The following is a 71,234-nucleotide window of genomic DNA, read 5'->3' as shown; positions in this document are numbered from 1 at the left end:
GTTATAACACCCATTCCCCCCCCCCCCCACCCCCCCAAAAAAAAAAACAAACAAAAAACGACTGTTCTTTTCAAGTTCATAATTTTCATTACTATTGGACAATATATCAAGAAATTTATCGCAACTATTCAGTATCTGGGTTTTTTTTTTAATATTAGGAACAGTATGAAGAAAAAGTTCGTCTGTTTGGCAAGATGGAATATCTTTCTATACAAGAATACAAGGAGATATACGATAAAACCAAAATAGATGTAGATGGCAGAAAAGAGCTGTACGATCTGGGACGAGAGGAACTGAACAAAATGTTTGATGAGTTGGTCCAATTCACCCATAGCATTGTCAACTTCAGTTCACTACCTTCAAAGGACCAAACAGCTCTGTTAAAAGGTAAACACTAAATCAGTTGTCTCATAATTGATATGTTTTTTTTTTTAAATAATAGCTAGTGTCAATTTTATATATGCAGTTTGCTTTGTTATTACCGGTATATAGTTCACTGGTAATATGTTGTTAAAATCTCAATGATGAATATGATGCAACTGATCGATGAACTTGCCCTTACATTAAAATTTAAATTAATTCAACTCAGCATCATACTTTAAAACAGATTGTCTTATTTTCTGAATTTGACAATTAGATAATCAATGCATAGGATATAACATTGGAAAGTTAATAAGTGAACTCATGATATAAACAACTTAACTGCCACATTGAAAATAAATTCTGTATTTTCAACATGATCAACATGTCTATTTGCAATTTTAACAAGCATTCTGAGAGTATTGCATAAGCAATAAACGTCCCCTACCGGTTTTTGGAAATTGTGAAAACAATGCACTGTTATGCAGAATATCGAACCCAAACATTAAAAAATTGGAATATAAAAAATTAATTTCCTCGAAAATATGTCAACCAGATGCTACAAAAGTGTAAACTTGATCTGTATAGTTTGACATTTTGAAGCTGTTCAGCAAATTTCATATTATTCCTCAAATGCATAAAGAAAAAAAGTGTGGACAACTGAAGTGGGACAGACAGACGGACGGACAGAAGGACAGACAGACAGACGGAGGGACAGACGGACTGACGGACACAGAGGAAAGCTATAGTCCCCTCTGGAACTAAAAAGAGAAAACCACAGAAATGTTTTTTTCATAATGATAATTTTCTGGAAATTTTGGTATTCGATTTCCATACACTGACCAGATTTAGGCTTATTTTCTGTGGTATCAATTATATTTTGTCTGGATTTAAATTTACACTATGAATCATGTTAATGCCCCTAAGCTTGTTCATGCATTGGTGAGATTATCTGAAGATAATTGTATTTGAAAAGTACATCAAATAACAGAGACAGTAATCTCTAATTTACACGTATGATTGTGACAGTGGAGTTGTCATAAAGAGAAAAAGTTTACTTGCACCAAATGCACTCAGAAATTGAAATAATGTCGGTAAACCGGAAATCCTGAAATGGTTTTTATGAGTCACAGATATGTGCCATCATTACTAGGTGACATGATGTAACCAAGCCAGGCCATTTCGGAAGGAATACTGCCTTATATTAATTATTGAATTCTAAGAATGTATGTTATAAATCATGGTTATTTGTGTGTCAAACTGCATCATAGCCATTGATGTCATGTTCATCTTTTATAATATTATTAAAATGCAAATTATATATTTTAATATCAATGTTACATAAATCATATTTTGAGTATCGTTGGTATACACCCGACCATGCAATTATTCTTCAAGTGAAAATTAGCATTCACGTAAGTTTCAGACATGAATTGTAGGACATGTTTTCAGAACACCGAGCCTGACTTCGATCTCTGTGTAATGTAGATGTAATTCGTGTAACACTGGTCTAATGATAATCAGTTTTTCATGCAATGTACTTGTTATATACATGTAATACACATGGTGTTTGATTATCCATTCAATACTTGTCATCATGCTATCAGTCAATCATACAATGTACATGTAATGTGATGCACATGGTGTTTGACCAGCCATGATTTAAAAACGATTTCTTACAATTTGTGTAATAAACATTGCACCATAGTAAAATCAGAGAAAAATTAAGAGAGAGAAAAAAATGTCAGGAAGACAAAGATTATGAAAACATGTAACTGTTTCTGACCACATAATCATAGCATTCACGTTTGATGAAATTTATTAAAATAACCCAGTTGGAATATAAAACTAGACAACTCACTTTTGCGTTTTATTTCCAGCTGCCGACTTTGATTTCAACATGTTGGTGGACTATCGTTGCGTAGATGCAGACCGAGGAATGGTGCTTAGTTACACTGGCAAACCAATGGCATTAAGCGAGGCCTGTCCCCATGTAGAAAAAGAAACCCTCAAAGAGTGGGCCGAATTCAGTAGATCCCTCCAGAAGCTAAAGCTGACTCCTCGCGAGCATGCGCTAATGCTTGCTATCTCTCTGACATTTTCAGGTAGACTTTTTCTATGCGTAAATGTTTTACGATTGTCTGAATAATTCCTCAAATCGCATCATGCATTACAATTATTTTTTTTAGCTCACCTGAGCTGAAAGCTCAAGTGAGCTTTTCTAATCACATTTTGTCTGTTGTCTTTCCATCTGTCCATCTGTCTGTCCATCCATCCATCCATCTGTCTGTCTTTTCACATTTTCAACATCTTCTCAAAAACTTCTGAGCCAATTTCAACAAAACTTGGCACAAAGCATTCTTAAGCAAAGGAAATTCAAAGTTATGAAAATTAAGGACCACGCCCTTTTGAAAGGGGAGATAATAAGGAATTATTGATTTTTTTTTTTAGAAATTTTCAAAAATCTTCTTCTCAAGAACCATTTGGCCAGAAGAGCTGAAGCTTGTGTGGAAGTGTCCTCGGGTAGTGTAGATCTATACAAAATTGTGAAAATCATGACCCCTGGGGGTAGGATGGAGTCACAATGTGGGGGGTGGAGGGGGGTGGATCTTTTACTTAGGAAAATATAGAATCTTTTCTTCTCAGAAACTTATAGGCCAGGAAAGCTGAAACTTGTGTGGAAGCATCTTCAGGTAGTATCAGCCAGAAAAGCTGAAACTTGTGGGGAAGTTTCCTCAGGTAGTGTTAATTCAAAGTTGTGAAAATCATTACCCTTGTAGGTAGGTTGGGGCCAAAATGGGGGGTTGAAATTTTACATAGGATATGTAGACTACATCTTTAAAAATCTTCTTCACAGAAACTAATTAGCCAGGAAAGCTGAAACTTGTGTGGAATGCATCCTCAGGTAGTGTAGATTCAAAGTTGTGAAAATTATGATCCCCAGGGTTAGGGTGGAGCCATGATAGGGGGTTGAATTTTTATACAAGAATATATAGAGTAAATCATTGAAAATCTTCTTCTCAGAAATTAATCTGCCAGGAAAGCTGAAACTTATGTGGAAGCATCCTCATGTAGTTTCAAATTCAAAGTTGTGAAAATCATAATCCCTAGAGTTAGGGTGGGGCCAAAATGAGGGGTTGAATATTTTACATAAGATATATAGACTACATCTTTAAAAATCTTTTTCACAGAAACTAATTAGCCAGGAAAGCTGAAACTTGTGTGGAAGCATCCTCAGGTAGTGTAGATTCAAAGTTGTGAAAATTATAATCCCTAGAGTTAGGGTTGGGCCAAAATGAGGGGGGGGGGGGGGTGTTGAATTTTTATATAGGAATATATAGAGTAAATCTTTAAAGATCTTCTGATCAGAAACCAATCAGCCAGGAAAGCTGAAACTTTTGTGGAAGCATTCTCAAAGTTGTGAAAATCATGACCCCAAGGGTTGGGTGGTGCTACAATGGGGGGGGGGGGGGGGGGTCGAAATTTTATTTAGGAATATATAGAGTAAATCTTTGAAAATCCGCTTCCCAGAAATTAATCACACAGGAAAGCTGAAACTTGTGTGGAGACATCCTCATGTAATGTAGTTTCGAATTCAAAGTTGTGAAAATCATGACCCCTAGTGATAGGGTTGAGCCACAATGATGGGTCAAATTTTACATAAGAATATATAGAGTAAATCTATAAAAATCTTCTTCCCAGAATTTTATCAGCCAGGAGATTCTTTAAAAGTGTTTAGACTTTGGCCCCAGGATGATTCTAGGGCCTCACAAGGGGTCCAGAGTTTTGCAATGCTCAACATGTGATATTATTACCGGGTATACATATACCTGTTAGAAAAGGGACTAATGATATTAACATAAGAATATTCAGGGGGAGAATGGATTTTTGTTTATACGGGATCTGCATGTATTTATTTAAACAATATTTTATTATGTAAAAAATATTACATAATAGGATTGGGCAGCAGGCAATCTGCCTATTTGAGCCCTCTCCTTTAATGTACATCTATATGTATTATACTACATTGTCCAGATAGTTTGTATTATGACTCCATGAAGCAGATTTTTTTTCATGCCTATTGGTCCTCAGGTGAGTGATGTGGCCCATGGGCTTCTTGTTTTACTCATTAGCAATAAACAAGTGAGATGTCTTAATGCAAACTTGTTATCCATTCCTACTTGTATATTAATTTATTTTCTTGCAAGATTAACTATGAGTTTGCGTTATCAAAACCAAACTAGCCTTAAACTTGATATATATACATGTTCATCTTTATTTGAAATTGGTCCGAAAATAAAATAAAAAGTGAGTGCAGAAAATGCACTGGTTACACCTAAAATACTCATCGGACGATGGTTTAAATCTTATAGAAATAAATAATGCTTCCTATAATTAAACCATTGTTTTTCCCCTTTCCTACATGTAATAACGCAGCATTATATATGCAAAGCTAACTATGGTGGACCGACGACTCTTGATTTTACCGTTTTCCATGGATATTGGATATCGGCCTTAAGTGTATCATTATTGCAAAATTTGAGACATAATATGATGCACAAAAGATTAAAAACATACGAATGAAAATTGCACAGAAGTTCATATTCCAGAAAGTGTTTGACATTTGTCATGACAACGTGCCTTAGTTGGTCAAATCAATGTTCCAGAACATTGATGACCACAATGCCACCCACCCACCGTACTTCCGTAATCACAACAAATTACATGTATTTTCTTCCAAGTTTTAGGAAATTTTTACCAATGCTCACCATCAGTGGCATATGCACTAAAAGAACAGCAGAATTTATTTTAGCTATATAAAACCTTCAAAAAGGACCAATAATTCAACAGAGCAAACATGGCTTTTTCACTGTATGTTATGATATCAATTGCAGAGGGTTTGAAAACGATGGTGTGTAATTCTCTACCACCCAGTTTATTTTAGGGAATGCTATCCTCTTCAATATGTTCTAAATGAATATGCGTATTAACAGAGAAAAAAAACTTGGATTACTATAGGTCTACTTAGATCGATGGTTCTCTTTTTCACAGACAGAAGTCCATGGCCACTTGAAGCTCATGACGAAGTGGAAAAAATTCAGAATAAGTTGATCAAAGCCTTGGAGAAGCTGGTTGCTGAGACAAACCAAAGGAGTGGGGGTGGTCGGTTTGCTAAATTAATGGACGTGTTCCTTCGCATGCGTGGTATGTACAAGGCGTACGAAGATGCAGTCAAAGTAATGTCCAAAGATGATTTTTTGATTGAGTGCATCCCGGAGATTTTATTTTATTTATAAGCTTACGGCTTTTCTTTGGCAGATTAGATTTTTTTTTTTGTAATTGTGATCAGAAACAAGGTGATGCCATTGTATAGTATTTGGGAGAGGGTGGGGGGCGGGGGGGGGGTTATAAGTGAATTTTTTTACTATTGAAAAATTTAGAAATGTCACCGTGTGCTTTGACGTCATATCACGTACCAGTGCTTTTTTTTTGGTTAACTTCTTTAACATATTTCATGTAATAAACATTGTAAATACCATCTTAATTGTGGTGTTTGAGTGTGAACTGTTTTTGAAAAATAGACTTTTAAAAAGGTTAGCCGACATATATATATGTTTTTTATTTACTTTTGTGAATTTTTTTAATATCCACTTTCATACACCCAGTCAATAGCTTAAGTTGTACATGCAATACTGACAGAGACGATACTGGTTTTTTGTGAGTAGAGGTTCAGGAATGGGTTTATACCTGTTCATATATATTTTCTGTAAATATGACTAAAAATATTTTGCATAAAAACGTTGGTAGAAACTATATCTAAAAAAACCTGTAATGTTTATGACATACATATCCATAGACCTTGTAATGGATAAAGGACGATTAATTGAATTGAATTTAGTTTACATTGCAAAAGTAGATGCACATGTAAATACTGTCATTCCAAACCTTATATATTTTTTTCGGCATTGGCTGACGACTCTTGCTTATATTGTACTATGTAAAAATAAATCATAATGCCTGTATTTGTCATAGAAAAACAGTGTGTTTATTTTTTTATTATTAATATTTTTGAGAATGTTTACAGAGTTTTAGCTTTAATTTATATGTTGTGAATTTTGGAAAGTAAAAAAATGTCGTGACTAAATTTCCAAGCTTGTTTGTGCGTGTTTCAATGCAGCCAAGTTCGAGGTTTTGAATAAACATCATTTCATTTCGCGTTTAAACATTTAGCTTCGAGAGCGCAAGAAGGTTACTTCATTATAATAACAAAACTTACGCAACTGGTGTGTTTGTGGCTGCGGTTTTAGCTATAAACGGTTTCAGTAAGTCAATATATGACCTTCGTTTAGTCGGTAACTCGAAAAAAGGTGATTTCTTTACATACTTATTTGCAATTTAATGTCTGGATTTACGCTATTCCGTGCACTAATTTGTAAGTTAACCAAATAATTTACCGACATTTCCTAATCACATGGGTTACCTAATTATTTATTGCGGTTTTCAATTGGTTGAATGAAGATGAGTTTCGATTTATTTTCCTGTTTGATTTTATTTACCTAATTCTGCCATGAACTTTGGTATAAAGGTGGTCGACAAATTACCCATCAGGCCTACTTAACTTTTTTTAATTTAATTTTAACCTAATAACACTTACTTAGTATAAAAAAAATCCGTATATTTTACTTTAAAATTTGAATATTCGCCTCTATTTTTAGAAATGGTCAATGTACAGATCGATTTAGTTTTAAAATGGCCATGCCCACGCAACCCTTTAAAAGATGGGTATAAGGTAACATGTTGGCTCATTGTTCCCAGATAAAACCTATAAACTTTATTAATGGAATAAAAAGAAATCTTGTTGTAAACTTTTATTCAAGGAACCTGTCTCTCTGCCATGAAATGGCCGGGGCATATAGTGTTACTCCGTTCCGTCATTCCGTCCTTCTGTCATTCCGTCATTATTCACTTTCCGATCACTACATGTATCTCAACAACCGTTGCACAAATTCAACTCAAATTTGATATATGGCTGTGTCTTATGAATTAAAGGATGAGTTCGAATTTGGTTCCGGTCTGATAATTTAGCGGGTTTTGGATTTGACCACGCTCCGACCAAAATTATCACCTCATAATACTCAATCAAAGAATGATTCCTTAATCCGTAATGACGTTGGATCCTTCTGGGGTAAATTAGTCAATTTCCAGAACTCAAAATTGTCAGCAAAACTTTTTAATGTATTGAAGAATTTTAATAACCCATGGTGCGAAGCCATTAAGTAAAGGATATAAGCCAAAAACTGTCCATTCTGTGAGAGAAAGAACTGATCGAGGCCCGAAGGGCCGAGATCAGTTCTTTCTCTCACAGAATGGACAGTTTGAGGCTTATATCCGACTTAAAACATTCTCCTCTTTTGTTTTAAGAATGGACTTCAACAGGTACACCAGTAGACAATGAAAATAGAGCTATTTTTAACTACCCCTAACAAAAATGCAGTCCTGAGTAGAATTCTGTTTCTACTGTCTACTTAGTGGACAGGTACAGGTGACTTTTTAGGTATAACTTGAACTGCATGATTTTTCATTCATTCACACAACTTGTGTTTTAGTATCGAGATGTTTTCCTCTGATGGAGAACGCATTTTCTAAAATTAACTCAGTCAAAATGCAAGGATGGTTATGAAAATCATCCAAACACGGATGGTGTTCTAAGTGACATTCTAGATATGGAGGCTGTGCTAGATTTTGATTTAATTCAGAACTGTGTCTTTTCTGATATCTCTGATGAAGATATGATTAACGCCAGTCAAGAGGTAGAGAACAATACTAGGTTTTTAAAACCTCTGAATCAGCAGGATTTGGATGATTAATACGGAGTGGTTTATCTAAGAAAACGGAGGCAAAGTCAAATCTGGATTTTCCTGATTCCATGTATACCTGTATACAACTGCATTTGGATTATTTTCCACTCATGTACATGTACCAGTGCATTTGAATTATTTTACAGAGTTGTGTCAATTCATTTGGATTATTATATATCAAAGCATGCTTAATTAAATTTCATTTTGTTCTCAGATGTATGGCTTTGCATGTTATTTGTTTTATTACACGTCACCTGTACCTGTCCAATAAGTTTACAATTACTATCCATTATTTTTTACTGGGCAGATTTCACTGTCCATTCTTTAAAATAATGGACAGTTTTTGGAAACTTATTGGACACTTACAGGTAACTTTTTGGATTTGTTTTCAAATCTACAAGTACTTTATGCTATATAATAGTTTAAAGTAACAAAGGATTGCATAACGAAAATGTTTTAAGAAAACTTTAAATCAATGTGGATTGACATATATATGGTATCAAAACACAATAAACATACCCTGGTTAAAATCTAAAGGATACAATATTTTATTAGTCCAATTTAAACAATCATGGTATAGTGAGGTACATAATTCTCCAAAAGGTTTAAATTATAGGATTTTTAAAAAGTCACTGGATTTTGAAAAGTATTTATTGACTTTGCCAACACAATTATGTAAGAAATATTGTAACTTTAGAACTGGTAATGCTAAATTACCTATTGAGATAGGTAGATGGTTTAATATTCCTAGAGAAAACAGAATTTGTAAACTATGTACCTGCAATAAAATAGGGGATGAATTTCACTACCTTTTCAAATGTACTGATGTATATATATCCAATTCAAGGGTTAGATGTTTACCAAAATATTTCATAACAAATCCAAATATTGTAAAATTTGAAAAAATGTTTAATGTCACAAACATAAACCAACTTACCAATATTTGTAAACTATTAGATACTATATCTGAGAGAGTTAGCTCTCTTGATTTTATATCTGTTATCCCTTCATCATGCCTGTATCATTGATTTTCATGTATTATATATATTGTAGTTTGTACATACTGTACATATGTTTTTTCTCTACACTGTAAATTCAGTTATGAGAATAAAGTTCATTGTGATTGTCATTGCGATCAAAAGTTTTTTTTCTAAAGTATTTCTTAAAAATCAACACACATAGCTTAACCAAAATTCAAAACAAAATTTTGGGGTTTGTATGCTTCATTTGGCGCTACGGTGTATTTAATATGACCTTTCTGCACTGAAAGTGCAGATTGCACATAAATCGCTTTTCCTTCTTTATTTCATTATCGGAATGAACCCTGGCATCAAATACAAATCTATCCCATTTAAAATAAATAAAACTAAAATTATCATAAAGAAAAATGTTACAATTTCTTCACCTAATTGATATATTGACCTTTTTGCACTGATAAAACGCTGATTTTATCCATTACCAATTCAACATGTATTGAAATTATTTAAAAGTCTCAAACATTTTCTCAAATTATGATAAACTTGTCAGAAAAATCTTAAAACTTCAGAAAATGAAACAGGTCTATAATGTAAAATTTGAGATATGGCATGAAATAAGCTGATTTTAGGCAAAAATTGGGATTCATTTTTCCTTGACTTTTATGAAATATTAAGTTAAATTTGCCAATATGTGTCGATAGAAATATTGAAAAATTGTAAAATTATGTTTTTCGTAACAAAATAAAGATATCCTTATGCACAAAGTATCTGAAAATTTTGTTTGCACTGAAAATAAGAAAGCTAAAGTGACGGTACTCTAAAACAACTGAGTTATGAAAAATGTTCATTTTCTTCTTAAAAACCTTCCGCAGCAATATATTGTCCCATACTAAACTCTGTAATATGTAATTTTTTCTTTACTATTTTATTTAAGATAGTTTAACTGGCAATATAAAATTTGAATTTATGAGTAGAATCAATATATATATGATGCATAATTTCCAGAACAGAGGTGACCCAAAATGGCTACCCCAAAACATAGGAACGAATCTGCGAATTGTATTTTTGCGATGTAAAAACGATGGCAAAAAAACGAAAGTTGGATAATCGCAACCCCCCCCCCCCCCCCCCGATGTATTCGGTAGTGTTACACAATTTTCAGTGAACTCAGGACTTAAGTTCAACAATCTTAACATTTTAAATCGAGGATTATGATACCTATATATTTAAATCCTGAAAAGTTACGTTGTATGTATGCCCAAGACGACAGTATGACTATGTTACTTGTAGCAGCAATAATTTAGCCCTCCCCCGATTATCCCTTCTTATGAGAAATGATATAACAGAATTGGATGACGGCTAATGACTGTCCACTTCTCTTTGTCCACCTCAATCTCTGAAGATAATGATATACTTGAAGTTTATTGCAACGGTTGCCATACAGTATCGAGATTTAATTTGTTGGGGACACAAGTAAAATTTGTTGGAAAAAAAATGATGAAATAATTGTATTTTGGCGATGGGATCATGAGCGAATTTAGAGGAAAATTAAAACTTAATTTTTTTTAATAAACCCATGCACAAAGTAAAATTACCGAACATTGCCCCCCCCCCCCCCCCCCCCCCCGGCCAAACAAAAATATTTATATCATTTATAATAATCATATTATAAGCGAGATAACTTTATGAGATTATTCCTAAAATGGCATCTATAGCAGCGCTGTATATACATAGTCGTGCAGTGGTCATTTTAGGGTTTATAATTTTTTTCTATCCCTAAATTGTTTCCCAACAGCTTCAGTAGCATTTACACCGAAGCTGTAAGTCATGAAATGTTCGAATCCTGCTAGGGCTTTTATACTTTTTACCTTTCCAAAATTTTTATTAAAACATATTTTTAGTGAAATATTGTAAAAGGAAATTCTATACGGTGAAAGCATTCTGATTATAATGTTCTTTTATACACAATGATATCGACAGTTGTCCCACATACCGCTTTAAAATTATGTATATCAATCTCCTTTAAAGAAAAGCCCTCCATAAAGGTGTAGGGGGTCCTATTTCAATTAGCTAAAATATTTGTATGTTTTCTTCTTTAATTTACATAGTAATTTGACTAAAGCAATCATCTCAAAAATTTTAAAGTATAGATCTTATGGATAATTTGTTGACCACCCACGCAGCCTCCTCTTAACTGGATTTACGATTTGGAAGCATTTTTACGTGTCAAAAGTTCCTGTTAGAACCCTACCGGTAAAACCGGAGAGGGAGGGGGGGGGGGGGTGGTGGTAGGGGCTATAGTCTTTTGTCACTGATAAACAGCATCCCTTTTTCCCACTTCGATTTTCTTGTCATACATACATGTATGCAGCTAGATTGCTTTTTATAATTCCTTATAATTAATAGGGACGTATATGTTAAGTATATATAGTATGTAGTTCATACGTCCTTGCTTATAGATGATATGTTCAAAAAGTTCACATTTATTTTCTGTAAAATACATGTAATGATATATGTAAAAATAAAATTTATTTTTTATCTTCGCAGAAAATTTTGTACATTTGTAATTTATTCAAAGTGTTTCGAATTAAATTTCTAATAAAGTGGGAAAATTAACGTTTAATAAAACATTAATTAACAATTTTGAGTACATTTGAACTAGTCAGTGGCGAAGCCCCCAGGGTTTTTGGGGTTTGTTTGTTTTTTGTTTTTTTTTTGTTTTTTTTTTTTGGGGGGGGGGGGGGTTTAAAATACTTTTTGAACTATACTATGTACATATATTTGACATATTTTATTCAGGAAAAAGACTTAATCATTGAGGAATCTCGAAAACTTCACCTTCATCCTTATCATGTAAAATATATATATAGTAATTTTAAGTAAGTAAGTAGTTTTTTTTATTTATAGTAACATGTGTATACATTTCCAAGTGTAATATTAACAACAGTCAGCATAGATTAAACACCCGGCCCGTCGGGCCTATATGCCACTTTGAACTGTAAGGGGCAGATAACTCTTTCAGTAACGATAACTCTAGTTTATGGGAAGACTGAATAATACATGGAAAAAGAAAAGAAAATAACACAGCATCAAGCGGTAAACAAAGATTTGATTGAAAATACACATGTACGAGTATAAAACTTTCTTCAGAACCTTGAGTTTGCATAGTTTATATAATACGGTGTATGTTTATTTTCTGAACAATAAAGATTGTCTACGTGTAAAAGAATGATATATAAGTATTTGGCAACCTTCCGAGGATAATTTGAAATAAGAACAATTAGTGCATCTGTATCTGACAAATCTAGTAATTGATCAAACCCAGTATTTTCGAAAAGGATTCTTCTATAGTCGTTATATAAAGGACAATGTAATAAAAAGTGAATTTTGTTTTCTATGATACTATTTTTACAACAAAAAGTACAAATTTGCTCTTCAACAGGTTCACCGTGGTATCTACCCGTCTCAATTCTCAATGGTAAAATGCCACATCTAAACTGAGCCAAAATTGATCGCAATTGTTTAGGCATATCTAAAACTACACAATTTTCTCTACCAAAAACTGTTTTCAAAGGTGCGTAATTTAAGTACGTAGTTTTGGAATATTGCTAATCTCACTGTTCCAGAAAGAAGATGAGTGGATAAGGCGTGTAAAATGCCTATAAACTGTCGGACAGGCTACTGAAAAATTAAAGTATCAATAAATCTGATGGGTTTTTTTTAAAATCATTTGGAACAATATATATTTAACAAATCATTGATTTTGAACCTATAGGTATGTTAAAGACTTGGAATATGTTGACTCAAACAGGCGTATACATATCAAAACCTGCAAATACTGTCACTTTTTAGAACTTTAAGGCATTTTCTTTTATAGAGTGAGTCTGTGCTCCATATTTTTCTCATAGTCTAATTAAGGTCTGTTGGAAAACAAACCGATTTCAATCAACGGAAACGTGGAGAGATGACTCACTATACATAAAATATATCATTTTGTATCCCAACAATTGAACGTTTTGAAAAAGTAATACAAGTCCTGTAATTCGTGGCCAAAGTCACACATAATATTTAAAAAGCCCACTTTGTTGTGTCTGAAATGGCTCAGTGGTTAGAGTACCTGACATAAGCTAACTTTATATATCTAGGGTTTTTCTGGGTTCGATTCCATCAAAATTTCCAACAATTTTTTTTTCTTATTTTTAGTTAAATATATTAAAAACTGACTATAGTTAAAAATTTTGCTTTTGCGCCATCTTATTCCCCCATCTTCTTTGAATAGAAGAAGTGTATTTTTGATTGAACTATATTTGTGTCTACGATCATATATATTGACTATGCTTCTCAACCTGATGTACATGTATTTAAATAAAAAAAGAAAGAGAGAAAGAAGAAGCGACCACCAATTTCTCTTTTCCGTCAAATAGTCAAATCACACACAACACATTTGTTAACTCGTACCTATGATGGTAGAATGTGTTTGTCTTCGCAAGATAACCATAGAGTGACCAGGGCTTGCTCGCATGTAAAACCGTTGTAAAGATTCAACACATAATATGTAAAGGTAAAGATTTGTTGTGAATTATCTAATATTCAATTTATTAAAAAGAAATTGATCGTTTGTGACAGTGATCTTGAACTGGTTCACTGTCAGATAAAATCAGGATGAATACGTGACACCAAATTGATAATTAAACTGTAATTTGCAATTTTTTAATTCATTTATATGATTTACAATCCTTAACTTTAAATATATGTCATTGTTGTTGCTACATGCTATCTACAAGTACGATTAGGTCGTTCCAAATTTTGACCTATTTGTAGAGCACAGATAGACCAATGGCGGATCAAAGGATTGTCACTCAGGCATAAACAATGCACCGAGGCGTTTTATATTCTTTTTTTCGCTCTATTTACTGTTAAAAGTTTTTGGTATACTTGCATGTATATTCTTCATGTAATACATCTCAGTTCTTCAGTAAAAACGCATTTCCAAATCACCATCATCGCTTATTTCACAATTGTTTATTGCTCAATCGCACCTTATATACATGCGATAAGTCTTTTTTTGCTTAAGTGCGAATACTTTCAATATAAATTTGATGAAAAAAATAACCAGATGGATTATGACAGTCACGAAGTTGTTTTGAGGGTCGATGAAAAATAGATCTAACACTCGGTGTCAATGCACAACTACACGGACAAGAAGCTCAATGAAATCCACGTCATTTAGGTTAAAAATTACACCACTTATGTTTTATGATTGTTATATTTACGTAAGTAGATGATTAATCAATTGATTTGGTAATATATATATTTTTTTTACATATGTTTTATGAAGTACTAAATATTATTTATATCGCAGATTTTGAGAGAATAAAATGATAGTCTTTTTTAATTTTGTTTGCACGATGACTTTTAAAAAGAAATTATTTGTTTATCTATTTTCTATTTATTACATTTTTATTATTATTATTATAATTTTTTTTTTTTTTTTTTGGGGGGGGGGGGGGTGGGGTGTTTTAATGCGATCAGTAAAATTATGTGATTATGTTGAACGTGGCGGTAATAAGGTAAGTCAAGTGAGACAATAGGGTATGCGCAGCAGGTATGTGTTTGCAGCCTGCATGTGTATTAGTGCAGTATGTAAATATGCAATGTTTTGTATATAATTGTCGAGCTACATGTATAGAAAGAATAAGGGTATGATTTTTTCAATATATATGCAGTTTTAAACGTTTATTGGAGTAGTTTGACGAATGATTTATGGTTAATTATTCAATTGTATATTGTGAATATAACAATTGGTAATTTTGCCTTCTCCTTTGATTAGATTTTTTTACTTAGTTGACGTCAATGACAACACAATGGTATGCGTTGTCAAACAGTAGCGTTTGCCGTCATACATGCATAAAAGTTCAATTTCCTGATAAAAGAAGGGGGGGGGGGGGTCTGAAACTCGCCAGGTCTTAAACGTGTACAATATAGTCTTCTGCGCATGTATTTCTTCTTATTAGATAGCCTGTAAGAATGATTTACATATGACATTTCTTAGAATTAAGAAAATGTGTAACCGCATCACGCGGATCGTGCTGACAGCTTTGTATAGCATTAATTCGTCTAAAGAAATCGAACAACAATTACAAAAATATGAAAGACACCATTTTCTTTCTGACAGATGGTACTATTCAACGTGTATTCAAGGCATTTTGTAAATATTCTCATCTCCAACTTTTGATTATAAAAACAGGGAAAAACTATGGATGTAGTCAATGCAGAGAAAGCACCAATGGAGAATAAGAGTCGGGAGAAAGTTAATAGACGGAACCGAAAACGGGAGAAGTATGTGCCATCCTCCGAGCCCCTGGAGCTTCCGTTTTGCCGGATCTGTGGAAAGAGAGCCTCCGGGATACACTTTGGAGTCTACAGCTGTGAAGCCTGCAAGGTGAATTTCGTTTGTCTGAGTGTTGGTTACTTTTTTTGTATATCAAATATTAAGCTACATGTACATGATGTACATGTAAGTAATGTTGAAAATATCTAAGTTATGGAACTTGTGCCCAATCCCAATTGTATTTTTGTACAATGGAAATATGTTCAAATCAAAATACAAATATGCATTAAAGCATACGAATTTTATTCTGTTGAATAAATATTTTTATACAGATAAAGAAACTTATATTGTATAAACTCCCTCATGTTTTCGAAGCTCTCTGAAGCAAGTATACAGTACGTTGATTACTATAATAAATATAAAAAATATGAGATTATTGCTGTAATGCTGTTGCAATAACGTAAACATTTATTAAGTTTAACATGAATAATAATTATTTAAAATGCACAAAAATAGTTTCTTTTTAATAATTTTTGCGGTTACTACAGGCATTTTTTCGCCGATGTCTCCAGCGAACTTCTCCATATAAGTGTGACAAAGGTGGAAACTGCATTATAGATGAACAACAGAAAGGGTTAAATTGCTCCGCATGTCGTCTCAAAAAATGCCAAGAGCTCGGGATGTCCAAAGAAGGTAATGCCAAGACGGGGAAACCAATAGGAATTATTTTTGAATTATTTCATTCAATGAATGCACTGTTATTGTCCTGGTCAGTTTCATGTAATTGAAATGACGTTGTTTGTACTTTCAGGAATTCGACAGGGGCGGTACACAGTCGCAGAGCGGACGAACGTGATAATGGAGGTGAAAAAATTACACAAAAACGGCATTTTACGACAGAATCAGTGTCAAAACAGTGTGACGTCAGATCCGAACGGCAGACTTTCGGTTCTTTCAGATTCCCTCTCACCTCCAGACTCTTCAATAAATTTTTCGCCCGATGTTTACCGAAAGGATGAAGTCCCATCCTGTTCGTCGTCCGTGTTGTGTTCTAACTCACTAACTTCCGGTTCCCCCGGAAGTATCATTGATTCACCTAATAACCATGCTTGTATTCTTGATATATCAGAAGAGATCCTCACCAAACAGGCTGTGAATCAAAGTACAATCACAAAGACATCGCTATGTGCTCCCGACTCCCAATCAAATCAGTCGGAAGCGCATACGCTTAGAGAGAACTTGATGAAGGGTTACAGGGCGCTGCAACCTTTTGAAAGGTCTCTGAATGACCAGGAATTGGAAAAACTGTTTGAGGAGGGTTATGTAAGTGACAGCATTAGCTCTTTATGTTCTAAATAAGTAAAGGAAACTGTAATTTTAACCAGACGGTATTGCACTGAAGTGTAATGTAAGCAGTTTGATTGATTTTTATAAATTAGACAAATCAGGTTTAATTGAAGTAAAATGAAGTTATGTCCAGTAAATACAGTGATAAACAAGTAAATACAGCATAAACAACCACACATATACATTCTATAGTACTCGGTATATTTCTCATTTTTGAATTGAATACAAAAAAAGAACATGAAACAATTTTACTCTGCTTGAAAGCTAAACCATTACTACTATTAAATTATTTCAAATTAAACTAAATGTAAATGTAACCTAAATATTTCAATTAGAAAAAATACGTAGAAAAGACAAAACTTTTTGGAAACCTGGAGTTTCTGCCGGCGGATGAATACAACGAAATCTACGAGAAAACACAGGTGGACGTTGACGGGCGGATGAAACTACTGCAGGACGGACGGCGTGATATGGTCCAGATTGTAAAGGAGTATGTGCAATTTACACACGGAATTCCAAACTTCAAAACCTTAAGTCCAAAGGACCAGTCCACGCTTTTAAAAGGTATCGCAAATAACACAATTGTACATGTATTTTAATGCAACTTTTTGTGTCCATATATGACATTAAGGTGGCATGGGACATTTGTCGATATTAATGTGGATTAAAGTACATTATAATTGAAATACTTAATACTTAGAATTTTCCACTTTTACAACAATTAACCAAAAAATATCTTTTATAAACATTTGGAGAGGTAAAAATTGTAGAACCCCCCGGGAATTCGAACTCATGACTTACTGATTCGTAGTAAACCATCTAACCCACTACGCTACGCTGTTGGATGACAAGATTGGGAAAGAAACTTCTTCTATAATTACAGTTTATTTTATTGTTTATTTCGATAAACAATACGTCACAACATGGAAGTGTCCCATACCACGTTAAATTCGTTTTAGAAATTCTAGTCCGTGCTATTTGTATATATACAAAAACTCGTTAATTCGGACAAAGTGAAAGTTATGTAGACCGCCGTTATTTCGTTAGATGTATATACTGTATAGCGATCTGACTTTGACACATCATAAAGCATTTTTGGTCAAATCTTGTTTCATTTCGGATTTTCAGCCTCCCGGTTCGAGTTTTTCGCCATCCTTCAGTACCGGGCCCTGGACTCTGAGCGAGAAATGATGATAAGTTACACGGGCCAGAGTTTCCACAGGTCCGAGATCTGTCCTTACACACCTGTCGAGGTGTTCAGGGGATGGTTCGAGTTTGCCAGGAGGGTCAAGGAGTGCGATTTTTCTCAAGAGGAGCATGCTTTGGTGCTCGCCATCTCTCTTACATTCCGAGGTAATTTTACAGATTATCTATAATAGATTAGACAGAAGTAGTTCCATGTTCATATTAACTCAGTACGTCCAAAACAACATGGCAGTGAGTAAAAAATACCTATCTCGTATGATGCTAGTATTGTAATACTGTTAACAACATACAAAATACGAAGTCAAGTTGGACAAAATTTATAAAATGTTGTGCAGAACTAGTATTTCTAGTTTGAATAGTCAAAGTAACAGAAAATACCTTAATATTATATGACTAAATATGGATAATTTTTATGAGTTTGCTACACTGATGTTGTTTTTAAAGCTTAACGTTGGCGTAAATACTAATCGAGTTTGACAATACAAATAGTTGAAAAAAAAATTACACTACATAAAAGAACACTATCGTTACTTTTCGGGATGAACCATTGACAACAAGGTTGACTAGAAATCCCGAAAAGGAAACGTTATTTATTGATTTTCTGTGTGCTTTAAATTGATAAATATTATAACTTTGATGTGGATGCTACCTAAAATGTACATGTTATTGGTTTGCGTCATTTCTTTGTTTAAACAGATAGGTGTTCCCTGGAAGAACCCGACAAAGTGGAGGAAATTCAGACGAAGTTGACTGAGTCGCTGGAAAATCTCTTGAAGGAAACCCACGGACAAACTGGCGGAAGACGACTGGCCAAAATTATGGATCTATTTGTCCGTTTGAGGGCGCTGGGAGAGGAATATCTCCAACTTTACAAAACCTTGTGCAAAGACAAACTGCTAACGAAAGTCATTCCGGAAATGCTACAATTTTTGTTTGACGAATAGTCTCCGATTGTCAAAATGCTGCGATATATGTTAATTCTTACAACAAATGAATCAATAAGATAATAGTTAAATTGTTATAAACTGTTATTGCATTTTATTGATATAAATTTGTTTTTGATTTTTTAAACATCTTGATCACTTTCGTCTGATTATACTTATGGATTTACCCAATTCGATTTACTTTTTTTTTGACGTACGCATGATGTGCAAGTTTTAGTTAAATGATATAACTATTACATATGGCTCAGACTAGTTGTGGGACCATCCTTTAGTTAAAAAAATAGTATCTAAAGTAGATCTCATGAATGATTTGTGGACCGTTCAGCCACCTTAAACCGGAGGACTTAGGTTCAAACCCTGCAGAGACAAGAGCAATAGATTGTTAAATACAGGTACACAATACCACCAATCAGCTGTGGGATACATGCATATGTGTTCCAGTTATACTTATTAGGTACTCTGGTATGGTTTATAAATATTGAGTTTACTTGCCACAAGTAAATGAACTTTTTGCGGTGAATGCAGCTGAATTTACAGCAGCGTAATGTTAGATTGACCAAAAGTATGTACAATCTAAAATTTTGTTTCTCTGCTATGAAATAATGTAAATTCCATTTGGAATTCAATTAAACTTACACGTATGTTTACAGTTTATAGACCACAATCTTCTTGGCTGAGTCATATCCAGCATAGAGTTCTGTGTCTTGATGGATGTACAGACTGAAGACATCTTTTGAGCCCGTGAGGATGTTCATCAGAAACTTGCCATTCTGGTCAAGCACATGAATTTTCGGGGTGTTATTGCAACCAAATATACGGCCATTAGAATCTGTCACAACCGCCCGGGGTATAGAAAGATTGTACGTGAAGCGGTGAGTCCCAGCTTGGTCCGTCGCTACAATTCCGCCATACCAATCTGACGTCACGATGTCCCCGTTTATATTATCTGTGACGTATCGTGGCCACGTGTACAACGGTTTCTCATTAGCATCATTTTCTATTGTCTGCTTGTATGTCCCTTTATTGTCGTATACAGCCAACTTCCCAATACCCTTTCCTTCGTTTTGAAGTCCAACGATGACGTCACCAGTCCGATGACTGGCATATATGCTTCGTGCCTTCCAGCCATCAACGTTCGTACCCGTGATGAAATTCTCTGAGCTCGATTCACTGAGGTACCGCTTCACCGAGACGCCACTCAAGTATACTAGATGTCCCTCCTTTGTGACAGAATGTGCCCCGAAAGTAAACCGGTATCTCTGAATTTCACTGAGCTTGTTTCCTTCGCTGTCAATTAATGCAATACTCTTTTCGTATCCAATCCAAAACTTGTCTGGCGGAGAGTGAGCAATATGTCGGGCACCTTCTACGTCATGTACCTGAAATTCCTTCACAATTCTGGAAATATCTAGAGTAAAGAAAAAAAACATGTTCAGCTTGACTATATAATATCTAATGGATTCGACTTTTTTCATAAAATGAAAAGGTTTCTTGATCAATGTGAATATGGTCAAAAACTCTTTCTGAATTTGTAAGCAGTGTGTAAATTTATAATTATTGTAATGAAAAAAATTTATGGGACTGAGTATTGGTTATTTAAAGTATTAAGCAACAAACAAAGGAAATATCGTAAAGACTCATCGAGCCAAAGAGAGATATTGTAAGAAACCCACTGTCTTTCTCTCATATAGCATTTATATACGCAGGACGTCATTTACATGTATTTTCAAAGTGTTCTGATAGTAAGCGTATTTATCAACAATTTTATTAATATAAAAAAACTGATAAACACAACCGTATTAAAAAAATATCACATTTAATCTTTGAATGGACAATGATAATCTAAGAAAACCCATCAATTATACATGATTTGTAATTTTCTACAAACTGAACACTGTTGCTAAAGCTTCGTAAGATCTGAATTATAACTTACCCGCTCCTTCGTTCTTCGCAATTGGACGATCCCCAGTTCGTAGAGACTTTTGTACTTCTGTAGAAAGTTTGTCATCTGTTTCCATATTAAGACGAACTTTGATCTCGCGTAACAAGTCATTCATTTTGTTTTCGAACGGATACTTTCCGGAAAACTCAAAGAAAAGTTTGCTGCCTAAAAGAAAGCCCAACCACCCGCAGGCTTCATATCCTCGCTCCATTTTACATGGTATTATAATCTTGTCTTTCTGTTTGGCATATTCCGCTTCTAAAAATACCCCAAAAAAGTTTGTTAATAACATTATTACTAAATAAATGCATGGATATGTCACATATTCAGAACAATGTCAGAGAGAGAGAGAGAGTGAGAGAGAGAGCAGTCTCAAGTGTTTTGGGGGATTTAACCCCCCCCCCCCTTATCAACTTTACCTGCCTGACAATTGTTACTCTCCGAGTATTTCCCGGAATAACACATCAGGAATATCGTACAGTTCTCCACCGCCGCGCTCATCGCTTCCAGGGTCGATCCCGACATGTTCTCCACGTCTATCCAACAGGAAATGCCATTTTCCCGTAGCTTTTCCCGTATTTTCAGAACGGTTTCTTTGTTATCCCAGTTGTAGCTTATCATCACATCGTGCTTTCTGGGTTTTTCTGGTTCCGCCATAATGATGCTGTTGTGAAATAAAGATAATCAATATCCAATGCTTTGATATATCAACAGGAATTGACATGTCAGAAATAACCACTTAAAATCATACATTTAACTTGTACATGCAACAAGTATAAATCATTTTAGTTTTGTTTTTTTTATGAAATTTGCAAATAGATTAATTCCATTCACAATATAATGTATAGTTTTATTGTTGAAATATATTTCACGCGTTTTGATTTACATACCTGTTGTCATGTAGACGTGGTTAAAGCTCAAACATGGCGTTCGATGGCCGAGAGTATTTAAATGCCTAAATGCCTAATGCTTGCGACTCCATAACAAAAGTAGTATTCTGTAATGTCATTTTGAACTACATTTCAATCTGATTAAAATCAGAGCTTTGTAACACTCCGAAATTCTGATAGTCGCTGCACAACTTTGTGTAGCGACATCAGAATTTGTCGGAGCGGATCAAAGATCTGATTTTAATCATTTTTAAATCCCTTCTTCAAATATTATTTTAATATAATTAAGTATCGCTAACAACCTAACATGCTTCAAGGTTGTTTTCCGTACATGTTGCCGAGGCAATTAATTCTTTTAAACATTTTGAAAATCAATGCCAGAATTATCACTTGTTAAAAAACAACCAAACACCAATAAAAAAATATTTCTTATATGCTTATATCTTATTAGTATTTCGTTTTGCATTTTATTCGGTTATCTCTGGCTATTACTTTTATATAAAAACAACAGTATTAAAACAAGTTTGCGACTAGCAGATGAAGTTTCCCTTTTCGATGGAATTAGAATTTATAAATTTATATTCATCATTTATAAAAATTAATTTTAATTATAAGACGTTCCACAATGTCGTCATCAATTGATTACTATAGTAAATGAAACACGCGTTAAACATATAAAACAGAACCGCGTGTCATTTTGTACAACATCGGAAAATTGCCCGAAGTTCAAGAAGCAGTTTTAAACATTTTTTTTTAAAACACATTTCAAAACATTTGTACTTTTAATGATAACAGTTTCAGACAACTGATAAACTTTGACTGTTTCATGGCCTTGTGGTCTGATCTTGCAGTACCTTCACTGATAACGTGAAACAAACACGAAGACAACAAGACATTGAATACAATTAAAATTCATAAAATAACTCTTTTTAAAACGAAAAAAACCAGTTTAATCAACTAATTAAGCAACAAAAACATAAATCAAACTAACAAACAAAATTAAAAAAAACCAACTTTACCCATTTAAGAAAATATTTAAGAATTTCATAGTTTATTTCGAAAGAGAGTTCGTCAAAAATGGAGGTACCCCATACCTCCTTATAACTAAAGCTTGTTCATTTGATGATTTATTATGTATTTTCTATGAAGTTTTTTTTCCAGAAGTTTAACCTTAAAAAGAAGATAAATTCATAGAAATTACGAAAAATAGAAAAATAATTAATATATATTGCGATGAATATTCTGGTGATGGTATCCATTTGTGACTTGTTTTCTGAATTTAAAGTGTGTTACAATTGCGCATAGAACTAATTCATATTTCTAACCTACTCACCCCATTTAAAAAAAATCAAAATAGTATTTAAGTAACCCCCTCCCACAAATAAAAACACCTTCCAGCCAATATAGAATAACAAAACACCGGTACCCCATCTCTTTAAAATGGACAAGAAATAATGAAATGTTGATAAATACATGTAAAACCAAAATCAACATGCAATAAATAAAAAAAAAACAATCAAATGAAAAAAAAAAATAATCAAAATAAATGCAAAAAGAGATAGCATTAGCACGTCCCCGGAGTGAGCGATATGTTGTCCACCGCCATATCACTCCGATAGCCCCACCCTCGCACCGCCATGATCTCAATCTGCGAAATAAATTGAACAGCCTTAGTTTTAAGATGTGTGTATGTTAATCTTGTCATAGGTATAAAGAATGCATGTTAAAAGTTTTTGGAATTTGGTCTGAATCATTTTTTAGAGTCGTGCTTTTGATATGAAATGTGGTCAAATATATTGATAATTATGCGTGTTCTTGATAAACATGTTTTGTAATGTTTTATTTATAGTTAAGTTAAAAACTTTTGGAAATGTAATTTTTTTTTTTATTTTACCCAGCGGGATTCGAACTCATGACTAACAGATTCGTAGTGAAATTTAACAAACTGCGCTATCCTGGGGGTTTTAAAATTATTATCTTTCCAAGAAAATTTAAAACGCATTTTGGGTTAAATATTATGAAATTTGAAAATTCTAAACCGATGAAAGTATTTTAATGTCCACTTAAATATCGACATATGTCCCATACCACGTTAAACAACACATGTCCATTCTTTGAGTGTTAATTGGCATTTGATGATCTTGTCATTGAAGTACATGTAATACATTAACAAGAATGATCACGCATTAATTTTTTGCCAAGAAATTTGAATATTTTTTGGCCAATACTAGTAATCGAAACAATGAATGTAACTTACTAAATGCAGATAATAAAAATAAATGACTTATTTTTCTTCACTAAACAGAGACAGTATTTCCGAAGTTTTGCTTAATTTGTCAGCTCACAAGCAAGCATGTAGAAAAAGAGAAGGGGGTGGGGGTGGTGAAGAATTCAGGGTCCCGCACCACATAATTAGGTTTAAATGAACGTACATGATAGAATAAATGACTATGTCCCCCTCCCGGGTTTAATGCTCAGACTGTAGAAAAGATCGCTTTATTCTACAGGTCTATTGTCAAGCTTCACAACAGTCCAAATATTCACCCCCCCCCCCCCCCAAAAAAAAAAAAAAAAACCACCTTAGGATGGTCTTACGACAAGGTGCAAATGTAAATGATGTCCTAAAATTTGGTCAAAGTTACATGTATGGCGGGTCCTATATGTAAATATAGGAGAGCTACGAGAAAAAAAGCTTAATACTAAGACGCATCCTAAGATGTGCTTAGGACGCACCATAGTCCTGAAAGAGCTTCGCTAACATGCCTGCTGCTCTCCAGATTTATCCATAACTGCAATAATGTAGGTCTACTCTATGTGTCCTCTTTAATTTGTATTTTTTGAAAGAAGGCTCTCAGAAAAAAAATAGGAGAGAGCAGCATTATTACAATCAACATTCACCCTGTCCAGAACTGAAATTTTACATCTTTCCTCTAGACAAATTTGTTACCTACCACGAGTCTGGGAATGGCGTGGATGGTTATACTCTGGTGCTCCCACCTCGCGCCCTTGTTTCCGTACCAGAACCAGCGGTACGGCAGACCGAGGCCGGAGTAGCCGGCCCTGACCGCGAGGGCTCCCATGTTGTACCCGTACATGTAGTAAGAGAAGGAAAAACACCAGTCCTGGAAAGCTACAACAAAAACAAAATAGGTCAAAGTTATTCCAAACAATGTACTTTTCTGTGATCTGTTTTATGTCCGTTTAACCTTCCGAGGACTGTAAGACAGTAAGACTGAGAGAAAGGCAGGGCTGTGAAGAGGAGGGTGGGGCTGGGGACAGACAGGTGGGCCAATGGAAAGACAGGTATAGCTATAGGGAGAGACAAGTGGGGCCGGGGAAAGACAGGTGGGGTTAGGGCTGGGTTACCTAGCTGTGTTCCGGCGGTCGTCAGGATGCTGGTACTTCCCCTCGCTTTGAACGAAGCCTCGGTGTAGGCAAAACGGCCGTCTAGGGGGGTCTGGGGTCCGGTGTACCTGCTTCTTGTATACTAGGAAAACCAAGAGAAATGATAAACATTGTATATAACATTAGGAAAGAGAGATCTCTCTCTCTCTCTCTCTCTCTCTCTCTCTCTCTCTCTCTTACCGTTCCAAATTGCCAGTCATAATCATCATCCGTAGACTGGGTCAGAAAACCGCACAATCCGTCATCAAATGAACAAGATATCGCTGAAACTGATCAAAATCAAACTAAACGGAAATAAGATAACCATTGAACACGTCAGGTGCATAGCTGAATTCATACAAGTTGAACGTTAACAAATTCCCTCATACCTAATTCCTCGCAATGAGTTCCCCCGTACGCGCCTACACAGCTACAGTTATAGCTAGATCCGCCAAGAGAATGACAAACTCCGCCATGTTGGCACGGTCTAGCGGCACATCCTATACAAATAGTTGATCTCAGTATAAGTGGTATGTATGATCCAGAGAAATTATTATGCTTCAGTTTTTCTTTATTTAACTAAATTCTAATCTCATCTTGTTTGAGACAGGGTTGGCAAATACCTAGTCATACCTAATTTGCAACGAAAATCGTCTCGACGGGACGCAAAACAGCAAAAGACAACCATCAGTCTTTTTATCGGTTCTGAGTAAACTAGCTTATGAAGAATTCTTTATTTTCTTGTCTGGGCTCATTTGCGCTAAATATGTGAAGTGTCATTTTTAAAACGATGATTATATACATAAACTTCCTCGATCGCTGGCCATGATTTAACAGATTACACCTCGTGTTCTTTGATATCCATACTCGAGTTCAGCAAGTTGTACAAACTGTTTGCTTGAGGCATTACTTTTAAAGATTTTAAATTACTTTTTGTAACAATCATCCAGTAAAATACAATGATAGAATGGGCACTTTAATTATTAAGACGGGGCTTAAAATCAGTTGAAAATGCCGAAAAGTGCTGTCCGATACGATTTTCGCAGAGCATTACTGGATACATGTATAAATGAATTTGAATTGTGTTTCATGAGAGAGAATGAATAGATATCTAGATATCAAATGAAAACAGATGAAAAACACAAAAATGTTACTTTTTTTCAAATAAATATCGTATGGCCATTCTCTCACAAATTTATACTGAGTAAATAACTGACTTATGAGCAGCTAGAAAAAATCTTTTTGCCAGCATGTTTGGCAAAGCAGTATTAATATTTATATCAAACAACACAAAGTTAATGTATCTCATTTTATTGACTCATGCTCTTTGTAGAAATAGATTTAAAACAATAATTATTGATGTTGACAACCAGCCAAATACATGTATAGAGATCCCGCTACTCGTACCACATTCTCCCTCGCTAACGATGATGTCATCAATTGCTACGTCACTTCTGTAACCGATTCCACGAATACCCTCAAAATAGATCTATGAAAATAAAAACAAATATTCTGTAATTTTTTCATTTTCTTAAGATGGATTTGGGTTTGATATCTGTTTTCAAAAATATCCGTAATATTATGGAAGTTTTAGAAAACTTAATGATATATTTTATCTACCATGACCCATTCTAACGATTTTTCATAGGAATAGTGAATAGTCAGTAGGGGACCTATATTTGGAGCAGAACATGGGCATATAGTAGTCTTTAAGTGTAAATAAAAGTAACATTTCTTAAAAGAATGATATGAGGCCCGTAGGTTACATGAACAGCAATGTCCAACTATAATGGCTCAGGACGCCAACACTCAGGCATAATGTCTTTTTGACTGAATAAACATTAATACACGAATGTTTGAATGTCACAAATAAAAACAAAGTTTTTACAGTTTGACAGTATGAAATACCATGCAAATGATTTATACTAGGGAACAAACAAAAGTAAAACCAACATATAAGATCATGCGTGGATTTGTAAAAGGAAGACAGGTTCGGGGCGGGGGTGGGTGGGTATGAATTTACATAGCGATAGACGTACTTGAAGTCCGCGTGTGGGTGGGATCTGTATAAACTCTCTTCTCCAAGCATCTCCTAGGTTGCCAATTCTACTAAAAATTCTAAGGATTGAACCATTCTGGGCTGTATAATAGACATTGAGTTTTCCCATCCCCGATGTTTTCCCATACATGTGATAGGAGAAGCTCAAGCACTGCACAGTTTCTGAAATATCAAAATGTTAATATCGAATAAGTCAACCTCAAATTCTATATAAGCTACAAGTGACAAAAAAAAGTGAAAAAAAGATTCATTTACCCTCTATCATGTTTTACATATAAAAATAATAATCGAAATAGTCATAAATAAGCAACTTCTTTTATTTGGTTTATCCATTAACCATTTTCTATTACCAACAAACAAAGGTAACAATATAGAGTATTAGTTAATTAGTAATCACCTCTAAACGTATTCGTGGATCTCATTATAGCCTTATCCCCGTCTTTCCTGGGACTGGATGCTTCAATGAAGGCGTACCGTGACCCTCTGTACGCCATGGCGGGCCCAGTGTCTGAGGAAGGGGTCGGTCCCTAGAAAATGTAGGTTCACTTTTAAACTTGTCTATATATTTACTGTAAACCCGTCTTTATTCGAGTGTGAGAAAATTTTGCAATGTTCGCCACACAGTTGCCGCATAAAGTTCTGTTTATGTTTCTTTTATATGTTGGAGGTTAGATTACTTATCATATCATCTTATTAAAAAACGATCCAGCTTTAAACGATATTACTTATAAAGAACGCTGTTTCAACGCTCCACGAGTTTATTTGATGCGCAAAATCCGGAAAATTTGGTTTATATTGTAATGTCTTGCCTTTTCTAATTCATTTCTTGGATGATACAATCTGATTTAAGGAGGCCGATTTGGGTTTTTTTGCGGAAAAACTACAATAGCATAACTCTTTATTTTTTAACCCTATATAATTCAAACCAACTTTAGTTTATTTGCGAAGGTTCATGAAAATCGACCGTCTGGTTCTTTTTAGGGACCATCTCAAAATAGATGGTACATTTACTATAGGAATATATAGGAAACTGTCATTTTCCGCACATCAAAGCAGTTTAAAACAAATACTACAATAGCTTTTTTCTCAAATTGTTATATATGACTAGTAATAGCATTTCCTTCCTTATATGTAAAAAACACAAAATTCTACCGTCTGGTTTTTAGTGGGGGCCATCTCAAAATATTAAAATACACCAAATTTTGCTATATATTTAGATCATCACGAATGATGATTGGTATATAATGGATTCATTCCAAAAATGAGGAAAATGTCCTCGAGGATAGCATCATTCTGTATATAAACTTTCAACAGCGTACAATTTTTTCTTTTTCTTTTATTTTATTTCTTATAACGTACTCCTACAAAGCTTCATTTTATCATAACATCATAAAAGCGCAATGGCAATGCTCCTCTACCGCACAACGTAAAAATCGTGTTAAAAATAAAAATTTCCTTTAACAATCTAAATATTTTTATCTGTATTTTGTTTATTGTGTTCAATTTTATAAATGATATCGAAAAAAATTCATAAGAAGTATAAAACAACTGTATTATATTAGAATGCGCAAAAACATGCGCAATGCAAACTTAAGTCGGCCTCCTTAAGTTATAGATACATGTATAAAGGGGTGTTTTTAAGGTATTTCGAGTCTGATATGAAAAGCTTTAAATAGGAATGCGTGAAAAACGTTAACTACACGATAATATGCTTTCGCGATTATTTTATAATGAGATCTATTCAGACCATTTTACAAATTTTAATATCAAACTATTTTACTTTTATTTTGACCATAACAAAATTCATTTTTTATTTGTTTTATAACAAGTGAAATTAAACTTTATTTTGTGTTAACATTTTCCGCTATGATTTTCTCACCGAATGTAATGTCCAGTCGAAATCATCCTTTTGCAATTCAGTGGATACTGTGTCTTTTTCTGAAATCAGTGTTTGCTCAAGATTCTCAAGAAAGCACGTGTTTCCGGTTTCGAAATCACAGGTGACTGCAGAAGAATAAACCAATTTTAGTTTACATATCAAGTTATCAACATTAATGATATTCACAAAAATATAAAAGATAAAGAATGATACCTGACACAGACAGAGGGGCTTGTGTAGCAGAAGTTGGCGTGATTGAATCCGTGACATTGATTGACGCCTTGTCACCAATAAAGGGCGTGGTTATAGGTGTCGTGGGAGGGTCTGATTCAGTAGAGATCCTTGTCGTGCCAGTAGTTGTGGGAGGTAGCGTTGTTGCTATTGACAAGAGTATGTAGAGAACTAAACAGTTGTTTGTATGTGTAGTCCGTGAGAAATTTACCGTTTGGACAGACCATTTTTTAAAAGAAACCCACTGTTCAGCTACTTACAGCAGTTGTGACTGCGAAGTTCTATTGCATCAATAGCAATATCCCCATCATAGCTCGAACCTCTCACTCCCTCAATGATGATCTGTAGAAGAAACATACTCTACTCTAAGATGTGTATGCCGTATAAAGAATAATTTAATGATTTTGGAAACCAGACCCAAAATTAGTCAGTGTGATAAAAATGAAAAGTTTCTGACAAATGCAACGAACATTCATTCATTTGGTGATAAAGTGGTGCTTTGTTATTCCATCTATAAGGAGAAAAATTATATTTTCCTAAATTAAGCTTAATATTAGACACATTCATTAAACGATTGACCTTTGTGGCGAAAATTGGGGTATATCTATCACCGAAATGCACGCTTTCGAGTCGAATTTTTGTTTACATTTTAAATATCGAAAAAGCTTATGACATCACATGATAGTGAATAATAATTTTTACACACTGAGAAAATATGAACGGGTAGACTTATAATTTCAATCCGTTAAAATGTTATTTAATATTTTTCATTAATAATTTAATGAACTTTAATAGTTCATTTGTAAAATATCAACATCTTATAGGCCTATATCAATTTGATGAAATACACATATAATGCTTATATGATAATATTATGGCATATACAGCTTTAAATAAAATTCTATGCAGAGTGGATCTAGAAATAAATTCTATGCAGAGTGGATCTAGAAATAAATTGTTTATAAACAGCTAGGGTTTCTTTGCAGTTACTTTCACAAGAATCGCCGTTGTCTATAGATATAAAATGTCTTTTGCTTAAAACAAAAGACTAACTAACCTGAAGGTTTTGCATGGGCGGAATGTCTATTTCCGTGGAGTTCCACTGATTGCCCTGGTCGCCGATTTTTTGGAAAGCCAGTGTTTTATTGGTGCTGTTACCTTGGAAATAGACAGCTAGGGAGCCGATCGCGGACCCGTACATGTGGTAAGAGAATCGCAGACATCTTTCATGTACTGTAACAAATCAATTGGTTGTATGTATATATATACATGTATATGTCAGTGGAATGTAAATCAAATGAATACATGTACACGTATAACTAGTTTTCTTTAAAAATTTCATATTATGAAAAAAAAACCATGCAAAACGAAACTTTTTTCAGATATCAAGTTCTGCACTGGTTCATACCTGAGCTAAACTTGACAATTTCACTACTAAGAATAGCCTTGTCGCCTTCAGAGCGAGGCGATGAAGCCTCGATGTACATGTAATATTGTCCGGATTTGGCGGACTGTGGACCAGTGGCGGACGAGGGTGTGCTACCCTAAACCATAGAAAATGAACAATTAAAGGACTTAATTCCCATGATTTATTTTAGGAATGAGGAATCATTTTTGGGGGGTATCACTAGGTTATCAAATGTGGTCATAGGTGATCAAATCTCCGAATAGCTATATGATCAATTTTGATCACGCCCGAGCATATTTGATCAACTCAAAATATAAATTTCAACGAATAATTCCTTATTACATAAATTTTTTTAAATAATTTTCAGCAACTGTGCGATTAAATCTTATAATAGTCATTAATAAAATGTACTGAAATATACGTTACAAATTGATTTGTAGTGTTATCACAGACAAAACCAATGGAAAATGGAAAATTGACATGATATTCATTGATTTCTCTCCAACAAGTTGTGAGTTTTTACACAACCTGGTCTTGTTGGTCCTCTACCAGTGAAACGGGAGAAGATAAAAATCTTTATCGCTCTAGATGACTGTACATGTATGTCAATCTGCCCAAACCTAGTTTTCCATACTTTTATACGAATTTATTTGAAACTTGGTGTGTAGCTTATAATTGTTTAGTTTACGTTTAGATCTGTTCCATATTTTGAAATCTGGTGCTTCTTGCGATTTTTCGCAGAAAGTAATTCCTAATGTTTAAAAATTAGAAATCTACAGCGTTGAAATCTAACTTTTTCCATTAAAATTTTTGCATAGAGGTGCTTATTTTTAAGCAATCGGTTTTTTTTTCAGGAACGTTTGACTGCATGCTTATTTAAACATCCTATTTTCATTAAACACAATGTTATATTGTATAATTATACAAGCAATATAGATAAGATAAATCATTCATCGTGGTATTATAGTAGACTAGATGACATACCGAATGTAAAGTCCAGTCGAAATCATCCGAATCCACATTTTGTAGAAAGTTTAATTCCTCGTTATCAAAGTTAGAGAACAAGTACATGTCTCCTGAAACGGAACCATAGTTCAATTGGTCACCGTGGAACAGCAAAACGAACCAAGCACGAAGAAAAAAACTATGCTATAAAATTTTGCAAATGGTTAAATAATACATCTAATAAATCAATGAACATAATCTTTCAATATAAGGCTCAAAATTATACAATTAAGCTTAATTGATATAACAAATAATACCCGTGTTCCTGAGGATTGAGTGGAGTACAACAACTTGATATTACTTAATTTCCACATAGGCCAAACTAGTTTTGACATTAATTTCAATATATAAACCATAAACTTAATTGATGGTTGCATTTAAATTAATATCAAAACGGGCTTGGACCCTGTGCTTGATATAAACGGTTTGTGTTGTACTGATCTACAAATCTTTATTCCCTGTGCTTTCTATGTTTTACGTATAAAAAAATTAAAGAAAAATACCCAGATTGTAAAGATTTTAAACAGCGTTAATGTAATGCCAAAATAAAAAAAAATCGATTTAAAATATATATTATAGCGTAACTTTCTTATTTGCAGTGCCTTATAACAAAGTTTACTCGACTGATACGCTTCCGACAGAAATTTTTAAATTCATATGCTAAGTCAATTATTATTCATAAGAACAGTACTGTACAAAATGTACATACAATTTACGGACAAGATCTACATAATGCTACAAAATGTTATCATACTCACTTCCTACAAATTCGTCACAGTTAGTTCCGGCAAAACCCGACTGACACTGACATCTGTATGACGTATCAGTGACGTAACATTCACCAAATTTACAAGGGTGGTCAACACAACCTGCAAGAAATAGTTAATAAAATAATACACTATGAATATCATTCAGAAGTTCTCAAATAAACTCGAATTGTAAATGAAAATAAATGAAAATAAATGAAAATAATTTAGTTTTGATTTGATGGTGTTAACAAGTCTATTATTTTATTTCAATAAACAATACATTCAATAATTGACAAAAATTACAGACAGTTACGCCAATTTATGTTTCGCTTATAACACAACATAACAAGTGCCCAAACAGTATTTTGATAAATCTAGAAAATACATTTTCAACAATTTAATACTTAGTCTATTATCTTTATTTCGCAACTACTGAACAATAAATTTGTTGATATAGTACTGAAAGGCTGAGATGAAAGGTTAAGATATGTTGTGCACAGACTAGTCATAACTTAATTAATTCATATTGATAATTATTAAATAATTTAATTCGAAATTATCATTAAATTCATATCAACTGGGGTTTTCCCCATTGTTTCCCGGCATCAAGATAAAAAATAAAGGAATATATCCTTATATTAATAGTTAATATTGTTTTAATTTTGACAAATATATCATCGAAATTTTATATTTAGAATGATGTAGCCGTTCAACGTAATTGCTATTGTCTTATTTGTTATTGTACCAATAATTTCAATACTCTCAGTATCTACATGTACCTACAAATGTAATACCTATTTACAAGACTAATAATCCATCTTTTTCATGCAATGCTTTCAAATAGTACTTGTACCTAGCTATACATAGCTATACTTACAGCTGGTATTCTAAAAAGCCTACTGTCACCAATTTATCAGTATGCTTTATATGTCTAGCACCTTCAGTACCTACTTGTTCGGATGCTTGTAGTAGTTTTAACTAACATGTACTTATATTTTTGTATGCCTACTTGTACCAAGCACCTTCAGTACCTACTTGTTCGGATGCTTGTAGTAGTTTTAACTAACATGTACTTATATTTTTGTATGCCTACTTGTACCAATACTTAGTATAAATGATACTACTTTCAGCATATTTTATATTTACTTTGACGGCTACTTTCAGTATATTTCAGACTTCCTTACACCGATACTCTCAGTATTACTTACTTAATATATTACTTGTACCGGCACTTTAAATGTACTTTATACTTATTCATACCGATGCTCTCGTTATACTTGATATTTGTCTTCAACGATACTTTAAGTAAACAAGAAACTTACTTGTTAAGATGCTCTTTATATACTTCATACTTTCTAGTTTCCACAATTTCTTTCTGGATACTTGACACTTCCTTGATCTGATACTTTTATTGTACTTGATGCTTATTTGTACCGAAACTTTCAGTGTACTTGATACTTACTTGTACCGATAGTTTCAGGATTCTTCATACTTACTTGTACCGATACTTTCAGTGTATTTCTAACATTTCTTTACCGATACTTTCAGCGTTCTTAGTACTCACTTGTACTTACTTTTACCGATTCTTTTAGTGTACTCGATACTTACTTTTACCGATACTCTTTAGTTGGTGTACTTGTTACTTACTTTTACCGATACTTCTCACAGTGAGACTGAACCCTGTCGATGGAGCCTTGTCACTGGAAATGGCGGAGTTAAACTTTAACATCATCACGTTCTCCATTTCATCGTGTGATGAATAAAATGTTTCGTCCCTCCGAAGACCACATAATCTGTTTTAAAGAGGTTGTTTTTTAAATAACTTTACTGGATTAATTTTTTTTAGAAAATATACCGTAACCCCGCTTTGCTGCTATTAGATAAACATTTCTAACCTGTTTTATAAAATTGTTACTTATCCTGAATGTAGCAACTTGAGACAAAAACACTGAAGTCAACAAAAAGAAAAGAATTGAGTTCATTTAAGCTTCACGTGTGTAAACACTGCACATAAGTTTATAGATAAATATTTTTTATGTCCTTATAGCAGCAACCCTGGCATCGTCTGGTGATTGAGAGGCATACTTACTCCGGGCCGTCCTGTCCCATTAAGTTGTAACGGACCTCCAACCAGTGATAGCAAGCATCGTATCCGTTATCCGAGATATCCATAAAATCTATTGTCATCTGTATATGGTGCTCTGGGGGACCCTTATAAAACAAATAATTCATCAACTGTAATACCAATATTCCTAAATATGACATTTGCACACAAAAAACGAGAACTCAAACTGAAGATAATTCGACTTTTAAAACAATCTTTAGATAAAACACTATTTCTGCAATTTTTGTATTTAACGTAACCATACTACACTGCATAATTTTTGAATAACACAGCTATCTGACATTCTGAATATAAATCGATGTCCTATAAAAACATAGAGATTATTCTAATACTATATTTTTGCTAATAACCCGACTAACTTACAATCTGTACGACAAAATTATCCCCCGGTCTGCAAATAATGCAACTATCCTACAATCTTCGGATAACGCGACTATCCTACAGTATGCGGATTGCGAATCTTAAACGTTTGTAGATTTTATAGAATAGAAGGATACCTTTACTAGCCAGACACACTCTTCTCCTAAACTGTACTTGTTAGGATAATTCGACGATGATATCTTCGCTTCTTCATTCGCTGAGAGAGATATGACGCCACCACAACCTCGATAGAAAATTATTTGGCAAATATGACTCAAAAGATAGAAAAAGTACCTCAACAGTCGAGGAAAAAAAAACATTTGGCGATTATTGAGTGCTGATGTCCTTTAACATTCCTATATCCTTTGTTTGAAATGAATTATCAAAAACTTGTTTAAACTTCGTTCCCAAATCGACCAGAACTTCAGTCAAATAAGAGTCTTATTTTTGTCAGGTCAAAGTATAAGCTTAGATTGCCGAGTCTTCTTACCAGGACTGGAGACGACAGATCTACAGTCACTGCCAGTCAGACCTGCCGGACACTGACATTGACAGTTCTGGTTCAGATATCCGCCATTGTCACAATTTGGAGGGTTAACGCAGTTTTCTGTAATACAAATTATATTATCAACAAATTCCCTACGAATGCTTCAAAACACTCCTGTACTGAAATTCATTTTCTGACGAAAATACTAATCACATTTCGATATTTATTAAAAAGAATTCTCTCGTACGTGTGCAGCTGTAAACCTTCGTTATTTCCTTTGCATCGTAATACATCAGACCAGTGGCTTTATCCGCCAAAAAAGCTAATCTCGGATCCTTTGAGCGCATGGTTGGCCGAGATCTGTCCACAGCAAAGGACTGGAAGAAGCGATATTGACGTTAATATCTACTGATGATGATGATGATGATGATGATGATGATGAAAATGAGGATGATGAGGATGAGGTTGATGGCGAAGACAGCGATAGTTGTAGTATTATATGAATTATCAATCCAGTTTTTACAAAAAATTTCTTAAGTACCTTACCGTGAGAATATATTGAAGCACTGATGATATATCGTATGGATACGAGTTTCTAGTGGTCATGCGCCTGAAATTGACGTTGTTTAATCCGCCACCGCTGATGTTATCTCCGTACAACTCGATCTTACTGTCTCTGTCCGACCGATTTTGTTCGTGCCACATCCCTAATGCATGGCATATCTCATGAACGGACGTGGCAAGCTAAAAAGTGGAAAATTTGAAATGGATACTAATGTACGTTACACGATAGCAGATGATGGAGAGTTTCTTTTGTAATTCAGATGATTAAGGTTGAAGTCTAGGAGTAATCAAAGGTTGTCTATGTATGAACTAGAACCATTTTAACAGGAGCTTGGACTTTGGGTAGTTGTGTCAAACAGCATTATGACGTAAGCATGTATATTTCATCGTTGGCCACTCAGCCATGAGTCTTTGAATCAACAAGATTTGTCTGGTTTTTGAGCTAAGGCTAGGCAATTGGTGTATATTTCACTTGAAACCAGCGTCATTCTCAACTTGTTATGATGCAAGAAAAAGATAGCTACGTCCTACCAAAGTCCAAGGTCTTGTTCAAATGGTTCTATTATCAGTTCTGTATTTATTCGTTGTAACCTTACACTTATGCATCCGGGATCTTGTAAACTTATTTCCTGTCGGCCCCATCCAATCATTCCAACGTAGGACCAGCAACCGCTGAAATATACACCGCTTATTTGTCAACAGAATTTAAACACTCAATATTGATAATAAATATTCTATTTGAAAAACAAAATTATAATTCAATTATATGGATTAGTCAATCATACACCATTAGTTTAATATTAAGGTTTTGAGATGATATGGTTTGCCAAATACTGTGCCACTTACGATTGGCTGAAGAAATAAACGTGGTTGCTATGGGAAACAGAGTTGGCGAGCTGGGAGCCGATGGGTGCGAATCTCACACAGGTCATGTTGTGTAGCATCTCTATCCCTGCTTTTACAACGTCCACGGCGTCGGGGGCTGAACGTGAAAAAAAACCATGGAATTTTGTTGTTGTAGTACAACGTACGGGATAGTTATTTATGTATTTGTTTCCATTGACGTAAACTAGTTTTATGATATATCTTTCAATTTAAAGATAAAAGAAATTGTATATATGTGTTTATTTTGAGGGAATTTGATTATTTACAACTAATAGTTCTCGATTAAATGAGCTGCAATACAACGTAGGTTGAAAATAGATGAAGACATTTGAATACTTTTTAACCCTTTTACAGAAAAAAATCTTCTACCTTTGTAGATTAGTGTCCGAGACAAATTTACCGTATTTCAAACGTGTAACATTTCAATCTGCCGGCCGATTATCAAGTTTAAAATAAAAAGCTGGTTATTAACGATTATATATGTACATTATTTATGCAATGAATTTCGAGCAAAAAGCATGGACCGCATTGATTAAAGACGACTGAATGGTCGCGCCCAATTTTAGGCTACAGTAACAAACCCGAGGAGGTAGGGAAATATTCAAATTTTTAAGTTAAGATATATATCACTTAAAAAAAGATTTATTAGGTAATTTGTTGATCACCAGGTCTTCTTAAAATATTTTAATTCCAGATCAAACCTACACATATTTCCGTCAAGTTGGTATGGCACTACCCCTCTCGGCCAAAGTGAGTTGTTGTCAGAAACGAAATTTCTTTTTCTTCGTGTTCTCATATCGTTCGACTTGAAAAAAAGAAGATTTTGCTGCTAAATATTCGTACATCATACCTGAGACAAATCATTAAATATTCTCTGTTTCGCTCTTCAGATTTCAACATTTATCTATCATCACAGAAAACTTACAATAACACTATTAGGTATGTACTTACATGTATAAGTTAATCAAAATACATATATACCATACTGACTTTTCTTTTAATTTCTGTGAATTTGTTAAATATTGCAAATGATTGGTATATACAAACAACAATGGACTTTTTTTTTACATTTGAAAAAGTACATCATTTTACATTTTCGGATTCTAGGCCATATATCACTTTCTGTCTGTGTGTCAGTTTGTGTGTATCCAACTGTTGTCCACGAAACTTCCGGCTACGTTGGAAATCAACATTAGGCTGAAAAACAACATACATGTATTAAATCATATGAATAGCCTATATATATTCTGAGAAATTGTATTTCTTTTAAACCGGTTTAAAAAGGATTACCATTAAGTAAGTATATGTAGTTATGCTCATATATAATGTTTTTTCATATCTCAAATTTTACTACTAAATAAATTCAAAAGAACCAGTGATTAGATAGAAATATTATGTTAGTACACTGGCAAATTTATAATAAATTGGATAGAAAAACTCTGAACCAACTTCTTCCAGTAAAAGCATACTTGAAATTATAAATAGATAAAATAGTTGACAACGATACTAGGTCCTTTGGTTAGAGTGAAGTTGAACCTGAATAAAGAGTTGGTCCGACAGTTGGCTATAATGTAATGAACATACAAGGTTCGTATCTCTCTCTCTCTCTCTCTCTCTCTCTCTCTCTCTCTCTCTCTCTCTCTCTCTCTCTCTCTCTCTCTCTCTCCTATTTAGATATTTTAATTATTTGATTTTACATACAAAACAAAATTAACATATTTTAATTTAATGTCTGTACAACAAAATAAATTCAAACTTTTGCAGCACTTCTATGTCATTTATACCTTAGATGTGAAATTGTGAAATGTGGTGCAATAAGAAACTCTTGTTATCAAAGTGGTGCATGTTGATGGTTTGAATGGAATGAATCCGTAACACTTAACCTCAATAACAAAAGTAATCTTATCTTTTGAAGAAAAAAAATTGTATCAAAGTTAAAAGTCTCGTGTACAAAGCATTGTCACACGAAAAATAGTAAATGGATTATCAAAATTATATAAAATGAAACACTTGTTGCTATACATATTCATTGTCAGCATCGTTTAGTCGTCGACAGGGTTCAAACCTGCAGTCACTAACGCATCCCCCCCCCCAAAAAAAAACCACCTTTTCCAAATAAAGACAATAGTTATCTCTAACATTGCCTTGCTATTTCCCCCTCAAAACATCAAATTCAGCGATAGTAATACATTGCATTCACTTTATCAAATTATTAACAAACTTCGATCTGTTTAAGTTAATATTGTAAATAAGATTTTACCGTCCGTTCGACTCCATTTCTTTCCACAAACATCCCAGCAAGGATGCCAGCAATAACAGAATCTGGGTCATAAGCCTATTTACCAAAAACAAAAAATTCATTTCAATGTACACTGAACTTTATAAAATAAAATATTTATTTGATATGACTCTTATTTATGAATTCGCCGAATCACTCGAAGTTCCATTGTTCATCCCATCCCAGAACTCTTTCTTGTCTCTGTTGTATGACAATTGAGTAACAAATATAACGTCGTTATAATTATAACGTGCATACCTTTCTGTCAATCACAGATCCGCCATGTCCTATCAGGTCTTTATATGTCCCCTTTTTACTCTTCGGGGCGACATATCGTCTTCTTCGCTCGTTCACAACCTGTATAATGTTTAATATCATTCATATTCTATTTTCAATCAATCAAAACAATTTAATTCAGATGGGTTTTTTTATCAGTCAGCCTAATCCATTTTCATAAATACGTAGAGAAGATAATTATCAAACAAAATAAATGTATGTAAAGCTCTTTTCGATATTTCTTTAAGAAAGAAAGAAAATATTTTAATCTGCATTTAGCAGCTAAAAAGTTCATCAAATGTTATGGTTGTTAAAACTTGAAACAAGAAGAAATCAGCTTTAAGCGGCGTTTTAGTAATAGGTCTCATATATATTGTCACGGATATTTGGTTAATATTGTCAATTATTACATAAGAATACTTACACACATGCAGGCATAAATGATGAAAGACGCACTTTATGTATACTGATATAAATATGAATTATTATGGAGATATAATAAGGTATGTGGTTGGTTACATAAAATATGACAGTTCGATGTACTAGGTAACAATATATTCACAGAGCCAATATTTTGTGCATGTATAGATATGAATTTACTTCAATTAAACTCCTAGGTTTTGTATAAACTTTCAATGGCCGTTTGAAGTTGTCATCCCATACAACATTTTCTGTTAAATGAAACATCTTTTCATTATATCATCAATATTTCAAGTTCAGATCTGATATCTGGACTAATTTTGTAAAGCATAATACCCTTTCAATAGAAGACTTTTAAAACTCTTAATTCGAATAATTTTAATTGCTTACATTCCTTAAATAAATTCTAAAAATTAAAATATATAGCCATTTTTGTCCCATTCTGTTCATTGATGATATTCCTGGCCTTGAATTCATTCTGATGAAAATCCAAACTTTCTGTTGTATGATAACATAAAATCAAGAAAAAAAAATACATATATTTTCATAATTAACAAAAATCTAGAGAATGTTGAAACGTTACCTGAAAATACACAACCAAACTCCACACAGAAAACAAACAAAAGGACTAATGTAGAACGCGCTGTCATGTTGTCAGGAGTGTGTCCAGTAACGCAAGAAGTACTGAGTGGTCTCCATGTTAGTCTATCGAGTTATTGTATTATACAGCTGACTGCTGGCGCTGTAATACTGTCGCACTAAACGGTATCCGCCTCGTGATCACTATGTCCGCATTTGGTTGTAATGATGATGAAATTGACAGGCTTTTGCATGGATCACGTGTTTTGAATAATCCAATTGACGTTTTGGTAAATAACTACATATACATACAATAATGTTTTTTTTCCGTTGAAAATTCATTTACAACATTTCAAGTACAAAATGAGTTTTTTATCTTTTATTTCAAATATCGAAGTGCGTGAACAACTATGGACTTAAAAATTACCGTACATTGAATGCGTTCGATAAACGGCAAATGGTTCAAATTCGATAAAATGTTTTACAAATAATATACTATCATATTGAAAGACAGTTGGGGGATAATGCTTTAAAATATCATTTTCACTTAAAGTAAACAAAATACAAATTATTTAAGTGTTTACCTTTTTTGGGTTAAATTCTTTTGTAAACATAACTTTGCATTTATATTCATATTAAAATATTTTATACAAAAGTATCACGTATGCCAGAAGGACAGTTAGTGTATCTAAGTCGGAAAGCCGTCAAAAAATATTTTATGTATATTCCAAATATCAAGACTAGTATTAGTTAGTGTTTTTTTCGATGATTTATCAATAAACCAAGTGAAATTCGTTTCTTATTAATTTGTTTTGTGTGGGTTTTTTCATTTTATTATTATTATTATTTTTTTGCTTGAAAACTAATTTTTCAGTCTTTGAAAGCCTCGATAAGTTGAACAATTATGGGTTTTTTTGGACTAAATTTATGTTTATTTATAGTCTTTATAAATATAAAAATTTTATAAAATTCCCTGGTTTTTGTGTGATTCCATGTTTCTTTGTTTCTCTAAATTTGCAAACATCCAGTACCAAATGTATATATATATCCTTATATAGTCCTTAAATACTTGTGAATTGATTAAATCCCATTTAATCTTACAACGAGGACATTTGTACTAAATCAAGAAGTCCATTGACTTCTGTGTACGGTATCGAGAGTTCACTTCCGACCGTATCCTTATTTGTTGGTATGTCTACAAGTTATGTCACATTGAACTCTGTATTGTTGTTTTGTTAGCTACGCGGATATTATTGATTGCATGGGAGTCAAAACATCGCCTTATGTTTCACACCAATAGCTCAAATGCAAATGAGGTGCACATGGCGTACGTTAATGGTATGAATAAAAATAACTGAAGAACTTCTTAAATTATGGTTGAGTCTTTCATATCCATAGTAGCAGTCAGCTCAAAAATATTTTTTTTCTAATACTTAAGTAACTTTTAAAAGAGCCCCGAACGATTAATTCTATGAAATGAAGATGCTTTCAGTTTAGTTCTATACAAATATGCATGAAAAATAAAATCGTTTCATCAAAATCTAAATAATAATATCATGAACACAAATGTAAACCACAAGATTTACGTATTTTATAGATATACTAGTTTTCGTATTCTCTGATAGACTTTGACCTTCATGAGTTGAAGATATAAGTAAAGGTAAACTTAAGTAGGTGACAATATAAATAGTTTTATCTTTATCTTTGGATTTTTAAATTTAAAAGTGTAAAAAATTATCCGTTCTCTTGTAATATGGTAATGCATAGACATTACACGGAGGGTCCGTTACATGGCTTTGGCTGATGATATTAAAAGAATTGTTGTTCTAAAACATGAGGCTTAGATGAACTTTAGCAAAACTGATGTAAAATTTTGTACACAATAAAGAAACTTGCACTATCGGGGTTTTTTTCACATTATGATTTTTCAGATTTCTGCTTGGGTTTCTTTGATTTTTAAAATTACGATGTAGATATGAAACACAGCTTAGTTAATTTATCCATGTCACGGGCTTTCGATGCTAAAGAAAACTTCTGCTTTCGTTGACGTCTAATGCTTGTGTTGTCAAACACAAGACAGCCATTCTGAACTTAATTAGTACCCCCACATAATCAAGATTAATACAATGATAAAACAAGGCAAACACGGAGATGAATTAGTTGGCCAAGTATCATCCTTGAAAGGTTAAGCTAGAAATCGACCATTTTACTTCTTAAAAATAAATGAAATGTCAGTTAATGCAGTCTCAGTTGATGCAGCCAATATTTCTCCTCCAAAACTAGAAACCATTTTAAACGTTTCTGTACATGTAGGTAGTGTCTATGAATGAAGTGTTTAACATGCCCGTGATAATGCATGATCTAGCGAAGTAGTTGTCTCTCCGTGAATAAACACGAGTGATTATCTTGAGACCCATTTATCTGGGTCAGGTAGACCGACTGCTGCAGGGGTAAAAACCTGGGGCAAGGGATATTTACCTACTAGAGCCCGGGCAGGTAAGTTGGTGTCAATTTCATAGTTTTTAATTAAAAATTTTGCATTGTAGTGAAACATTTAAAATTATTTATTTTTGAACACCGGTGACACTGTTCTAAATATCCACCTGCTTAAGGTACAAAGTTCATAAAATGTGCCAACTTGTTTCTCATTTCTTAGCCTTCTCCCTGAATATATTTCAGTTAATGAAACGGATCATTTGCTGCAAGTATTTATTATTTTATTAAGAAATGCACGTCATGCATTTAAAAAACTTCAGTTTTTGATGCATGTAATGTATAATGTTCTTCATTAATATGTGAATATATGTGGAACGAAATTAAGTAAGAATTCTACATGTTATCTGTGTGAATACTTATTTCCATTACTGTGTTAAAATGATACAGCATTTTAATGTGTTTTGACATCCACGTTGCAGTCAAAATGAAATTGCATACTCGGAATCTTTGCATATAAAACCCTTAAAATTGTTTTATTTGTTGCATATATTTTAATGTATTTGTGAACTATTACCGTTTAGTAATGTGTTTTCTTATGTGCTTGTATTATATTTCGGCCAAAATAAAAATAATAATTAAGCAAAGAATTTTTCATAGCTTGCAACTAAACATAATAAATGCATGTATGCATGTTTGCTTCCTTTACCTTTAAAAAAGTTAGATTAATGATCTAACATGACACATGTTTCACTTTATCCGACATGCTTGATTTATCAATCAATATTTAGCTAGAGAATTCAGCCTACTTGGACTTGTAACATGTAAGATAGGTAGAACTAAGCAGATAATAAAGCCCCCCCTTTCTACACGCTTACGAGCAGTGGCTAGTCCGTTATCTCTGACAACCAGGTATTCAATGATAGTGTCACTGAATGACAAGAAATCTATCCTTATATAATTCCGCGTGTACGATATGCGTTTACAAGAAACTGTACGTTAAAATGTGAATTAAAAAAAAAAACTTTCCCTAAGCATGCACTTCATTCACAGACCGTTACCATGAGTAAAAGAGACATGAGCGTCGGGACGGACTTCGACTTCGACACAGGGCTCCAAGAACAGTCCTACAGCCAACCAAAGAAGAAAAAGCCTGAGTACCCGTATGTACCCAAGGGTGTCCCTCTTCAGCTTCCTCCGTGCCGGATCTGTGGAGGGAAGGCGTCAGGGATCCACTATGGTGTTAACAGCTGCGAAGCGTGCAAGGTATTTCTTCATTCTACATGTGTTTTAGTAGTAGTTTGAAAGGTCAATGACCGGCATTGACCGGTATTCGTAACCATTCACAAACACTGGCAATGGATGTAATTTATAATAAATGCAAATGGTCCATTTTCGGTTGTATTTGGGTGGCGCCAAACACTTTGGTACAAGTAAAAAAAATCACAACACATCTGTTTGCAATAAGCATGAAAAATAAGAGCATATTTTTAAAAAACTTTTCGTTATCTACTTGTAACACATTAAGAAATTTCAATACTTTGATTGGGTATGAATGATACTTAATGTGTGTTTCTTTGCAGGGTTTCTTTAGGCGATATCTGCTACGAAAGGAACCCTACAAGTGTAATCACGGCGGAAATTGCGCAATAACAAATCGTCATAGGGGCAACTGTTCCGCTTGTCGAATGATGAAGTGTCTTGATCTAGGAATGTCAAAAGAAGGTTATTCAACTTCCTTTCTATAAAACTCAAACATAAGTGTGAATACTAGTTAATTGCAGGAAAATTAATTATACTCATTTGCATATTGACCAAAAAATAAATAGTATTACATATTGAATTTATCATGCGTCCTTTCTTGTATTCTGTGTGTAGGTATTCGACAGGGTAGATACACGCTTACAGAAAGAACAAGAGCCATCATGGAAGTCAAGCGTTTGCAAAACCCAGAATCGCATTTCGAACAACAGACCTTTGATATAGTCAGTGCTGCCGTTTCTCGGAAAAACGCCGAGAAGACCACAGCGGTTTTACTTGAAGAGTCAATGTCCTGTATGCAGATTCCGATTTCTCCAGACTGCAACAGACAACAAGCGCTGTCCGATATATCAGACGAGCGATCTTTGGCAGACCGCTTGTTAGATTTTTCTAGTTTCCCCTTGCACAGTGTATCGGACGAACTCACTGATCTCCTCAATCCGGACTGTTTTCTAAGCGAGGACGCTGAAATGTCCAGCGCCGTAAACATGCTTTTATTGGACACTAACCCTCCTCCTAAAACGTCACCAGAAATAGAGGCTCAAGTAGATTTATATGATGACGTCATCGACAACTTAGCAGAGGCATTAAATGACATGCTGCCGCATTCTAGTCAGTTTACAGATGATGAAATATATGCCATACTAAAAGAAGGACACGTGAGTATTATTTTAACAATGTCATGTTCTCTTTGGTGGTTCATACATGTATGGTTGCAGCAAGCATTTCAGAAAAAAGGAATAGCCTATGTCAACAATAACACCTTTTCATATCCATCGCTATTGTCGATCGATCAGAACGATACACAGAAGGAAGAACCAATTCTTTCATATATGGGATTTGCTACAGCTATTGGAAGTCTAATGTCAGTTCTTGCTATCACGAACACAAAATAACGCATGCATTGTTACCTCAAAAGTGTGAAATAAGACAAAAGAAAATAAACATGACTGAACACCAAAGGTGTAAGATGGTGATTCGCCTTTGTCAATAGCTGTATGAGCATAATCATATATTTCTTAATATATCGATGAAATTAATTGCATCAAATGGGACCAAAACTTTGAATTTGTATTATAGGACAAATACTATATGAAGTCCGAAGTGTTTGGTCCATTGAACGCTTTGTCCCCTGAAGAGTACAACGCAATTTATGAGAAGACACAGATTGATGTGGATGGAAGAAAGCAACATTTACAATTCAACAAAGGAACCTTAGATAATATGATCAAGAAATACGTAAACTTTTCCCATGCAATTCCTTGTTTCTCGGATCTTCCCTCCCAAGATCAAGCAAAGCTACTGAAAGGTACGAATAGCGATCGAATGTAAAAAATACGGCAATTTCATTGGTACATCAGTAGTCAAAAAAGCGCGAAATATTAAATTTCATTCGTCTGTAAATATATGTGTATGGCTAGTGATTCGTTTTGTTTTCAGCCTCTAGATTTGAGTTCTTTATGCTTTTGGAGTATCGGTCCCTTAACCCTGACCTTGAAATGCTACAAACCTACTCTGGGGAGGTCTTCCACCTGAACGAGGCTTGTATATACGTACCTCGGGAAATGATGAAGTCATGGCTCGAATTTTCTCGAACCATAAGGAAGCTGGAACTTACTAATAAAGAACTCGCCGTGACGCTAGCTGTGGCATTAACTTTTAGGGGTAAGAATGGATTTCTCGTTTCTCCTGCTTTTCTCCCTTCTTCCCGCCTCAGCTTAAATGTTTGCTTTACACTCACGTTATCATTCAGATAGGCAACACAGTACAGGACATCCCACAGTATACAATACCATCACAAAATCAAGCTTTAATTAGAGAATGGATAAAAAAAAATATACAGAATTTTCCTCATTTTACTCAGTTTCAAAAAAAATCCTGAGGCATCAAGGTCATCAATAAAGTCATCAAAACAAGTCATTTTTTCTTCCTCATGATCTTTGCACTAGCTTTAGTTTTCATGTCCAGGGCTGAAACCTCTCTCTCACTCTCACACTTCTTCCTTGTTTATCCTCCATTTACAGACCGCTGTAGGTTAGAGCAGCCATCATTCCTCGAGCAAATTCAGGATAACTTGGTGCGCATGCTCTACTACCTACTGGAAGATCACCACGGAGAAGAATTCATGGTTGCCTTTTCACGAATTATTAGCATGTTGACAGGTCTGAGAAGCCTGACAGAAAATTACTTCAGACAGTTCAAGACGATTTGTAAAGACAATCTGATCAAGCAGGAAATGCCTGAACTTCTTGGGTTTCTGTTTGATGAATGATCTGGTACTTTTGTGTGTCTATGGACCAAATATATATGTGGTGTCTGGTATCATTAAACATCTTTAGAGTGTCTTTTATCTTAATATTTAAAGTTTGTAACCTCCATATTAAGACCATTAAGGCATTAGACAAAGAGATATACAACGAAATTGGTAGAAGTATGAAATATAATTTAAACCAACCAATAGATTTTGTCTATGTTCATATACATGGTTTTCAGTGTTTCAATGATGGTCATGTTCAGGCATTCCTCTTTGAATTTGGTGTTTTTCATTGTTTTCAAAAATTGTTTTGAGCCTTTTTTGGTAAAATGGATGAAAAATTATTTTATTAACAGCCATATATTTACATCTACCAAGTTTTATTCCCTCTATTTCTTGCGGAAACTTATAGTTAATTCATAGCTCTATAGAAACAGCCAGACTAAAATCTACACACCCCGTTTATCGATTGGTCAAAATCTACAGCGGCTGAAACTGACAGGACGGATATCGACACTCCCTGTTTATCGATTGGTCCAAACTTACAGACCTAAGAAACATCACGGACTGCACAAAATAATCATGATGGTGTCAGACTCAAAGTCTCACAGGAGACGGTTTGGCTGTTTCTTTTAGCTAAAGTACTAATGTACATAAACAGTAATTTATAGTTAACTTTAATTACTTTTCTTAATCGATATATCAATTAGTTAAAAGAAAGATGTTACATAATATAAACAATAAAATGCTTTCTTTGCTGATTCATGCGGGTTATGAAGGTAGCGATCATTGCAGAAAAAATTTACATAACCCGCTAACGCGGGGTATGTATTTTTTCCGCAATGTCGCTACCTTCATATCCCGAATGAATCACCAAAGAAAACATTTTATTGTTAAAATGAATACACGAAAAATCTATTTCTTCTTCGTTTAAGTGCATATACTATCGTAATACAAGACATCAAAGTTCCAAAAAGACAATCAAGCGTTCTTTAACACTGTGTGTCTGTAAACATGATAAATATTGAGATCTCTCCTTGCAGATAGAGACACGCTTTCGAATCCTGGCCGCGTGGAAGAAATTCAAGAGGACATGATAACTACACTGTTCCATGCTTTAGATTCACGGCACCAGACGAACACGAGACGACGCTTTTGTCAAATCATTGACATGTTCACCAAATTCCGGGAGTTGACTGAGGGCTATATGAAAGTCTGCCAGTCAATAAATGCAAAAGTCACACAAGCAAATCTACCTGAAACGCTACAGTTTCTTTTTACAGGATGGTAGAGAATAAATTGTACATGTACATATATTATGTTGACTGCATGTTTCACAAGTAACCATTTTTTTCTCATGTACATAATCGTACCCAAGTTATCTACAATTTATCATTTAATGCAGCTATCTGTATATACATGTATTTTACATGGATATGTAGCTTTGACTGTACTGAATATAAGAAATAAAGATATACATTATTAAACACATGACTGTATATATAAGTCGTTGATGGTTTGTTTCATTTTTCACGGCCGACTTTTTTTTTTACTTAAAGTGCAAACACATGTGAAATTGTCTTATTATTGCATTAATTCAGCGTCAGTCAAACGAGAAAAGTATGTCAAATGCAGTCCCTGAGTCCCTCTATCTGTGACCAGAGATAAGCTGTAATAGTGACCTAGACCCTGGTTAACCACTGGCAATAGATAATTAACAGTACAGTTATATGTAGATGTATGAATCTGTAAACATTACAAGTCTGAGAGCATTCCTTTACAAATGATGGAAAAACAAGAGACAGAGGAAACTAGTGTATTAAAAATTTTATTTTGAATTGTATGGGGGAAAACAGGACAAGGAATTGCTAACAAGATGAGCAGACATTGACTGCTAAAACTGATCTATGTTGAACATTGTACAGATCAAGTCATTCTTTTTGTCTAGACTTGGTTTCAAATAGACCCTGTGTACTTCCAAAACATGGCAGTATACATGTTTAGTCATAACTTTTTTATATTTTAAAGCAGAAATCGTGCATAATTCACATAAAATGTAGTAAAATAAATCAATACTTGTTTAATTGCAAACTACGGCTCTTTTCTTAAAATGCAGACAATGTTACATGTAAGTGGGTAGTAAGAAAGAAAAAACGGAAACTTATATTTGAAAGTGGTTTGGTAAAGTTTAAGAATAAATGGTCCCCTTTTTAATCTACCTTTAAAGGTGAGAATCCTTGTCAGTACAAATGACCTTGTTGTAGAACATAGATATAATATATATATCATTGTACATACCATACTGGAGTATGAAATGTAAGTGTAACATAATTTTTATTATTCATAAATACATTAAATACAATCTTTCACCCTTTGACTCGCAGACACACTTTCAATTTGCTCACATTCACACTCGAAACTTAATCTACAATCACTTAAAAGAACTTACAACGCATAACAGAGATTTAGACAGACACAAAAAACATCTAGCACAAGCATGATATTTTTTTTGCTTACTAATCTATACATTAATGTTTCCTTTAGTGCAAAGAAACAACATTGTTTAAATGATTTTGGAATGGTAGCTACGATAACAATTTAGCATGAATGCTACAACTTACTTAAATACATTTGTAACCCTAAGGATTTCATGAAAATGGACATGATTTTTGCATCTCTCATGCCCTTAAATTTCATCACTGTAAACAGGAAAAAAAAATCCAACAGAAACCCTTTTCAATACATTAACAAACACAATTTTCAATCTTAATATGTCTGTTTGATTTAATATTAGAACTTATATGCATCATAATTCTAACAAGCATGCAGTAAAATGACCAAAAAATGTTTCTTATGATAAAACTCTTCGAGGAGAGATGTAAAACTTTCATATATGCTATAAGATACACAAAAGTACTAACACAGTATCCTGGAGTAGTAGCCCTGGGGATCACAGTGTTATCACTCCACATTGCACGGTTCTGTAGACTCTTCTTGTCCACGTAATGTCATTTATATGTAACTTCTATTTACATTTGTACACAAATTTCCACACAGCACAGCAAGGAGGAGAAAACTTCCAACACACTGAGTCTGAGCAGTATTTTAATATCTTAGTACTTGTTTAACTTTCAAACATTTACTCTTTAAATGGATTTCCATGCTAAAGGTTAAGAAAGACTAGTGAAGCAAAAGGCTCTTGTATTCACAACTTATAATGCAATATAGTACATGTATTAATTTTCTGGAAATTGCAAAAAAAAAAAATGCTACATTTTAAGCACAGTGTGTTAAAATTGATCAAAAGAAAAAACTGTTAAATCATGTAAACAACACGCCCTGTCTATTAAAAATTAGTACTTTCTGTAAGTCAAAAGAACACACAATTTGGTAAGATTTTGAACTTTTCTGTTAAATTGCATTTAGAATTCACAAATTACCACATAAATTTGTCTTTAAACAAGCATCTGGTTTCAAATTGCTATTAAAGTACTCAAAATAAAAACACCCACTAATCTTTGTTAAACTCAGCACTAGTAGCACTAATACAGCCAAAAGACAAAATCTAGATGTGTGGAAGCTAATGTTGTTCAAACACATAGTGAATTTACAAATGTTGCAATGGTAATCACGAAGCCCCTGTGACCAGGGAATGATAGGATGTGGCGGGTGGCGCCATCATTGGCTGTCCGAGTTGTCTTCTGACGGTTTGAGGGATGGCGGTGGTGCCGCTTCCTTGTGATGTTGCATTGAGTGGTGCGTCTGTCGCTTCTCTCCAGCAACAGCCGCTCGCCGGGCTTTGTCCGCCCGCCGGAAAATCGTTATTTCCTGAAGAAAAAGGGATATAATGTACTTGTACTTATCCAGATAAAAACTATTATCCTATACAGCTTAAAAGGTAATGATATTCAAGTTCATGCACTATTGATAATAATTATTCTATCAGTCTTTCCTTAGTAATTAGTAAGTTGGTTATAAGATGACATGGTGCCTTTATTGATTAATGACCAAAGACATAATAACAGGTTAAGTCAGGTACACAAAACCTTCTTTGTGTCAGCTTTAACAACAGAGCAAATCAATGCATGGTCTAAAAATGGCAAATATAGGCAAAGACTCGGAAGAAAAAAATGCTAGTCATAATTCTACCTTGAAATGTTTTCACGCATATTGTCATTTTCAAGTTTTTAAAACCAAAGAAAAAACTATAAACTAAATATAAAAACATTTGATTTTGATCATTTTTTTTCTTGATTATCCTTGACATCCAGGAAGAAAAGGGAGCAACTGTTATTTGTAGATGATCCTCACCTGTTGTTTGAAATATCGTCTCTCCTCTTCATCCACCAGGACCAAGTTGAGATAGTATCTGACTGAGAACTTTTTGTTTATATCCCTCATTGTTGGTGTCAGCTCATATCCACTCAGAAATAAGCGGATTGGTATTGATTCGCCTACATGAGATGTTATATCATATTCAAATCATAAGAGTGAGCACATTTTACCAGCAGTAGGGGGTATTTTTAATCTTCATTTATTATTGAAATTTGAATAATCCATAAGTACATTAAAGGAAAACAAGCATGTAACACATGAGAGAGAGAGAGAGAGAGAGAGAGAGAGAGAGAGAGAGAGAGAGAGAGAGAGAGAGAATACCTCTAACTGGGGCTCCATCCATTATTTCATATTTTGCTATTGTTTCATTTTCATTATAAGTATTGGGACCTGAAGAAAGCAAATACATTTTTATAATCAAACTTATTTTTTCATATCCTGAATTTGATTTGAAAAGAGAAATTATATGTTTCTTTAATCTTTCTTTCCATATAATGCTTTACTTCAAGTAATACTGATAGACAATTTATTTTGATGAGACTTAATGTAAAGATACATGTATATAAATCTATGTACAATGTGCCTACCATGCCTTTAATAAAACTTGCACAAAACAAAAAATATTTTTCTTAAAAGAAACAAATGAAATTAAATAAAAGCAATTCTGAAATATGAGCATTTAACATTCTCACAGATTATTATTTTATTTTTCCACAATCGTTTATTAATTTCATTTTATGAAAATAGAGGATTGAATTTATTATTTTTTTTTTAAGTTTGCATAAATCTCAATTGAATGACAGCTTCTTTCAAAATAACAAAAACCATATATTAATTGTCCAAGTTTTTTTTCCTTCTTGCTTATAGATTTACATGCAACAGTAAATTTCAATTCACTTTTCTTCTTGGTTTATAAATGTAGGTCCAAATCTTGTCATGTATTTCACTTTTATATAACGAAAATAGCAGTCTCCCGCCTAATTTTTTTTTTATTCAATATTTATGAAATTGAAAAAATATTTCAAAAGAACGTATCATTTGACATCTGAAAATGCACACATGCCTCTCAATATGACCTACCGGTATGTATTATGAATTTTACATATTTCTCACTGTTTTTAGGAATACAACTACTTAAACCGTTGATGACTTCAAAACAGAATTACATGTACATGTACCTCCTAAACAGTAACAAGAAAAATCATGCAGTTTCTTGAACAGTTATGACAAAAATATTTTATGAAAATTCTATTTAATTTGAAGAGGAACTTGAGAAAGAACATAAATGCTGATTGCGTTCTGTAGTGAGAACAAATACCTGTTCCTGTGCTCTCTCGCTTGATAATTTGAATTTCCATATGCTTGATTTTAATTCGTACTAATAAGAAGTATATCTTTCCAACAATAACATCCTTCAAGTGGTACCTGTGTAAATAAATCCGTCAAAACTCAACATAAACAAAAGCAAGATTTCAAAATCAAATCTAAAAATTCATTATCAAGTTGTTTGTCCCTCAAGTAAAAAGATACCAATCGTGAATGAATTTATTATGTATTTTAATTATTATTCACTACACTCCTCTTAAAATTATGAAACAAGCATCTCACATCTTTCTGATGCCCTTTTTACTGAATTTCAGAGTGGCCAAACATCATTGAGGGATAGACAACACAAGCATGAATTTTATCCAATGAAAAAAATTTGTAACAAAATATAAAATGCGATCAAACACTCGAAAAAGCACCAACCATTGCAATATGCCAACCATCAACAGAACTTTAAATGTACAAGTAATAGGAAATCAAAAATCACGACATGTAGATACATTTGGCATAACCCAGTGTATACAGGCAAGCACTTTGAACTTCCGATAGCAAATCAGTCTAGTTTTGAAAATTGAATTCAAAGTAAGATTTTCTTCAACTTGAGGATTTTAAAAGCCGTGGAAAAAAAGGTGAAGCTAATATTCAAAGATTATTTTAGGAGGATAGTGGAGAATTTGGAGGGCATTATTAATGTGGTACACATCTCTTCCAACAAAACTGTTAGATTTGCTATCAGAGTACGAACGTTGTCAATAAGGCTTGTAGAGCGTTCACATAAAGGATCACCTGCTCCTGTGGTTTCTCGCCTCACTATTGCCAGTTCCATGTAACGAATTTTTATGCGAACCAGCAGAAAATATATTTTCCCAACAATTACATCCTTTAAATGGTACCTCAAATGTGCATGAAGAGAAAATATTTCTTGGCATTATTTGGTAATGATTGAATAAATCACATTTTATCACAGATTTTTGGCAGGGTTGCAAGTAAGTACATGAAGAAAAGCTTATGGGTCAAGTAGTTTTTCAACTTCACATGTTTTATAAGATGATATTTTTGACACCTTATTGTTCAAATTCAAAAGATGGAAAACATTGAAACATCTTATCTAACATGAGTTGTGAAACAGTGTACATCAAAATTAAAGCTTACAAAGTTTTATGTACAACAAACATATATTGATGGAACATATTAGAAAAAAAACCTCTTTTTTTTATTTTCATTTTTAATATGGTTTTATGTTACTCAAAATAATGTTGACAATACATTGTATTGTTTTAAGATAAATGAAATTTTCCAACAACTTATTGTGAATATTTATTTCCGTTTTTGATGACTATCACAAAAGTTGTCACTTACTTGGATTTATTATATTCAAATTCTATATGTAGACAGTCTTCTATGCCGACCTCCATTTTTATGCTGCTGTTCATTTCTGGGTACTGTGATAATGTGTGCACAATAATGTCCTGTTCTTTGACAGAGTCAGACAAACGTTTCACTATAGTCACTCGTAAGAAGTACCTGTTAATGAAAAAATACCATAATAAACAAAGGATAAAGATGAAAAAATATCAATTGATTCTCTATGAAAATTGAATATCTTTCTAATAATAGAATTTATAATGCATTGTTGCTCAAATGACATTGTCCTTTAAAAATTAAATTACAACATGCTATTATCATTCAACAACTTGATGCAACAATGGAACACCAAACTTAATACAGATATCTAAATCTAAAATAAAATTTGTTTTCAATTCTGTAAATATATTCATAGATATGACATCTCTTATTTTCAATCAATCTGACCCCATAGCATCAATCCATCAAGTCTATAAACAACTTACCGTAACCTCACATTGGCACCCGTGTATGACTCGTACGGCTTCTCAACCTGTTGAAACTCAAACCCATAGCTTGTGTTTCCAGTGATCTCCCCTGGCCGAGCAAGTTCTTTGACAAGGGAGGTAAACTCATGGTGATTTCCTCTGTCATAGTATAGTTCTGAAAAAAAATATTTTTGTTTTATAAGGGAAGAGTACTATTTGTCTTTGAAAACATCAAACAGTCATGTCGTACTGACGAACAAAGCACTTCCTTTACAGAAGAAAAGAAACTAAAATGAAAAAGTTTACCTATCTGTCCTATAAACTCTATTTTGATGCCCTGATGCTCCATTTTACTGCCAGCTTTTTTCATTGTAACATTCACCTGAAAAATAATTCACAAAATGATGTTTTTTTGGTGTTTTTTTTTGATTAGTAGATGGAATCAATTCTAAATTGCACTTGTTTTCAAGGCAATAGTATATAAAGTTCTCTAAAAACAACAAATGCTTGGATTTGATTTTTTTTCCATCTTAATGATACATAGTAGATCTAAAATTATTCAAATTTTAAAAATTATCATCTAAATTATGTACATGATTATAGTTTATAAGGTAATCAAGGACACAAAACAGTGAGACATAACAAAAGATTGAACTTCAGAAGGCATAAAGTAATATGCACAGCTCTAATTATATAGGTACAATTGATCTGCAAAACAACAACTTCCTATCTTGAAAACTGTAGTAGGAGTTATCTGACAATAGGGTTACCCTTTTGGCAGTGCCTGCCCTGCCACTCATTTGTCAATTTCACCATTTTAATAACCAGTTTTCCCTTTAGAAAACCCATTTATAAATTAATAAATGAAAGTTTTGAAAGATATAAAAGCACAATTACCTTTCCAGCCACAGTTTCTCCATCGTAGTACAGAAGATGTTTTTCTTTTTTCCCATCTTCTGTTTTTATTTCAGCAGTTTTTCTACTATCTTGACCATCTAGCACAATTTCAATGTCGGCACTCGGGCCGAATCCAAAAAAACTCTGAAAATATGATTTATAATCATCACAAAAAAGTAACAGCAAAATCTCTAGATATAGCTGTACAACTTAGCTCTATAAACGTTTAAACAGCTGTAAGAAATAGCTTAGTTTAGCTCATCAAAAACCCCTTTTGCAGTTTATCAAAATACCAGTATGAGATAAGGTTGCCTAAATGTACACCAATATGAACCTATACTATAATAGTGATAACATTCAATTCTGTGTGAACTTTTTTAATTTCAACCGCACGCCCTTATCACTTAACTGTTGCATTATTGTAAGCATAAAAATACATTTATTTTATAGTCTTGGATTCGCATTTTGCTTAATTGCTCGATATTTATAAATACCTCAGGCTTCAAACGATGTTCATTCAAAAGTATAAAAAATTTCCAAGATTTCTCAGTCGAAACGCCCCTGTTAGCTTATCAGGTTTCAATACAATGCTAAAAAATGTGATGTCTACAGAGATTTTGTATTGCAGCAAGCCCGGATGATAACGTTGAAAAATTGCGCGATGTATTCTGAGTGTATTCCGAATGGAGTGAAGATGTAAACATTCCCCATTATAAATCTCCGTAAGTAATCTGTTTTCGTTCATGTGAATTTTTCTGAGTGACAGTTGATAATGTGTCAGTGAAATTATCTTGGAAATTATCCCTTTTTACTATTGCAATTGCACTTCTTTCAAAGGTATGTGTATTTTTTTAAAAAATCATCCAAATGTGCTGCATGAATATCTTGGGACAGACTATAATAATTCTAAACGGTTTGATTTCTTCAAACGTAAATATATAAAATCATAAACAGCATGGTTGAAAAGTTCACAGGGGTATGAACTTGGTTGGCATCAAATTACTAAAAATCACTTCCAAAATTGTATTTATTTCAATGCATTAATAAAAGTGTCACATAATTTATAAGAGAACAGTGTAATATTACAACCTCAGATAATTAATAACATCCGAGGAAATTCGAGCTGGTGAAATTATTGCTATTATCAGATCTAATATCATACTATCACTTCCAACCAATTCCTTTACAGGTGAAGTTTTGATTTATTGTTCTATAAATTGCAAATAATTTGCATAAATATTACATATGATAAGCTATATTGATTCTTTATTATTTTCTGTCATGTGATTAACTTTTTGCTTGGCAAACCACCCACCACTGTAAAGTTGAATTGTATACACATATCATGTGCAACAAAGATTCCAAATACACTATTTTGAAAGGTAGATATGTGTTAGGTGACGAAATACTGCATTTACTAAGTAAGATAAACAAAAACAATACCATTTTCTAGTCCCCTCCTCCTCCGTCGTTCATCGACTGTAATGGCGTCAAAATCTCGCGGAAGTGAGATTTCAACTTCATCATCTTGTTGAACAATATATTGATAAAATGAAAATAAAGGTCATGAAAGGATATACATATTTTTTTTAATTTCTAGAAGGTAAGCGATACTGTATAAAAATAATGTGTAACATCTTCTCATTCAACAATCATCAAAAACCTACGGAGGCCTTTGAGGGTCATCATCGCGTAGAGTGATACGAACAACATGAACAATAAGGATACTACTGTGCATGCACGGATCTAGAGGGGGTGTCGGGAGGTCCCAGACTCCGAAAAACTGCAATATCCCTCGGACCTCTCCTGGATCCGCGCATACATGCTGCTTGATTAGTATTTGGTTGAGACACTTGAAATATTGCAGGCCGATGCATGATATTTCACCATTTTAGGAGATAAAGATATAATCAAGCTGAAGCGTGGAAATTAATAACAGCCGGTTCATTGTAGATCCTTGTGGTATCATTGTGGTAAAAAGACCTGCCATGTTAATATTTAAAGATACCGTATATCATTCAATATCGATGAGCATTATAATAGTTAGGCGATCATAATTTGATTTTTAGTTTTACGGATTTTTTTCCAAGAAAAGTCAAGTCAGAGGACGAAAAAAAAAGGCATGTCAGCTGCTGGCCCGGGTACTTTGAGGCAACTCTTGCTGCCATATATCACTACCACCTCCGATTGTGAGGACTCCAACCGTGCGCATTGCATGCAGACACTAGGTCTGAGGGTCTCTTGTTTTGCATTGGATGAATTGGTTTGTAAGTGTAATTTCAATGCAGGGACCAACCTAGAGCAAAATTTTTGGGAGACTTCAATTATCTCTAACAGAAAAATAGAGAGAAGTTTGAGAAATCAGGGAGACTTCCATTACTTGACAATGGCATAACACTAATGATGAAATACACAGATTCAACCTTCAATAATTTAAATTAGATTAGAAGCAAGTCAATAAAAAAAACTTTTAATAATTATGAATTTTTTTTATTAATTTAATTTATTTGAGGCATTCATACATTAAATAGATGAAATGTGTTACAATTGTGTTAGCTAAATGACAAATAACAATGACAGTTTATGTATTTCTGTGTATTTTGGGGGTATTAGTACAACCTTTTGACCCAATTACAACCGTTATGTAGAGGGTCTTTTTTTTTTAAAGATAACTGTAAACAACCCTAGGGTTTTATGATTATTTAAGCATTAATTTGGCAGAGTTATTAATTAATTACAAGTTACCACCTAATTGTAGCATCAACACTAAAAGAAATAAACATCGGTTGCACAGTATGTGGTTGCATCATCCGTATATTAGGCCTACCCCTAAAGATAAGACAGTCTCAGTAATTATCCTAATCACAACAGGGGTTAACTGAGGCTGTGAAAATGTCTTTAGAATAAGTAAAGTATCATTTTATTGCCTTTTGGGTTAATTTAGACGATTGTGAACTCATAATACAGGACGACTTCCAACTTCTCTTTTGGAGGAAATTCCGGCGAAGTTAACTATTTCGCCCAATTCGCCCCCTTTCAACACAACAAAACCAATCCAACGATGTTCTGCAACACCTTGACCTTCCTCCATCATTCTGCAAACGTTTTACATCCAGATTTAAATATCTCAGTGATTTATTATTATAAAAAACATAGCTTGATCTGAGCATGAAAATTTTCGATTTTTTTTTTTTAAAATGCAAATTTTTAAAGTCGGCGGATCCGTAAAACTAAAAATCAAATTATGATCGCCTTATAGAGAACCATGCATTTAAAAATTCTAATATGTAAAATATAAGTCGCCGTATATATAGAGGAAAAAAGTCAAAATAATGACACGCTACAACCGTTTGCTTTTAAATAGTTTTTCCAAATTGAAATTGATCAAAACTAAAGAAAAAAAAATTAAAAAACACGAAAGAAAGAAAATTCACTACGGCAAATATATAAAATATAGGAAAGTGTCAAATTTGGCCCTTTTCCAGCACGTTCATTTTAGTTCGAACAAAAAGTAAAAATCGTTATGTTTTGAAATATTTTAACATGCTTAAGGCATCATAATTACTGTATATATGTTATATTGAATGGTGTTTAACCTAATTTCAGGCACGTAGCATCGTTTTTGAAAGTGGGGGGGGGGGGGGGGCAGACCCATCCAAAAAATCTTGACAAGCAAAACAAAACAAAAAGGCAAATTTAAAGTTTCCAAAAATCTTCAAAATCCTAATCCGGGGGGGGGGGGGGGGGGGGGGGACTCAACTATACTTCAGAAAAAAAATTCTTCCCTACCAAAATTGTTTTCCCTCCAAATCATGAAATTACTAATCCGTGGGGGGGGGGGGGGGGGGGGGCTCAACTATACTTCCAACAAAAAAATCTTCCCTACCAAAATTTTTTTCCCTCCAAATCATGAAATTCCTAATCCGTGGGCGGGGGGGGGGGGGGTTTATATTCCATTTGATTACTCATTTCCTTTTTTTTCATATCAATTTTTTCCTAACTTCAAAAAAAGTGGGGGGGGGAGCCAACTCCATTATAATTCATTTTTTTATATGTAAATTTTAAAAAATCTCTGGCTGCGAGAAAAAGTGGGGGGGGGGGGGGGGGCAGGCCCCCCCTGATGCTACGTGCCTGAATTTACAAGTCTTTAGACTGGTAAAGAAAGATTTGGGATGGAAGAAGCAAGCACAGGAAGGCTCAATCACAGATGCAACATTAGGAAATAGACCAGGATAAGTTATGATAATAATAAATGAGAACTGATACAACTCAACAAGCAGTTAAAAAGGGGTTCAGAGTAGTGTCACCGTGTGAGAAACACTTATTTAGAGTGACATACTGTTTCCTTAATTTAGTGCTAATTATTTCTAATTAGATTTCACCGCCGGACATTAAGATGTCACCTGTTATTTAACTAATTATATATCTTGAGTAATCCTTTAAATTAATTATTGTATGTGTCAAGAGTAACTCTACTTATTTACACCTGTATGTATGTTTTACCTATAAATTAGTCGTTATCCACAATGATCGTCAGTTGGAGACTGGACCTTTTATTGTCCATGCCGACTGCATAGATCGTGTAGAAACGACAAGTTTGGATCTTTAATAAATCGTTATTAGATAAACCGACTTGTGTATTTCTACCGGTCATACATGTAGTAGGAACAAATTGGGACAGCAGTGTTGACTGACGATGTAAGATCAGAGCTGATAGGGCGAGACGAACAGAGAGAATAGGAAGATGAATAGGCGAAGGACAAGAGATCGAGCAAGTCTTGTGAAATACATTCACAAAAGGAGCTGCTATGAAATAAAAGAATAGTCATTTCCGACACAAGAAGTTGAGCAGTACCTGACGGAAACCCATTATTCCGATCCAGAACGGAACAAAAAACCAAGGAATCTTGAGGTTGAACCTCAAGAATCAGCATTGGACTGCAAAGAGACATCATGGAAGTAAATTACATCTGTTTTAAAGAATCTCCGGGTCAGCTTCTGATCCCTATGGTGTGACATACAAGGTGTACGAAAGTGCCCCAAGATATTCCGAAAATGCTTTGCGCAGAGTCATCTGGAACAGTTCAGAAGGGATGAGTGAGACAGATGGTTAACTAGCTTTGTACCTATACAAAAGAAGAAACTAAAATTTAGGACCATATTTTTTTTAATGTTGAAGAAAGATCTTCCGAGCAGTATTAACGAATAGGTTGTCAAACTTAAAGAGACAGTACGGCGCATCTTAACAAAAACCCAATTGAAAAAAAATTTCCGATCGGGTTCAGTATTTTTGTACTACTAACTTTCAGAAAATTACAAAGTTCTCCATTAAATAAATGTAATTGTTTCATTAAAATTAATAATTACGTAAATTCATTGCACGTGTTACGGGGTCAGCCTTCTATACTATTACGCATGGGTATTTACTGTAAACAAAACACATGCAGGGCTCGCAAAGATTCTCCTGTACATTTTTGTTGATAAAAATATGTCTTTTCTACTTCTCCAAGGTATTTTTAAAATAACCACAATTATTATTTTGTAAGCATGTTTTTTGCGTGCTTATCATAGGAGTTGACTACAAGCTAAATTTATTTTTGTAAGTGAGGCCCCTTGAGGGGTTATTTGACTCATTTATGTTTGTTCATTTTAAAATGAACCGAAATTTGAAAACCATTAATAGATTATCGAGAAAGTGATCATGTGTTCCGTTTAGAGGGTCCTTTTTACCTCGTATACCACGATGATCGGAGTCGGGCGAATATCTTGTAGTTTTCAGCACGTGTCAATTACTGTCAATCAAAATCCACGTGGTACAAATAAACGATATAAGATTATTCCGGTTTGTACGACTCTTAAATTTCCGGAAGCTCATAATTATAATAATTAGGTACGTGGAAGGGATTTTTATTTATTTCAACTGTTACAGTCAACGTTATTTCTCATTTCCTAACGAAACAATGGGTAAATCTGAAGTTATTCACACATGTGTTTTCAGCTGTACTGTCTCTTTAATGGTGAAGAGCAGATATCAACGCTTCTGTACAGAAGGCAGGAATCCACGGCTTTTCAGGACATGTCTTGAGCACTCCAGTTTTCTTAAGTCAGCTTACCAGGAAGGCAAAGGAGACCAAAATGAATTTTCTGTGGTCTCAGGTTTGACCCTGCTAATGCATAATGGTTCGGTGTCGCTTAAGTCGTCCAAGACGCAGAAGTGCAGACAAAGTCAGACCGCAAGTGGTTTGCCATTACAGCAGTACCCAAACAGAAAGCATGCTGACATTAAGGACATACTCGGCAAAAAGTGTACAGGCAGAGAATGAATTGGAATATCACACTTTCAGCAGTGGGCAAAAGAAGTATGGTACAAGGAGAGGCAAGAAGTCAGGTTGAAGAAGACAGATGATCAAGGGCTGCATAACTGGGCAAGAATGAAGTCTGTATACGAGGACAGCTTCCACATTGCAATTTGTATGATTGGAGCTTTGGAAGAAGAGGCAATATAGGATTACGTTTCTTTTACAATCAGTGTATGATACCCCAGCACCACAAGCCAATCTGTAACAATAGGAATGAATCACAGATTTTACATGCATATGTAAACTGTGTAAAAAAGGGGCATCATCATGGCTTATATTTAAATTATCTGGGTGCTTGTTGGCAATGACACAATGACTGTAAAGGTGGATACACGAAAAAGTCGTGACAGAGTTGGCAGACGTAGTGGGGATATAAATGACAAGAAAGAGAAACAGCAGTAAGAAGACAGGTAGCATCCACTCTATCATGGAGGGTGTAAAAGCCGAAAATAAGTAGTACAAACCACCAGTATTAGACACATGTGGAGACCGGGAGTTGCATTTTTAATTCAAATGAAATAAAATAGATATTTTGTAATTTCTCGTAAGTTACCATTGAAACACTTTAAAAATATGTGTTTCTCCATAAATGTTTTTCTTTTTCTTGAAAAATGACAATTTTGTTTAATGACATACTCTACTCTACAAACCCCAAGTTGTGCACATTACTCACAATATGTTCTCAAATAAGCCTTAAAATGTCATTTTACATCTTTACCATGGCAACGGGACCAGATAGCAACAAATAAATTTTGATAGGCCTTTTTACTCAACAAAATCTATCAAATTGAATAGGATGCAGAAAATCAATGACTATGTGGGGCCACAGAATTTTGATTCTTACCCAGAACTGATCTTAAAGAAGAGATAGCAGTGCTAAGGTAACTTAACGTATAAAAATGTGCATTCATTTGAAAAGTGTTAAGAAATGCAACACCGTTTCCTCAGAGACTGAAAGACTCAGTCGTGCAATTGTTGAGGGAAGTATTACTGGATAATGTTGGTTTTTAGGAAAGTTTTATTTCAAGGTGTTCTAGGCATACAAGTGCGTCTCTGCAAGAACTTTCCCAACCAGTAATAACCGTGTTTTTATAGCCTATTCATGTGTGGACTATAATGGCATGTCAAACGTTGCAATATTCGATTGTTTCGATTTGTAGTGTATAAATATTTATTTGTATTGTATAATTTTTCATTTGTATTCTATAATTTTCTATTTGTATTGTATAAATATACATTTGTATTGTATAGTTTTCCATTTGTATTCTATAATGTTCCATTTGCATTGTATAAATTTCATTTGTATTATATAATTTTTTATTTGTATTCTATAATTTTCATTTGTATTGTATAATCTTTCTCATTTGTGATACATAATTATAGAATACAAATAGAAAATTATACAATACAATTGACAAATTATACAATATAATTGAAAGATTATATAATACAAATGGAAAATTATAGAATACAGATGGAAAATCATACAATACAAATGGAAAATTATAAAATACAAATGAAAATCATACAATACAAATGGATAATAATAGAATACAAATGAAAATCATACAATACAAATGGAAAATAATAGAATACAAATGAAAATCATACAATACAAATGGACAATAATAGAATACAAATGAAAATCATACAATACAAATGGAAAATAATAGAATACAAATGAAAATCATACAATACAAATGGATAATTATACAACACAAATAATTATTATAAAATACATATGGAAAATTATAGAACACAAATTGAAAATTATACAATACAAATGAATATTTATACAATACAATTCAATATATAAGATTGAATATTGCAACGTCTGGCATGCCATAGGCTATTCAGTCCAAATACTTGTACGAGTGTTTAGCATGTCTACTTGTCAGCCTTCATGCAATTTGAAAAACATTTCCTGCGATGAAACCTTTAACAACAATTCAGCATTATGTTAGAAAAGCTACAAGGGCCATCTAAATGACATACAATATACTGGTATATGAAAGAGCTTTTAAATACTTTAAAATTTGAAAAATAGTATCAAATTCATGAAAATTCATTTATTTTTTTTCTAGAGCCAAAGAAGAAGATAAACATGTAGTAAGTAGTTGAAGGTTAACACTAGTATTGATGCCAAAGCATAAAGAAGCAAACATGTAACAATTCATAAAATATAGCACATATGATAAACAGAGACAAACCATGCAGACCTGATACTAAGGCTTTTATTCAAGATATAACGTAATTATGTTATTCTGAGTATCCAGTCTTAAAGATTATAAATTTACTTTGAACAAAAAGGTTTAATTTGTAAAGGTTTATAATGCATGTTCAAATTCAATATGAAAATTATCATTTGAAAACTACTCCAAAAGTGATCGACTGATGCTTGTATGATATGAAGATTTACATTGTTGACGTGCTTATTTGAGTTTGACACTCCAGGTATCATATCACACCCGATCCAAACAAACTTTTTAATTAATGATGCACAAAATTGTAATAAGACGACATGTATACTTGTATAGTTTTAATACAAATAAAATACATTATTCTGATAGATACAACCACCATAATTCGAACACAAATAAATACAAATAATATATTATAATTCATTTTGAAACAAAAATCACTTTTGATTTAACATTTCTGTCAATTTTTCATGAAAAAAGTAAGAATATTGAAATCGTTCTTGCACCATTTTATATAAAAAGTATAGTTATAACCGATAGGATTACTTTTAAACATTAAATGCATGGACATGCTTCAAGAATACTGCTCCAACCAGAAAAACTGAATTATGGTTTCTTTATCTGTGCGTACGTGACATCTACATTGACGTCTTCTTCTGCTGTAGGACTTGTTGTCTGTTGTCCATTGCTACAAGTAAAAAAGAACATATTGAGGAGGTTAAGCATTTGAACGCGTATGTCTACGGGTACGTGTGGAGCTACAAGTATGTTTACACGTACACGTACCAAAATTCGGGGTACGTTTAATAATCTATACGTGTAAGCAAACGTGTAAAATCATTGGATTTAATATTTTCAACATGTTCAGTTTACTCTCACTGTTTATGAAACTATTCTCTAAATTTGATGAAACCAAAGCACGGTCGTCCTCAATTTATCGTCTGCTTTAAATAAAATAATGCTTGATAAACACTAAGTCCATATTTTTATTTTAAAATGCTACAAGTTTTCACCTTCGTGTACTTTTGATTCTACACGTTTTGTACAACTTGTAGATTTACGCGGTATGCAAAAATTATGACGTAATACACATTTAACTAGGGGATTCCCCTAATTACACGTACTCGTACACGTACACGTTCAAATGCTTAACCTCTCTATTAACTACATCACTAAATGACTTGTACTGGATCGCAGATAGTGCGAGTTATTTGTAATGCAACTAAAACAAACTCGTTTGGGGAATTTTTGGTTTTTTTTACAACTTTTATATAATACTATTTTGTTGACATCTTCGTAATTTCTATCGAAATAAAAATAAGAATTTCATGATACTATAGTATGTGTAAAGTTAGGTCACACGGTGCAAGGATAAAGAAATGTGTAATTAAAGTTCATTTCACAGTTACTTTAAATAAGAAATTATTGTAAGAAGTGTTGAGAGAGAGAGAGAGGAGAGAGAGAGAGAGAGAGAGAGAGAGAGAGAGAGAGAGAGAGAGAGAGAGAGAGAGACGCTATGGAGGTAAAACAAGTCCTAGAAATAAGTATAAGTATATAATTTTGCTAAGTTTACTATTTTTCTGCATGGTGTGCAACTCTCAAGCCATTGCGTAACTTCCGCATGTAATAAACAAGACCAATCGATGCAGAAACACATAGCAATGTAAGAATGATGAAGACGACACCGACAGCAGCCATTCCGTTTGTCTCGCACACATAGCCACGCCCCCCCTCCACACATGTTTGGAGGGCCCCGCATGGACTTGAGTGACAGTGCAACTGAAGAGGGGGCTCAGGTATTGTACCATTGACAATGATCGTTATGTTGGAAGAATGTGTCAAATTCAGTGAATTGGTGACCGAACAGAAGTATGTTCCGGAGTGCGATTCTTTGAGATTGCGCAATGTTAGAGAGTTTGACAGAGAGACAGTTTCTTCAGTTGTATTGGAATCGGTGTTTTGAAAAGTCCATTTGAAATCATTATTGTTTGGCAAAGGATTTCCATCTGCTAGACAAGTCAGACGTAATGTTGGGGTGGATACAGGATAGATACTCATATCCGGAACAAGATTGATATTGGTCACCATAGCGGGATCTGAAATTACACACAAAAATGTATCTTTCTCTTTGCATCGCAATGTAAAACAAGAGGCCAGTGGCCACATCGCTCACCTGAGCCAACAAAAGCTTGAGACCGTCTTTAGAGTATTCAATACTAGTACATAATATCTAAACAACTTGATTTTCAAGTTGAACATTAAACTCCGTTTTGTTGTTTCGTTTTTTTTAGATTAAGATTTTAAAAGATTTTTCTCTTGAACCAACTTTACCCGAGAATGCTTCCACATATTACCAGTACAGCTTTTTGGCCAATTATATTTTGAGAGAGGATTCTTTAAAAATACTTTACTCTAAATAACCCTATTAAAATTTGACCACCCTCCCCCGATGATGCCCCGCCCTATATCCGGGGATCATGATAAACACTTGATGAAACACTACCTGAGAATGCTTCTACACAAGTTACAGCTTTTCTAGCCAATTTGTTTTTCAGAAGAAATTTAAGATTATCTTTTATTATACTTTTAAAAATCCAATCCCCAACCCCAGTTGTGGCTTCAAACAACCTACTGGTATGGGAATCAAGATTTGAACGAACTTCTACCTATATTCTTCTTAGAGATACTTCCACCCAGTTTCAGATTTTCTGGCAAATTGGATTTTTGAGAAGATTTTTAAAGATTTTTCTGTTATATTCCAATAGAAAAATTCTACACACTTAGTGGCCCTACTCTACCCTTAGGGATCATTATTTGAACAAACTTATATCTACTCTACCTAAAGATGCTTCTACATAAGTTTCAGGTTCTATGATTGGTAGGGTTTTGGGAAAACAAGTTTTCAATAATTCAAAATTATCTCCCCTATAAAGAGGACATGACCATTGGTTTGAACAAACTTGAATTCCTTTCACCTTATATTGTTTGTGCCGAGTTTGGTTGAAATTGGTTCAGCAGTTTTTGGGGAGATGAAAATGTGAAAAGTTTACAATGACGACAAAACAGACAACGGAGCTAAAGAATATAACAAATTCTAAGTAACACAATTTCAGAGAGTTCCTACAAACCAGTAATACTCACAAAGCACGTTGATTTTCTCCGTGTCTCTGTAATGAGGATTTTCCTCCGGGCCCTGGTCTTGGGTAATGTTGTTGTGCGAAGTACAACGAAAGAATGCCCCAATATCTTCCCTAGTAACCTGATATGTTGTATTAAAAGTGGTAATAAAGATACATGTTCCAGCCTCGTCGCTCAAAGTCTCTGATTGAGAAATGAGAGAAATGCTTTTATCGGCCCGGAACCTCCACCACTTTACATATCCCGGGGATTTACCTACATCTGCAGTACAACTTAGGAATATGTCATCGTTCTCAAGTGTTTCTGTTGTTGAAATAAGTGGAAGATCCAATGGCTGCAGTGCCGACTCTTTATAAAGATAAACTTTATTACATTTTCAGTGTATTTGTACAACTATATGAAATAAATGATGACAGGAAAAATAAAACATATGGAAACATTTCTGTTTTGAATTGATTCAAATACAATGGTATTTGTTGAATCAGCAAATTGTTTAATTGTGACAAGAATCTAATTATGTTTATTTCACATATTTAAATGGTAAACAAAAAACTTAATTTACGTTTTAAAGTTAATATTTTTTAAACAAGATGATTTAAAATGAAAATTTAAATTAAGGTTAAATCCTTCAAAATCTAATATTTGGTTGTGCAATATATCTTAATCAAATTCTTAATATTCAAATTGTGTTTGGAGCTGCTTTGCATGCTTGATTATAAAAATGTCTGACCATAAAGACGGCATATAACGTATTGTATCCCGTGAATTCTATGTGAATTGTATTTCGTTTTTTCTCCGGTGAGAAATTATAATCTTTTACTTTTGATAATTGCTTGAGGCATGAACGATTTATATACATCTGCCCCCTCTCTCTCTCTCACTCTCTCACTCCTCTCTCTCTCTCATGTAAAACAAGTCTACGCATCGATCAGGTGACTTGTGTCTAAGTGTACTTTTAAAAAGATAATTATAGAAAAAAAATCTGCCAACAAAAGGTTAAAATGTGAAGCAAAATATATAAATATAGTATACATGCAAAACACATCTGTGCTGATGGATAATAATTTAAATCATCATCATAAAATTTAAATTTAAGTATCCATGTATTTTTGCTTGAATAAACAGATAGACAAATCGTTAGTGTTTTGTTAAGCAAGTCGGTAGTATCAATGTCTTTTGTATGTAACTAAACATAAACATGAACATCCTGAATGATAAACACCTGAATGTGATGTTATTTTGGTTTTTATTATTTGTCTGAGTAATAAATGAATAACAAAGAGATATACACTAATTTACAACTGGGATCGGCCACAAGTTCTGTAACTTCGATCGTCCTCTCTCTGATCCCTTTTTTGACTGATCATTAATTTAACCAAAACGTTGCATCGTACCAAACATACATGTATTACATATAATTGTTTCATTTCGTAAGATCTAAAAACTTGATAACATTCTACATTTAACTGCTCAGGATTTCAAAATTAAAAAAAATTATTGTAATATTTGAGTCTTCTTTATCGTTTTTTTAGAGTAAGAATTAAGCAGTAAGAGTATAAATAATACTTAGCAACTGGCATTGGAAAATATGTTGCTTAACACTATTTTACTTACTTTGTAATGACAATGATACCTCGGCAGAATCTTTGGTATGAAAGTTGCCAGAGTTCCGATAAAATATTCGGAAGTAAAAGGCCGGTTTTTCATCTTCACAGATGACATTTTCAATCACAATTAATGCACTACTTGAATTTATCGTAGGGTTATAGAGTTTTGAACGGTTCCGAAGATATTCCCCTGCTGGTGTTACATAATCAGGGTCTATGCCTCCTGGCTTAGAGAATCCAGCTAAATTATCGTCCAAAATACGCAAATATATAGCGTGGTCTGATACTATTTCGTCTCCATCTTCTTCTGTATATGAACAATTCAAAATAATAGATGCGTCTTCAAAGGTATCAATATTAGTTGTCAGTTTGCTTCCATCAACACTTACAGTTAAACCGGAACTTTCTGTAGGAAAAAAAGATCTTCATCTATAATTTAGTATACGAGAAGAAAAAGAACAATTTATCTAATATTTTTACAACTCTAGAGAAAATTATTTCCTATCTTATCTTTGTTTCATTACCAAAGATTTCAAACAAACAAAGGACAAATGGAGTATGTTTTGACTTATCTGATAAAAATAAAAGCTACAATTTTACCATAAAAAAGGTACGAGAAAATAAATACAACCCCGTTAGAATTCATTCTTACACAAAACTGACTTTACAATAAATAATTCATGACCTTTTGCATGACGATATTTTATCAGTTTTTATAACCAATGGAGTTTTACTTGTAACAAAAATGTCAAACGTTATAAAACTGCCAATTCGTAAAACTGTTAGTTGAATCATACACGAATTAAAAGGAAGTTTCATTGGCCAATGAATGTTGGAGCTCTAAAGATGCCAGTAAAGGATATGAGTTAATCTGCATCGTACATGTACATTTAAGGAAGTTTTATTTTTATAACTTCAGCAGAGCGAATGCTCGCCAAAATTGTCGTTATGGGTATAGGGGATTTTGGCAAGCGCTCGCGAAAAGGTTCTTAGATGGGTTTGTGGGGTAATTTAATTCAGGTAGACATGCCATACCTAGGTATTAAAACGTTCAAACAAATTTTCCTGACACAGAAATAGAAATTATAGCTTAGATATAAATTGAGGAGGGCTGAATTGTTGTGGCCATCTTTCCCCATGAGAAGAGGTAAAGATATATTAAACATTTTCACATTTTAAAGCTTAAATATATATGGTTTTTTTCTATATCAGTTAACAGTTTATAATTAAAAAATTACATGTATATTAGAATTTTAACTAAACGTAGATCTACAGGCAGGTCCACGAAACTTTCCTAGTATATGACTTAGAAAAAAAAGTTAGAAACGTCCTGAGATCAACCTGGGACACGTGTTCAGATGTAGCTCGACGGTAACTTAGGAATATCTTAAGGTGGCTCTATACACCACTTTTTGATGACGCAGTACGCAAAAAAGTAAATCTGGAAACATGTATTTCCGGTACTGGCTGATTTAAACTGAGGTGAATTGTATGGGAACCGCTATTTTAAAAAATTGGTTAAATGGATAGATTTAATTTGATAATTGGAAAATTCATTACTTACAAGTAATGTGGTATGTGACACCTTCACGTTGTGTGGTATTATTTATCGAAATAAACAATAAAATCAAGTATAAATTTTTAAAGAGTTTCTTTAGCATCTTCGATATGTTACAACGTAGCGCAGTGGGTTAGTGGGTTCACTACAAACCAGTAGGTCATGAGTACGATTCCCGAACAACAAATAAATTTTTTAACTTTCCAAAAATTTGTAAAACGTATTTTTTGGTTGAATACCGTGAAAGAAAATTCTAAACAGGTGAAAATAATTCAATTATAATATACTTTAATGCACATTAATATCGACACCTAACGGGGATGAGAGGGTTGCTTTGAATTTCTCTCAGGTTGGGATACATATAAATCCTATTAGCCTAGTCAATGTTCCCCTTTATTTATTTGACTTAGTTTTGCATTAAAGCGAATTATTCACTTATACAGGGCAAAGTCTATAATGAAATATGTATGTATTTATCATTCCAACATTATATTGAGGAAATTTTCTTCAACTCAGAAATGAAAAGTCCCCAAGGTGTTTGGGCCTTGGGACTCAGGAACGATAACCCTTATACGAGGAACTTTCATACCAAATAAAATTTAAGATATTTTTTGTGTTTATTTGCAATGGTTTTCATTCAATTTTTTATGTCACATTTATTAAAATACATTTTCTTATAACATCAAGCAACTTTTTCAGATGATTTGTCAACAGTGTAAGAAAATATGAAAAAATATGTTTTGGGGAAATACTAAAAAAAATTGCAATAATAACATCTTTAAATGTTAAGAAGTGTTATATTTTTTTTATGTGTCCGAAGGAAATATCCATCATATGACAAAATAATTTCTCTCAATTTGTTGATAGCTGTCTTTTTAAAAAATATTTTACAAAAACACGAAAAAACATTAAAAAAATCTTTAAAAATACCTATAGTATCCCTATCGTCATTTTAATATTTGATAAGCATATGTTTTGTGGTCTTCTA

The 71,234-nt window shown here is 33.6% G+C and overlaps 7 protein-coding genes across 9 annotated transcripts in view; 3 read left to right on the top strand and 4 right to left on the bottom strand.

Moving 5' to 3' along the window:
• LOC128179410 (nuclear receptor ROR-alpha B-like) overlaps positions 1–6,505 on the top strand; it is a 9,311-nt gene extending 2,806 nt beyond the window's left edge. Inside the window, exons 5-7 of the mRNA XM_052846822.1 lie at positions 159–387; positions 2,241–2,465; positions 5,413–6,505. Of these exons, the coding sequence (XP_052702782.1) occupies positions 159–387; positions 2,241–2,465; positions 5,413–5,657 (699 nt within the window). The 3' untranslated portion in view covers positions 5,658–6,505. The remainder of the gene's footprint in view (positions 1–158; positions 388–2,240; positions 2,466–5,412) is intronic.
• Positions 6,506–13,606: 7,101 nt separating this feature from the next.
• On the top strand, positions 13,607–19,089 carry LOC128155562 (nuclear receptor ROR-beta-like). The gene is made up of 7 exons (XM_052817334.1): positions 13,607–13,757; positions 15,444–15,638; positions 16,076–16,220; positions 16,339–16,850; positions 17,210–17,438; positions 18,003–18,227; positions 18,777–19,089. Exons 2-7 carry the CDS (start codon positions 15,453–15,455, stop codon positions 19,022–19,024), a joined length of 1,545 nt encoding a protein of 514 aa, XP_052673294.1. The 5' UTR covers positions 13,607–13,757; positions 15,444–15,452; the 3' UTR covers positions 19,025–19,089.
• A 400-nt stretch (positions 19,090–19,489) lies between these two features.
• Positions 19,490–21,940, bottom strand: LOC128155572 (uncharacterized). The gene is made up of 4 exons (XM_052817343.1): positions 21,857–21,940; positions 21,386–21,630; positions 20,958–21,224; positions 19,490–20,432 (listed from the first exon to the last, which is right to left on the bottom strand). Exons 2-4 carry the CDS (start codon positions 21,621–21,623, stop codon positions 19,669–19,671), a joined length of 1,269 nt encoding a protein of 422 aa, XP_052673303.1. The 5' UTR covers positions 21,624–21,630; positions 21,857–21,940; the 3' UTR covers positions 19,490–19,668.
• A 556-nt stretch (positions 21,941–22,496) lies between these two features.
• On the bottom strand, positions 22,497–40,679 carry LOC128179310 (MAM and LDL-receptor class A domain-containing protein 1-like). Its single transcript, XM_052846712.1, has 29 exons — positions 40,550–40,679; positions 40,147–40,217; positions 39,529–39,627; positions 39,253–39,327; positions 38,085–38,189; positions 37,698–37,797; positions 36,954–37,089; positions 36,704–36,779; positions 36,090–36,287; positions 35,791–35,920; positions 35,547–35,663; positions 35,194–35,300; positions 34,661–34,782; positions 34,219–34,364; positions 32,581–32,691; positions 31,802–31,893; positions 30,818–30,953; positions 30,467–30,642; positions 29,670–29,751; positions 29,392–29,556; positions 29,179–29,303; positions 27,697–27,826; positions 27,280–27,461; positions 26,648–26,729; positions 25,630–25,740; positions 25,442–25,530; positions 25,223–25,343; positions 24,808–24,986; positions 22,497–23,504 (listed from the first exon to the last, which is right to left on the bottom strand). The coding sequence occupies exons 1-29, from the start codon at positions 40,614–40,616 to the stop codon at positions 23,421–23,423; spliced, it is 3,414 nt and encodes a 1,137-aa protein (XP_052702672.1). The 5' UTR covers positions 40,617–40,679; the 3' UTR covers positions 22,497–23,420.
• Positions 40,680–42,873: 2,194 nt separating this feature from the next.
• On the top strand, positions 42,874–48,511 carry LOC128179284 (nuclear receptor ROR-beta-like). Of its 2 annotated transcripts, XM_052846675.1 has the most exons (8): positions 42,874–43,041; positions 44,032–44,244; positions 44,562–44,703; positions 44,857–45,398; positions 45,820–46,048; positions 46,180–46,404; positions 46,764–47,015; positions 48,037–48,176. In XM_052846675.1, the coding sequence occupies exons 2-7, from the start codon at positions 44,041–44,043 to the stop codon at positions 47,009–47,011; spliced, it is 1,590 nt and encodes a 529-aa protein (XP_052702635.1). In that variant the 5' UTR covers positions 42,874–43,041; positions 44,032–44,040; the 3' UTR covers positions 47,012–47,015; positions 48,037–48,176. The 2 variants fall into 2 exon arrangements, with proteins under 2 accessions (XP_052702635.1, XP_052702640.1); XM_052846680.1 differs by lacking the exon at positions 46,764–47,015 and having other exon boundaries at positions 42,893–43,041; positions 48,037–48,511.
• Positions 48,512–48,805: 294 nt separating this feature from the next.
• LOC128179298 (vacuolar protein sorting-associated protein 26B-like) lies at positions 48,806–56,977 on the bottom strand. 2 transcript variants are annotated; one of them, XM_052846701.1, is made up of 9 exons: positions 56,827–56,977; positions 55,384–55,527; positions 54,793–54,868; positions 54,505–54,661; positions 54,014–54,178; positions 53,441–53,547; positions 51,650–51,718; positions 51,305–51,447; positions 48,806–50,821 (listed from the first exon to the last, which is right to left on the bottom strand). In XM_052846701.1, exons 1-9 carry the CDS (start codon positions 56,827–56,829, stop codon positions 50,672–50,674), a joined length of 1,014 nt encoding a protein of 337 aa, XP_052702661.1. In that variant the 5' UTR covers positions 56,830–56,977; the 3' UTR covers positions 48,806–50,671. The 2 variants fall into 2 exon arrangements, with proteins under 2 accessions (XP_052702661.1, XP_052702654.1); XM_052846694.1 differs by lacking the exon at positions 53,441–53,547 and adding an exon at positions 52,647–52,753.
• Positions 56,978–63,960: 6,983 nt separating this feature from the next.
• LOC128158971 (cell adhesion molecule 4-like) lies at positions 63,961–69,345 on the bottom strand. Its single transcript, XM_052821975.1, has 5 exons — positions 69,289–69,345; positions 68,696–69,094; positions 67,085–67,429; positions 65,517–66,039; positions 63,961–64,631 (listed from the first exon to the last, which is right to left on the bottom strand). Exons 1-5 carry the CDS (start codon positions 69,332–69,334, stop codon positions 64,550–64,552), a joined length of 1,395 nt encoding a protein of 464 aa, XP_052677935.1. The 5' UTR covers positions 69,335–69,345; the 3' UTR covers positions 63,961–64,549.
• Positions 69,346–71,234: the final 1,889 nt, after the last annotated feature.

The sequence above is a fragment of the Crassostrea angulata genome, chromosome 1 (assembly GCF_025612915.1).
Source record: "Crassostrea angulata isolate pt1a10 chromosome 1, ASM2561291v2, whole genome shotgun sequence".
Lineage (NCBI taxonomy): Eukaryota > Metazoa > Mollusca > Bivalvia > Ostreida > Ostreidae > Magallana > Magallana angulata.
This window is presented reverse-complemented; position numbering and strand designations above follow the sequence as displayed.

Excerpts from the sequence above, each read along its gene's own strand:
- LOC128155562 (XM_052817334.1), top strand. The coding sequence starts at position 15,453 with ATGGATGTAGTCAATGCAGAGAAAGCACCAATGGAGAATAAGAGTCGG. Across the intron at positions 16,221-16,338 it reads GCTCGGGATGTCCAAAGAAG|GAATTCGACAGGGGCGGTAC; the intron begins GTAATGCCAAGA and ends TTGTACTTTCAG. Across the intron at positions 18,228-18,776 it reads CATCTCTCTTACATTCCGAG|ATAGGTGTTCCCTGGAAGAA; the intron begins GTAATTTTACAG and ends TTGTTTAAACAG.
- LOC128155572 (XM_052817343.1), bottom strand. The coding sequence starts at position 21,623 with ATGGCGGAACCAGAAAAACCCAGAAAGCACGATGTGATGATAAGCTAC. Across the intron at positions 21,225-21,385 it reads GAGTAACAATTGTCAGGCAG|AAGCGGAATATGCCAAACAG; the intron begins GTAAAGTTGATA and ends GGGTATTTTTAG. Across the intron at positions 20,433-20,957 it reads TGCGAAGAACGAAGGAGCGG|ATATTTCCAGAATTGTGAAG; the intron begins GTAAGTTATAAT and ends TCTTTACTCTAG.
- LOC128179310 (XM_052846712.1), bottom strand. The coding sequence starts at position 40,616 with ATGACAGCGCGTTCTACATTAGTCCTTTTGTTTGTTTTCTGTGTGGAG. Across the intron at positions 36,780-36,953 it reads GTTTATTTCTTCAGCCAATC|CGGTTGCTGGTCCTACGTTG; the intron begins GTAAGTGGCACA and ends TGTATATTTCAG. Across the intron at positions 27,462-27,696 it reads ATCCACGAATACGTTTAGAG|AAACTGTGCAGTGCTTGAGC; the intron begins GTGATTACTAAT and ends TTGATATTTCAG.
- LOC128179284 (XM_052846680.1), top strand. The coding sequence starts at position 44,041 with ATGAGTAAAAGAGACATGAGCGTCGGGACGGACTTCGACTTCGACACA. Across the intron at positions 44,704-44,856 it reads TCTAGGAATGTCAAAAGAAG|GTATTCGACAGGGTAGATAC; the intron begins GTTATTCAACTT and ends TTCTGTGTGTAG. Across the intron at positions 45,399-45,819 it reads CCATACTAAAAGAAGGACAC|GACAAATACTATATGAAGTC; the intron begins GTGAGTATTATT and ends TTTGTATTATAG.
- LOC128179298 (XM_052846701.1), bottom strand. Across the intron at positions 54,869-55,383 it reads GAGAAACTGTGGCTGGAAAG|GTGAATGTTACAATGAAAAA; the intron begins GTAATTGTGCTT and ends ATTATTTTTCAG. Across the intron at positions 54,179-54,504 it reads GGTGCCAATGTGAGGTTACG|GTACTTCTTACGAGTGACTA; the intron begins GTAAGTTGTTTA and ends TTTCATTAACAG.
- LOC128158971 (XM_052821975.1), bottom strand. The coding sequence starts at position 69,334 with ATGAATTCTAACGGGGTTGTATTTATTTTCTCGTACCTTTTTTATG. Across the intron at positions 66,040-67,084 it reads GGAGAAAATCAACGTGCTTT|ATCCCGCTATGGTGACCAAT; the intron begins GTGAGTATTACT and ends GTGTAATTTCAG. Across the intron at positions 64,632-65,516 it reads GCACACCATGCAGAAAAATA|CAATGGACAACAGACAACAA; the intron begins GTAAACTTAGCA and ends TTTTACTTGTAG.